We start from the raw sequence: 71,032 nt of genomic DNA, 5'->3' as shown, positions 1-71,032 counted from the left end.
CGTTGTTTATTTTAGGATGAATTGTAAGGGTCCGGCGAAACATCGGAGGAAGAGACCACCAAGAGACTGACTCATGCAATTGCAGAAGGGATTTATTGGGGATCCATTCCAACGTGCTGGGGCTCCGTGCTCACTCAAGAAGGGAGAGCAGCCCAGAGCCCAGAGCAGAGGTTAAGCAGTGCTTAAGGACACTTTTTGGGGAGAGCGGGGGCTTTGCATACATCAGAACAAATCAGCATGAGGCGCGGGAAAATTGAACAACAACTCTCATACATGATTAGCACATTCATTGGCGGGTACAGGTCTGGCAGGGGTGATGTGTACTCCTAAGTGGGGTACACATTCAAACTGATTGGTTTGGGCCTTGAATGCCTACATGACAAGCTGCACAGGGTCCTAGGCTATTAATCAACTAAATGGCCAGTAAGGCATTGTCTTAACTGCCTCAGGAATTTCAGGTTCTGTGTGCAGTTCAGAAACTCTACAATACCTAGTTCTTTACTTTTTAACCCAGGCTTTGCAGTTTAGAAGCAGCTTTACAATGCCTGGTCCTTTACATTTTAACTCAGGTTTTGCATCTTAGAAACTTCACCCTTTCAGAATAAATGGGTGTTATTGTGGTGAGTCTGGGTTTGTGCTGGCTGCAGGCTCTCTGGTTTCCTTCTGGGTTTTTGTCTTGCAAATCTGAAGAGTAAAATCCACAGTCCACGGTGGAAGGCCAGAGTAAGTGGAGTAGGATTCGTTTAGGTGAGACGGGATGGAACTCCAGGACGTGGGAGAGGACCTGACCGCATGAAGTCTTTGGTATTGACCGAAATCGCTGTGGATCAGGCAACTGAAAAATCATGGAGGCTCTTGGCTGTGTCCCTCAGACACTGAGTTTGAATCCCTGTGACTAACATCTGGGTTCACCCCACCTTCCCCAGAGGAGTGGCCGGAAGTGGTCTTTATATTTGAATATAAGACCTTAACTGGTTCCCTGTGAGAAAAGAACCCAAGGAAGGAAAGAGAGAGGGCTCAGTGGTGAGTCTCCACAGTAACACAGGTTTATTGGGGACAAACCTGCTGGGGGTCCAGGGGAGATGGAGACCTGTCTGGGGGTAGTCAGGAAGTGGGGACTTTTTTGTGGTTGGGCATTGTTTTCCTGGAGGTGGGTTGAACCAGGTGCTTTTCGGGATTCTAGTCCCGGATAACGCTTTCCTTTCTTTGTATGACCCTGGGTCTTTACCTGGGGTTTAGGTCAGGCTGAGTCAGAGTGACTGTGAGATGACTCTTGTTCTAAGATGCAGGACATATGTTTCCAAATGGCATTACCTGGGTCAAGTTCTCCCTCACAGGCCCTTTGCCCTGACTGACCTGGCTATTTTACTATCTATTCTATCTTAGTCACCATCATGGGCAATGATAACTCCTTGGAGGGAGTTGTCATGGTAATGGGACTTGGTGACAGGGACATGCTGACTCATCTCCCAGTCTTCCTCCAGCAGCATTTTTCTTGTACCCTAACCCCACCCTCTTGCTGTCCCTGAACTCCTACCTCACACGAACAGCCGGAGTCCTTGTGCCCGGTGCTGGCCCGCAGCTTGCCAACTGGAGATAGGAATTTGGGAATAAAGGAAGAGATGCAGACTCGCAAAGGAGTGTAAAGGTACAGCGAAACGTCGGAGGGAGAGACCACCCAAGAGACTGACTCCATGCAATTGGCAAAAGGGGATTTATTAGGGATCCATTCCAGCACGCTGGGACTCCGTGCTTACTCAAGAAGGGAGAGCAGCCCAGAGCCCAGAGCAAAGGTCAAGCAGAGCTTAAGTACACTTTTTGGGGAGGGTGGGAGGCTTTGCATACATCAGAACAAATCATCATGAGGCGCGGGGAAATTGAACAACAACTCTGAGACGTGATTGGCACATTCATTGGTGGGAACAGGTCGGGCGGGGGTGACTGGTCATTCCTAAGCAGGTTACACATTCAAACTGATTGGTCCGGGCCCTGTGACAAACTGCACAGGGCCCTAGGCTAAATGGCCAGTAGGGTGTTGTCTTAACTATCTCAGGAATTCCAAGTTCTGGGTGTAACAGAGGAACTTAATAATACCTAATCTTTTACATTCAAGCTTTCCAGCTTAGAAACTTTACCCTTTCAGGAGGAAGCACCGAGAACAGCGAACAGCGGACAGCGGTAACTCCTGAGCGATCCAGCCCTTGCCCTTGGCCTTCCTCCCCGGGCCCAAAACTCTGCCAAAAAGTAACTTAAATCTTTCCTTTTTGTGTGTTGCTGGAGACTGAACCCAGGGCCTTGTGCATGTGAGGCAAGCACTCCACCAGCTGAGCTATACCCCCAGCCCACAAAAGGTAACTGGAGGGCACTGCTCAGGAGCTGGGAAAACTGCCATGAATTGTGCAGCTCCGCCCTGGCTCCACCCCTAAACCAGCCCCTAGCAACCAGCCCTCTGTAAACATCAACGCCCCAGCCTCGGGGTGCTGTCTCACCCTGACTGCTGCATTCTTCTTGCTTACCCCCAAAGCTCTCACCTCCAGGTTGCTCACATTCTCCCTTGACTGTGCCTCTGCGTTCCTAAATAAGTCTCTATTTATGTCTCTGACTGGTATGGGCTGAAATTCTTTTGTGTCACGTATGCCAAGAACCCTGCAGGTCTTGAGTGGAGGTATCCTCTCTGAGAACTCCTTGGACCTCTGGTGACCGAAGCCACCTGAGAAGAGTATCAGAGCCCCAGTCTTCCAGGGAGAGAGTACAAAAGGCCGGGAGAAGAGCAGATGACCTCCTAGAGTTCATTAACAAGAAAGAAAGAGCTGACTGAAATATTCTTTTGATCTTAAATAAACAAAATAGAACAAAATGGAAATAATGAACCAGTTTCTGACTATAAAGAAAGATTGGAAGTAGTATTTCTGGAACCTTCTGGTCGATCCTGCTGAGACTAGGTGCAGAACACTTGCCACATTGATCAAGAGGGTCTGCTCCAGGGTCAGTAATCTAATTTAAAACACAAAAAACAGCATTGGGAAGCCACCAACTAGCTGAATAAGTCCCCAAGTTATGGCTCCTGGAATAAAGATTATTTTGGCTAGTTTTTTTTTGGGGGGTGGGGTGGGGTGGAGAGGTTACCAGGGTTGAACTCAGGGTCACTTGGCCACTGAGCCACATCCCCAGCCCTATTTTGTATTTTATTTAGAGTCAGAGCCTCACTGAGTTGCTTCGTGCCTTGAAGTTGCTGAGGCTGGCTTTGAACTCCCTCCTGCCTCAGCCTCCAGAGCTACTTGGATTACAGGCACCTGCCACCGTGCCCATTTGAGTCCCCTTGGTAAGAAATTTACATCTGTAAAGGAAATCTCCATGTTTAACGGCTTCTCTTCTTGCTCTCTGCACCAGGAGAGAAGAGTAATTAAATCTGAGGAAGACATCTGGAGTTTCAGAAGCCACATGGAAATTAGGCAAATGAAAAAAATCTTATATAAGGATTTCCCATGAGTATTAGTAAAATGCTTTAGCAACAGAGTTGCTTTTTTTTTTTTTCCCCCAGTGCTGGGGACTGAACCCAGGGGCACTCTCCAACTGACCTACATCCTCAGTCCTTTTTAATTTTTACTTTAGGGTAGGGTCTTGCTGATCAACCTATACTGGCCTTGAAACTGCAATCCTCCTACTCATGCAAATCTTTGGGATTATAGGCATGTCAGAGTGAGTGATCTTAACTTGTTCCATCTGCCCAGATCACAGTTCAGATCAAGATGTTCTTTAACTAAATAGTGAGGTTTAGGGCTGGGCACGTAGTCCCAGGTATTTGGGAGGCAGAAATAGAAGCATCCTTTAGGGCCAAAATTTGAGGACACCTCCCTGGGCAGCATAGCTGGAAATACACACAAAACACAAACACAGAACAAAAATGGACCAAACACATACAAAACAAACAGAGATCAAACAAAACAAAACAAACCACATTAACAAACACAAAACACTAAAAAAAAAAAAATACCAAAACAAACACAAATAAAAACAACAAAATAAAACACACACAAGACAAAAACAAAACACAAACAAAGCAATGAGACACAAAAACTGTTTTGCATCACTGTACCTAGTTAAAGTTTTAGAATAAAATCTATGAAATCTGTATGTTCATGTTATAAGGGGCGCTGACCCACTAAGCCCAAATCCCAGCACTTATAATTTTTTATTTTGAAACAGGGTCTTGCTAGGTTGCCTACAGCCTGGCTAAGTTGCTAGAGCTGGTCTTGAATTTGTGATTCTCCTGCCTCATCCTCCCGAGTTAAGGAAATTACAATAATTGTATGTTTGCCACCACATCTGGCTGTTTTCTTTTGTTTTAGATACAAAGAAACTTAACAAGGATCCATTCCAAATTGCCAAGTGAGTCTGACTCATTCTTTTTAGGTGACATGGAATGAACTTTGCTCATTATAATACTAACTTCTCCACCCAGATCTATTGGTGTCCACCATCCCACCATCCCTACCCCCCCACACACACCTTTTTGTGGCACTGGGGATTGAACTCAGGGTGCTTTACCACTGAGTTACAGCCCCAATCTTTTTGTAAAAATTTGAGACATGATCTCACCAAGTTGCTGAGGGGCCCTCTAAATTGCCAAGACTGTCCTCGAAATTGAGATCCTCCTACCTCAGCCTCCTGAATCCTGTGCAATTGTACCTGACTTATCCACCTTTTTTTAAAAAAGCATGTGTTATATGACCTAGAACTGAGCACTAACAGGATTGTGCCTGCTTCTTGGTGTGAGGATGTGTCTTTTTGATGTGAATATGTATACGTTTCCACAATAAAAAAAGCCAAAAACCTTGCTTTCTTTGTTTAGAGAGGATTCTGTTTTGAGAATTATCTGCAGTACTCTCCTTACTTGCTGTAAGTAATAAATTGCTCTTTTACCTCCTGATTGTGCTTCTTGGCTTTGCACTCATGAAAGGTGAACCCATTATGTCTGGTTATACAATTTTTATTCTATCTGGATTAACTCATCAAATAAACTCATGTTATTCACGGTGGCCAGCCTTGTCTAGTATTATAACTTCTACTTAACAGTCACCCAAATCTCTTTGGCAACCTGAATTCTTAGAGTTTTGCCAAGTAGAATGATGACTATTCACGGAATGTCTAGATCACGTCCAAACATGATAAAATACCAAAGCATCAATTGTTGAACATAGGGTTCTCTAATTTTGACTTCTCATTACAGAGAGACTAAAGACATTTTGGTCTGTTAGCAAACATAAAAATTGTACTATAAAGAAGCATATGCTTCCAGAAATGATGATAGGGTGTATTCATAGATTTGACCATTTACAGAATGTTGGTGTTGATTCACAATTGTTTCCTTTCTAATTTTCACTGGAAATTAAGGGCACAAAGAGCTAAGAATTCTAATATATATATAATTAAAACTATTAAATATAGAGAAACAACCGTGTATACAATGAAAGCAAGACATGTTTTTTTTTTTTTTTTTTTTTTTTGGTGGGGAAAGCATTAAGGTAGGCGAATATGGATTTTTTTGTTTTGTTAGGGGAAAAAGACAGTAATTTTTATCCTAAAGTAGAAAGACTGGGTGTTTCACACTAAGAGGCAAAGTCAAGGATAACAACTGAATGGGTATAAGAAAGGTGTAGAAGATTGGTGGAGGAATTTTGGTAAGGAATTTTATGTGTGGTTGTCTCAGTTTTCTGTTGCTATAGCTAATAACTGAGATAATCAGCCTATGAGTAGAATAGGTTTATTTTAGTGTGTGGATTTAGAGGCTCCATTGTGACTGATTGGCCCTGTTGCCTTGGGCCTATGGCAAGGCAGCACACCATAGCAGCACAGGAGAGCAAAACCCGCCTACCTCGTGGCCAGAAAGGAGAGAGCAGGGCTGAGATCCCATTACCCCCCACAGCCCCCAGGCCAGGCCCCAGTGACCTGGGCCCCACCTTTAGCATTCCAAGTAGCTAAAGGTCACAGACCTCCAGCAGTTCCACAGGCTAAGGACAATGCCTCTAACACAAAGGGCCTCTGGGGACATAAAGGCCCATAGCAGTGTTTAAGCTGGCCAAGACTTAAATGGAGTCACCTATAAGTTTAAGAAATCGGACATTAATTTCAAAAGCAAACTGATGCAAAACTAGAACTTTGTCTTCTCTGTGAAAATGTCAAAGTTTTTTTTTTTTTTTCCTGAGAAAACATGTCAGTCTGTTCTTAAGAAATTGCAAAATGTTTTTCTTTTTAAGTCAAGTCTGCCCAGAAACCAAAAACCTTGTGTTTTATCAAGAAAAATTAGTTCCCACGCTTCTTGTTGTTTTTGTGAGGTCTTTGATCAATTAAGAAAACAGCCTTCTCCATTAAAAGGGCTGAAGTTTGTTTTGCAATGATGTGACATTCTGTCCTTGCTTTGAAGTCTTTTAATTATCACTTTGGTTGTTTAACAGTGACCTGTGATCCTCTTTAATTCATTGTTTAAATCATTAAATTTTATTGAAAAACTTTTTTTGTGGTGCTGAGGGTTGAACCCAGGGCCTTATGCATGGGAGATAAGCACTCTACCAACTGAGCTATATCCGAAGCAACTTATTGACAAACTTTCCAAAATCAACCTCTGAGTTTAGTCTTTTTTTGATCCTAAATTAACTATGGGACTTTCCTGAGAGTTTCTGGAATACCTCAAAAGAATTTGTATTCTCTTTTTACAAAAAAGAGAGATGTTAAATTAATTAGGTTTATTCCATTCAATTGTGTTAAGTAAAAGTGATGCTCAATGTTCTTAGGTTATAAATGTATGGATTATTTTATTTTATTTTCTTGAGACTGGGTCTTGCTATGTTACCCAGTGTGGCCCTGAACTCCTGGGCTCAAGAAATACTTCTGTCTCAGCATTCTAAGTAGCTGGGACTCCGGGCATGTGCTACTGTGCCCAGCTGGATCTATGTTATTAATATAAGTCTTACAAAACACTTTTTATTAATATCTTATTATTAATATGTGTTAAAAGAAATATTTTAAATGCCTTGAATTCTATATGTCTTGATGTAATGTTATCAGTCAAAATTGTATTGATTCTATTAAAATGCTGCATTTACAGAAATAATGAAATTTTCTTCTCAATTACATTATGATGAATTCTCCCTCCCCACCCCTTTGCTACAGGGGATTGAATCCAGTGCCAGCCCTCTTTATTTTTCTATTTTGAGATATGTCTTGTTAAGTTGCTTAGGGCCTTGCTTACTGGCTGAGGCTGGCTTTGAACTTGTAATCTCCCTGACTGGGACTCCTGAGCCACTGAGATGACAGGTGTGTGTCACCAAGCCCAGCTCATCAGATCTTTTAACCATGGTCCTTTTAAGTCTTTTGTCATCCCGACAGTCAATCATTTTAACTGATGCTTTCTTGAAAGCTTTTGCAAGGAACGATAATCCTAAAGTGCTGTGTCTTGGAGGAGGTTCACGGAAAGGACACTGATAAGTAGAGATTCCTTTTTCTTTTTTTAAGTCCTTTTTTAAACAAAATCCTTTTAGACATTGATAGACTTTTATTTTATTCATTTATTTATATGCAGTGCTGAGAATCGAACACGGTGCCTCACACATACTGGGCAAGTGCTCTACCACTGAGCCTCAACCCCCGCCCAAGTGTACATTTCTGAAAACCTTAAGATCAGACCGTTGGGCTGTATGTTATAGTCAGCTTTACATCGCCGTGACGAAACACCTGATATAAACAACTTACAAAGAGAAGAGATTTATTTGGGGCCATAGTTTCAGAGGGTTTGGTCCATGGTCAGCTGGCTCCATTGCTTTGGGTTTGAGATGGCAGAACCTTGGGGAGAATATGGAGGAGGAAAGCCTCCATGCTCTATGGTGGCCAGGAAACAGGCAGGGAGAGATAAAGAGGAGTGGAAGGGTTGGGGGACAAGGTATCCCCTTCCAGGGCACACTGGTTGTGACCTATTCTTCCAACAAGCCCCCTCCCTTACATATCCACCACCTCCCAATAATGCCATCAAATTATTAATCCATCAATGGATTTACCAGTAATTAATTAATTTATCACCAATTAATCATCAATTCACTGATGATCTCAAAGCCCTTATGATCCAATCATTTCCCAGACGTCCACCTCTGATCTTGGATACACTGGGGATCTTCAGCACAGGAGCTTTAGGGGACTTTCCCATGATGCACTAGATGTAAGAGAATTTGTTCTGCAGTTTGGTAAAGGACACTTTTTGTTAATAGAATTGAAACATTGTCTTTTTTTTCCCTACCCGATACTTCCAGAATCCAAAGAATATCAGTGAGCATTTTTATTTTCATGAAAATACAGTTATTTGCCTAAATTGAATAAGTGTCTGCTGTCCTTATAATAGGACATAACTGGGAAACGTTGACTGTGTTACCAGGGCTGGGGCAGGAGGGTCATAGTTGAGCGTGGGCACAGAACCCGATAGGACCAGACAATTTTTAAGCAACCAAGACTGATTTTACAGAGCCAATTATGTCCCTTGGAAAAACTGGTCTGTACCCAGTTTTAATAATTCCCTGGCCTTACAGATTCAAAAGAAGTGGCTCAGGAAACTTCAAAGTATTTTGGGACAACTTGAGAAGAGAGGAAAAGAGGAATTCACCCAGATCTGCAGGTGTTATAGGCAAAGCCTAATGGCAAGTTGTTGGCATAGCTTCTTGGGCAGGAGAAAAAAAAAAAGAGAGAGAACAAAATCATGCATTTGCAGGTAAATGGATGGTGTTGGAGAAGATAATGCTAAGTGAAGTTAGCCAATCCCCAAAAAACAAATGCTGGATGTTTTCTCTGATAAAAGGAGGTTGACTCATAGTGGGGTAGGGAGGGGGAGCATGGGAGGAATAGAGGAACTCTAGATAGGGCAGAGGGGTGGGAGGGAAAAGGAGGGGGCAGGGGATTAGCAAGGATGGTGGAATGTGATGGACATCATTATACAAAGTACATGTATGAAGACTCGAATTGGGTGTCAACATACTTTTTGTACAGAGATATGAAAAATTGTGGTATATATGTATATTAAGAATCATAATGCAAAAAAAACAAAGGCATAAATTGGCGTGAACATACTTCATATACAGAGACATGAAAAATTGTGCTCTATATGTGTAATAAGAATTGTAATGCATTCCACTGCTGTTGGGTATTTATAAATAAATAAATATTTATAAATATATATATATATATATATATATATATATATATATATATATATATAATAAAAGATTTTTTAAAATGTTAATCTGAAATTCCTTATTGAAAGTTCCAGCAAAGTAGACTTAAAAGAGATCATTATTAATTTGGGGGGCGGATATTACTGGGGATTGAACCCAGGGATGCTTAACTGTTGAGCCACATCCCCAGCCCTTTTTTTATTTGGAGACAAGATCTTGCTGAATTGCTCAGGGCCTCACTAATTTGTTGAGACTGGCTTTGAATTCATGATCTTCCTCCTTCCGCCTCCTGAGCTGCTGGGATTACAGGCATGCACAACCACATTACGCCTGTTCATTGGATTTTTTTTTTTTCTGGCTACATTCCAATACAATTTGTTAATTTGTTCTAATTAGTTATACCTGACAGTAGAATGCATTTTGACACATCCTACATCAGTGGAGTCTAACTTCTCATTCTTCTGGGTGTACGTGATACAGAATCACACTGGTCCTGTAATCATATTTTCGTGTTCATTGGATTTTAACATTTTGTTATCTCTCTAAAAACTTTCCTGTTCCTAATTTCCCACAAGATGGATCTGGACAACCTGGTATCAATGTCATTCTCCACCCTTCATGTCTGCTGCTGCTGCATGGGCCACTTGAAAAGTTTTACCAAAATGCCCAATGCCACAATCAGAGACTTTCAGACTGCAAACCAGGAAAATCATCACATTGCAACTGCTGTCCTCATTCCACCATCTGAAGATGCTGCAGGCTCAAATCTAGAAATCTCAACCAATGGCTCTCTGGACCCAGGGACTGAGTTTTTAGTTTTTCTAGGCCTTCATTTTTTATTTTTATTTTTTATTTTATTTTTTGTTAGCTTGGTTCATGAGGCCTTGGCTAAGGTGCATCTCCAATTTCTCAGTATTGTCCTCCTGGTAGTCATCAGTGTCATCTCCCTGGTGCCCTGCATCCTCTCAAGGGTCTTAAATGCATCTGAAGTCATCAACAGCATGTCAGATGCTCTCATTGCATGTAGAATAACAAAAAGGAGATCGACAGCCGAAGGAAATCTTCAACAGACTTGGATTCGTGACTTTTGAGTTTCTCATGGACCCCAAAAACCAACCAGCCATGCCGGTGATGTGAACTGGCACTCATCCCCAAGTTCTGGTCCACCTCTGATAAATAAGATGCTGACTGTACAGATTCAGCTTGACACGAGTTCAGCCATCTTGACTTGTAATTGACATGGTTGTTCATTGCAGTAACCTTAGTCAGTTTTTCTGCCTGGTTTCCTAGCAAACTGTAAATAGACGAAACTATTAGAGTGGTGTGAGGAGCTTCACAACCAGACCCTGGCTCCAGGAATGTGCTGTCTTTGATATTAGCTTATATAATATAAACCTGGTGCATGCTGGCTTGGCGAAATCAGTTTTGTCCTAGCCCTCTTTCGGGCCCAAATTGCGGGGATCCAACTGACCTTGAAGCAACCCAGGACTACCCTTGCCAGTAAGTCACCAATAAGTCACACTCTGTGAAACCCTAGGTCTATTTGCCTCTCTTCAGTCCCATGGTCAACCTCCTACTGTTCCCAACCAGTTCTCATATGCTAGGATGGGTTGTTCCAGAACACTAATCAAAAGGGGAGGCGTTGTTAAAATAATCGAGTGGGAAATCATTAGACCAGGTTGGCTTTAGTTCCCAAATTTCTACATAAGCAAATCAAAACCCAATTCAGCGTGCAGCGTGGGCAGGGCAGTCATTTATCTTAGAAAAAATAAAGTTAAGCTTTACCAATCAAAGGCCACCCACCAACCTCTAAAATGAGGGACTCCAAAGTATTGTTCCACTTTAACCAATCAAATAGTTTCTTTGCCTTCCTTCCAGGAACATTATCTAAAAATCTTACCCTGGTGACCTTGTGATAGAGCCCTGAATTGCTTGTGACTTGGAGCTGTCTATTATATGAGTTGCAGTTGGCTCAAATAAACTCTTTCAAATTTTAACATGTTGAAGTTTATTTTTTTAACAATAGGAACAAAGGACCTAGGGGATTTGAGGAAGGATGAAGATGAAAGACAGGTTCAAGGACAAATAAGGAACAGAAAAGAAGACAACTTGGAGGAAACAATTTCAAGACAAGAAAGAAAGAAGAGACAGGAGATGATGATCCATCCAAGGAATAAAAGGATGCTATAAAATAGGGACAGAGAGCAAAACCAAGGTATCAAAATACATTATACTGCTGAGCACACAGGTGCACGCTTGTAATCCCAGAGACTGGGGTGGGGGCCAGGGGGTAGGAGTGGGGGCTGAGGCGGGAGGACAGCAAGTTTAAGGCCAGCCTCAGCAATGTAGGAGGTGGGGCTTAGTGGAAGATTGCTAGGTCACTGAGGATGCGCCCTTGAAGGGGAATTGGACCCTGATCCATCTCTTTTTCTCTCTGCTCCTCGGTTGCCAGGAAGTATGCAGCTCGGCTCCACTGTGTGCTTTCTGCAATGATATTCTGCCTTACCACAGGCGTGAAGCCATGGACCAGTGACCTTGGACAGAAACCTCTAAAATCAGGAGCTACATACAGAATTCCCTCTCTCAGGGGCTGGAGATATAGCTTAGCTGGTAGAGTGCTTACCTCCCATGCACAGGCCCTGGGTTCAATCCCCAGCACCAAACACACAAACAAATAAATAAATAAAAATTCTCTTGTCCACTTTTAGCTGATTTATCACAGATATTTTTGTCACAGTGATGGGAAAATGACTAACACAAATAGTAACATTAGGAGTGCAAAAGAGAGATTGGAATCTCCCAAGTAGAGAAAAAGACAGAAAGCTAGAAAATTTGTCTGACATAAGACTCGGGCACAAGCCAGGAAACCCAAACTCTGAATAGAGAGAACCAAGAAAATGGAAGGTAGGAATTGCTAAATGAATAATTCAAAAAAAAATCGCCAGAACCTAAGACCTGAGTTGTTGTAATTAAAGGGACATCAAATGTCAAGCTCAATGGATGACAGCAGACTCAGGCCCTAGGCATCGTTATGATCTGTCAGAGGGCGAAGGACAAAGAAAGGACCCCTTCTAAATTGCTACCGAGAAAAAAACACAGATTTCGTGCAAAGGATCAAAAATGAAACTGTAACCCTTAGAGAAGTGCTTTTAAAAGATCCGTGGGAAAATGACTTCTGACCCCCGATTCACTTCCTCCCCAGAACATCAGTCAACATTGAGAACTGAAAGAAAGGCACCAAGTGAGTGACAAGTAGAGTTTTCAAAAATGGTTGGTACTTGGTACCCACCTCCAGAAGGACAGGCCATGAGATCCGGGAGACCAAGGATCAATGAGAGAGCAAGAAGAAAGTTCTCAAGATGACAACAACCTTTCCATTTGGGAACCAGTCCCAGGGTTCTGGGAAAACACCTCAAGATGGAGGAATTGCAAGAAGGCCTACTGTCCTGCTGCGGCTTGGACCTGGTTGACGTGTGTCCTCTCTGAGTTCCTGCGTTTGAATTTAAACACTGTTGTATTGAGACAGTGGCAACTTAATCCAGCTATGGTGTGCAGATGTGGAGTCTCTGGGGCGTGATTAGGATCAGACAAATTCGTCTGGGTGGAGCCCCATGGTGGAATACAGGTGACTTTATAAGAAGAGAGAGAAATCAGAGGACACACCAGTACTCCCTGCTCTTGCCATGTGATGCAGGGCCCTGCTCTGGGACTCTGCCAGCAAGGAGGCCATCACCAGGTAGAGGAGAGGACTTGAACCTCCAGAACTGAGCTAAATAAGCCTCATTTTGTTAAAATTTACCCAATCTGAGGAGTTATGTCATTGGCAACAGAAAAATAACTAAAATAAATAAATAACTAAAATACACTTCTAGTAAATTTGCGAAGGTCCTGGAGATAGGTCCAGGGGAAACAAAGGGTAAGGACAAAATTAAATCCAGCCACATAAAAAGGGTAGGAATAAAAAGTATTCCCAATAACCAGGGAATACTAGGGACTGGGTGGTGGGGACTGGGGAGAGGACTGAACCCCCATTTCTGGAGTTAGAAATCAGCAGGCACTATCTGATGGTCACAGGCCAGGAAATGGCAATATGTGGGTACAGATGTTATTTTAGGATACAGAAGTAACAGTACATGAATGTGTAATATATGTAAGTATGTTACACACATATACTTTTTTTTTTAAAGAGAGAGAGAGAGAGAGAGAGAGAGAGAGAGAGAGAGAGAGAGAATTTTAATATTTATTTTTTAGTTCTCGGCGGACACAACATCTTTGTTGGTACGTGGTGCTGAGGATCGAACCCGGGCCGCACGCATGCCAGGCGAGCGCACTACCGCTTGAGCCACATCCCCAGCCCACATATACGTTTTTGATAAAAAAGAAAACAAAAACAGACAAAGTTGCATGCCTTGACTTGAGAGAAAAAGTACAATAGGATATAAAATTAAATAATAGCACATGATATGTATTTTCAGAATGATCTTATTTTACATATTGAAGTGTGAAGGGAAGAAAAGTTTAGAAGGAGATAAAGAGTGCCAGGACTAGGTTTAGTTTAATTTTCTTCTTTATGTTTGCTTAGATTTTCCAATTTTTCTTTGAAAATTAACATTTATTAATATGCTATTAGAATAGGCCTATTTAATAAAAATTCTGTTTGTGGCTGCCCGCTTTGCAGATCCCTCCATGAAAGCAAATTCTCCCACACAGGTGTTGTGAATCAGAAACCCCTTTTGGGGCTGGGGTTGTGGCTCAGTGGTAGAGCGCTGGCCTAACATGCATGAGGCACTGGGTTCGAGCCTCAGCACCACATAAATGTAAAATAAAGATATTGTGTCCACCCAAAACTAAAAAATAAATACTAAAAAAAAAAAAAACCTTTTGTTTGTTTCTTTCTGTATTTCTGCATCTCCACTTAGAGGTTCTTCCATCTGAAAATTTAACCATTACAGAAAGGCCTTGGCTCTAGGTCAAAACAGCCCCTTGAAGGAGCTTCCCCTGGAAGCCAGGGCCTCCCAGTCTCTAAGCTACTGAACCTGGGGTCTTTCCTGGGGTACTTACTGCTCCTCCCTAATCCCGCCCCCTCCTTAATCTCAGCTGCCAGCTGTGCTTCTGGGTTTAACACTTTCAAGCCTGCACTCTGCTGTAGATCGGTGGGGAGACAGCTAGGACCACACTTGCTGAGTCTCCCTATCTGCTTATGTGGCACCCAGAGGCATCGCTCCCCAAAGGCGCCTGCGCAAGTCACACAGCCACTTTCTGGGGTGGCGGGGAGGGCCTGCTACACATACCAGCAAGTTAACTCACGATACATTTTGTCGTCTACTTTCAAGGGCTGCACCCTGAAGCGAAGCACGGAACTCCTAAGGGTCCATGGGTTTTTGGAGTAGGTGGTTTGTGCTCAGTAGGAAGACAGACCTCTTCCTTTCCTAATTGTCATTTGGTTATCAGCCAGTATGGAGAACTGAGGGTGGAGCTCATTCCAGAGTGCTTGCCTAGCATGCACGAAGCCCTGAATTCGGTCCCCAGCATCACAATCAACAAGCAAACAAACACAAAAATGGAAATAAATTTAAAAAAAAAAATCCAGGGTGTAGCAAGCGAATCAGCCCATTCCGTTTTGCAGGGCGAATTTGGGCTTGTGGCCTGCAGTTGTGCTCTAGCGCCCTCGCGCGGTACTTAGGGTTTGTCACACATGGAAAGTTCAAGCCACCGGCTCCTAACGACGGCTGGCCTAGCACTGGCGCGGCCCTGGGTTTGATCCTCAGCACCATATTAATAAATAAAACAAAAACAAAAGCTCTTCCAGGGGTTTCTAACCCCGCAGCCAGAGTTGACCATCTCTGTTTTAAGGTCAGACCAAGAGGAGAATTATGTGTGGGTACACATTTTAAAAAATATTTTTAGTTGTAGATGGACACGATACCTTTATTCTGTTTATTTATTTTTTTTATGTGGTGCTGGGGATAGAATCCAGGGCATCACACATGCTAGGCAAGTGCTGGCTCTACCACTGAGGTACAACCCCAGCCCACATTTTTTTAATAAAGTTTTTTTTTGGTTCCTAGTTCTGGGGGCTGGGAAGTCTATGAGCAAGCACATTGTTGGCATCTGCTCAGCTGATGAGGGCCTTCCTGCTGCATCATAATGAGGTGTCTATTACTTGCACTGTCAGCTATACAGGCTGAAAACTGACTGCTCTCCAAGGATCATAATTATTTACGGTCCTCCTCATTTAGTGAGAAGGGCTTTACTGAGTTGTATAAAATTAAAGAAATAAGAAAGAGGCAGTGTTTTGTAAAGGAATTGATTATTGTCATGGTGAGGTATGCTGAGATTGTGTACCCTCTACTTTCTGAGTTAAAGTGTCTTTTTTTAAAATAATGGTAACCCATGGGCTGGGCACAGTGGGCATGCCTGTAATCCCAGCAGCTTGGGAGGCTGAGGCAGGAGGATTGAGAGTTCAAAGCCAGCCTCAGCAACAGCAAAGCTGTTGAACCACCATGGGGGTGGTGGTGCGGCAGAAATCACTGGTCCAGTAATCGAGACCAGGGGACCAGACTCTAGGCCTGAAGGAATTTCAGAGGTCTCTCATTATACAGTTAAGAAAATTGACATTGATTTTTTCCTGGCCCTGCCCTTAAAGTTTTTCCTGTGACCTTGAGCTAACTCTTCCCCTCTCTGGACTGTTAGCTCAATTGCAAAGGGTCCCTTCCATATCTGAATTCTGTTGTGAGCAAGTCAATGACTCCCACTTTAACATATGTGGGTAAAGAGGTGTTTCCTTGTGGTTTAGGGTCAAGTCTAGGGAAGTTCAAGCGGACACAGACAACAACAAAATACTCATTTATTTTTCTCATTGTTCCAAATGGCCTTGACTTATAAAGCTTTCCCATGGAGTAGGCTAGGAATAAGGGGGAAGCTCAAAAGAGAGTCCTTGTCCTTCCCACCCACATAACTGTATCATTCTCCTTGAAAGACTGTGGATCCACATGCAGGTTACTGCACCCGAGTGGACTCGCAGCATAGGGCTCATCTGTAAATCCAGCAATTCAAAGTTGACTTCCCAGGTGCTGACAGAATTTGTCTGAAGAGGTGCAGGGAACTTGGGAAGCCATCTGTCCCAACTCCTTCCTATTGAGTTGGGGACACTGGCTGCCTAAGCCACACAGCCATTGTTCAAAGCCATTGCATGGCCCTGCAGCATCCCTAGGCTGCACAGGCTCCAGCTAGTTCTGCAGACTCCCGAGTTACTGTCTTCCTGTAGCAGGATAAGGAAGTGCAGCGATTCTGGAAATATCATCCCCAAATATGCCACCTTTGCATGGTGATGACTATAAATTGAGGGCATTTAAGGAACAGCACCTGCAGGGAAGGATTTCCCCTGAAGTTCCCTTATCTGACTGAAAATGGATCCCCCAAATAATCATAGGAGAGGATGTGGAGGACTGTCACCTATTCTCATGAGATGACTTTTATTTCCTGAAAGACTTTTTGTGTGTGTGTATTTCCAGGGATTGAATCCAAGTGTTCTTAACCATGGAGTCACATCCCCAATCCCCAGCCCCTTTTTTTTTTTTTTTTTTTTGAGACAGGTTATCACTAAGTTGCTTAGGGCCTCACTAAGTTGCTGAGGCTGGCTTTGAACTTGTGAGCCTCCTGCCTCAGCCTCCTGAGCCACTGGGATTAAAGGCTTGTCTGGAAGGCTCTCTATCTATGAAACTAGATAACCTTTATTCACCACATCCTCCTCTTCCACCCCCACATCCCAGAAGCCACAAGCCCTGCTGCCTTTCTGTAGCTCAGGATGCTATAAAAGCATCAATCATCTGTTGCTTCTTCCAGCCTCAGATTTTGTGGGACTCTCATATGTTGGTATGTAATTAAACTAGTTTTTCTCTGGTTAATCTGTCCACCATCAATTTATTTTGTAGAGTCAGTTATCAAACCTTCAGAGGTAGTGTGCCTCCCACTAGAATTTTGGTGGCAGAGGAGTCCATGTACCCTAAGAAGGCCGACATACAGGGAGAATGTCATAGGAACATGGAGATAGAAATTAGGGAAAGCCAAAATTTGCCAGCAAAACAGATGCTAGGAGAGCAGCCTGGATTGGATTCTCCCTCAGAGCCTTCATGAGGGACCGACCTTGCTAACATCTTGATCTTGGACTTCTGGGCTCCAGAATTGTAAGACAATTTAATCTGCCTAGTCTGGGGTACTTTGTTCTGGCAGCCCAGGCAAATAGGTACAGCTTTTTATAGAGCTTTCCCTGCTCAACACATTCCAGTTTGCCGCAGTCTGGCTGGGCACAAAATAACCCAGCCGCCACGAGGCACTTGTAGGTTCAAACAGGAACTCCTTTATTGCCAGAACCCCACGGGCACTCCACCGCACTCCCCAGGGAACTCTCCCAGCTCTCCACGGGGCTCTGTGAGAACTCAACGGGAACTCCGGGAGTTCCCGTGAGAACTCAAAAGTAGCGGGCGCCCTATTGCCGGACTGCAGGGGTCTATATAGAACTGAATACACAGCCTGTTTCAATCCAGTCACAGCAATTATACACAGCTTAACTTAATTATCGTCATCTTAATGGCTCGCTGGCCTCACCTCTCAACCACTTCTCTGGCAAAATGCCAGGCGCCACCCCCACTTGGCTGTGGTTCTCAATACCAGTTGTCCTGCATACTTCACCTTTGCAGAACCAAGTTGAGCTTGAAAAACCAGCCTCTACCTCAGAGCAAAGCCTGTCCAAGGCCTTTGTCCTTGGAAAGACCCACAAAGCACTCCTAGGCATATTCCCACCCTGCTAAGTTGTTTATCTACAAATAACAAGAGAGATCTGCTGTGCCAGGTGTCCTTGACTCAGGCTAGGTGAGGACACATAGCAACCCCCTAGCAACCACCAATCAGCATGAGACAGGGAAATACCTGGGATGTCAGATGACCTTCCCAGTAGTTTATGGTGGTTGATAACATGTTGGGAAACCATGTAGTTCAGCACAAACACCCCTCTTGGCTTAAACCAATCAGTTCAAATGAATCCCCCTCTTGTAGTAACCAATCACCCCTACCCAACTTGTTCCCGCCAGTGAATGTGCTAATCATGTTTTAGAGTTGTTATTTGATTTTCCCGCGGTGTGTGATGATTTGCTAAGAGATGCTATGATGTATGTGGGGATCCCTGCCTTCTCCAAAGAATGTATAAAACTGCTGCAAACCCTGGGCTCGGGGCCTCTCAGCATCACCAGTTGGTGTGTGTGCGCGGAGGACCGAGCTTGCTTGCAATAAACACCTCTTTGCTGTTTACATCGATCTTGGTCTCTGGTGGTCTTTTGGGGGTCCCGAATTCGAGCATAACAAGCTGACTTTTCTCCATAGCAGCCCATGGCTCAGAAATTTCAAGTTGTGGGGATGCATGAATCAGAGTATCAGAATCACTAGATGGAAGGATCCCAGTCCGAGGAATTCCTTGTACAAGGTCTCCTTCCGTCAAGGCAGAAAACAGTGCTCTGCTTTGGCTTGATGACTGGGTAGTGAATACCTTAGTGAATCAACTGAAGAAGAGAACGTGTTTATCTTGGTTCAGTTTTAGAGGTTCCAGCCCTTTAGTGGTTAATGTGTTCACCTCCCTTCAACACTTGGAGCTACAGAGACATGCTCCTTATGAATCTGGAAATGGGGGGAACGGGATTGCTACCAGCTTACTGATAAGAGCAGAGCAATGCAAGGTCACCAGAGCAAAAGCAAAAGGCATGTCAGAGAGGCAGATGTGGCATTTCCTGTCGAAAGGGTGTATGGGGGAGAGCGAGTGTTAGTCACCAAACTTAAAGTGCTTCTTGTTCCAAGGGGAAGGTTGTCTCTTTAGGTGGAGATGGAGGGTGCAGAGAGACACAGATTTCATATATATCTAATCCCTCTGGCAAGACTTATCCTGTTATAAATTGGATGCGTCAGGCTGTCATAGCTTGATGTCATTAACCATTCCTCTAACAGCCCACACTGATTCTACGAGCACCGACAACCTTCAGATGAGGTGTGGCTTCCGTCTTGCCTTAGAGAAGGCACTGGATTACATCCAAGCTGACTCCAGCTACTCATGACAGGGACGCCTCACTATAAATCAAGAGCTGGATTATGATTTCACTTGTGTGCCCTGCTTAGGAAAGAGACAGGAAGGATAACACTCAGAGAATTTTTAGTCTGATTTTTATTCATCGCTGCAAGTTGATATACACACGCTCTTTGATTAACCTTGCTTCTGCACATTTTTCAGTTAGCCCAAGTGAGCCTCTCAGCCATCAATATCATATGGCAACAACAAACGACAGTGAGTCCTTGACATTTCAACATATAGTACAGCTTAGGGGATGTCTGCTGTCAGCTCTGATGGAGTCACTGATACAGAATTAACACCTCCACCATAATGAAAAATGGACAAAAATTAGGGTATTCATTTAAGGCTTTGGACCACAGGAAGAGAAACTATAACCTCTGAAAGAAAGGATCACTTTATTTTTCTGCCCCAAGGTGCAGTAAGCTAAAATCCACCTGAGTTAAGGAGGAAGATTATCAGCTGGGAGAGTTGGGGGCAGCTGAAGTGCCTGGAATCCTTGGGCATCTGTATTAGGGTCTCTTGTAAAGTAGGGAAGATGTGAAGCCAGTGGACTGCTCATGAATTGCTAGTGGGAGTGACATGGTACAGCCACTTTGAAAACTGTCCCGCAGTATCTTATGAAGTTACATGGACGCTGGCCACGTGCCCCTGCAAGCTGTGTCCCTCATCTGTATAGTGGACATACATCTACACTTGTCTAAGGAAAGTTGTTCATCAACAACCAGGGTGGTTAATGGATTATCAAATGTGGATCATTTATACCACATAATACTGCTCAGCAATAAAAAAGGAACCAACTACTGATACCCACACATAGATGACTCTCCTAAACAATGTGAGCTAACAATGTGAGACACAAAGCAGTGTATTCTACAGAATTCCATTTGTATGTGTGTGTGTGTGTGTGTGTGTGTAGTCTGATTACAGAATTGCAGGAGGGAAATATCTGAGGTGATGGAGACATTTTGCATTTTGTTTGGAGTGCTGGTGAGCAAGGATGAATACATTTGCCAAAACTCACAGAGCTGTACATTTAAAATATAGTCATATATGTTTATATTACAAAAAAGGCTGATTTAAACAACAACAAAAAGCAAAAAAACAAAAAACAAAAAACAAAAAACCCACAAAGGGCCAGTCCCTGGCATATGGTGGCCTTGCTAATTCAGCACTCGGTTCTCGATTGTTTTCTATATGTTTAGGAAGGCATGCTTGCACGGCAACACGATGTGAGCAGTATATGATTGTCCTACAGTTTTTAAAAGGCACATCCACAAAACTACTTGTCTGAGAAGTGTTTTATATCTTGCATAAACATTTTTTTAAAATATGGAACGTTTCACAAATTTACGTGTCACCCTGGTGCAGGGGCCATTTTAATCTTCTTGATCTCGTTCCAATGTTAGTATATGTGCCGCCAAACTGAGATATGTGTGTATATATATATATATATTTATTTTTTTTTTAATCACAGCATAACCCCCGACCTGGGGCTGAACCTCCACCTCTGAGTCACTAGATTCCAAAAGGCACTGACTTTAACATTCAGGATGGTGGGTACAAAGCCCTCTGGCAAAATTGCTCCGGGTCGGCACAATCCTGCTCAGCGTTCTTTCTTCCACCTAATGGCCTTGGAGCTTCTGCAAGCTTCAGGAGCCTTGACTGCGCATGCTCCTTCTTGCTTTGGGGGAGATGCCCGCTTCCCTTTGGGGGAGGGTCTTGGCAGTGGACCTGCAGTAGTGTATCTCTTGGATATATATATATATATTTTTTTTTTTTTTTTGCAGATTCTTAAAGGGGCACTCATGTGCCTATCGCTGAGGTCAGCAGCCTTCTGTAAAGGGTTGGGCAGTTGATAATTTGGACTCTGTGCACCAAGAGGCAAACACCTAGAACATTAACTAGGAGCTTAACAAGAGAGAAAACACAATTCCTCAACGTTTTAATTGACAAAATGAAAAATATAACTACAGAATATATATCTCAGAGTTCATGTTTCCTTTCATTTTAGAATTGGTTAGGGCTGAGTGTAGCTCAGTGGTAGAGTGCTTGCCTAGCGTACAGGAGATCCTGGGCTCAATCCCCAGCACCCCATTTTCCTGCAATTGAATGCAGTGCTCAGCTGTTAATGCAGATTTACAACAACAACAAAAAAAATTATCTGCTTCATTTCTGAAATGTCTTTTTTTTTTTTTTTTTGTACCAGGGATGGAACTCTAGGGCACTCAACCACTGAGCCACATCGCCCCAGCCCTTTTTTGTATTTTATTTACAGACAGGATCTTGCTGAGTTATTTAGGGCCTCACTAAATTGCTGAGGCTGGCTTTGAACTCATGATCCTCCTGCCTCAGCCTCCAGAGCCACTGGGATTACAGGTGTGCGCCACCATGCCGGGCCCAAAACATCTTTTCATACAGATAAGTGTATTAAATACCAATTCCAGGCCATGAGCAGGTGACTCCTCCCCCTCTTCCTTTCTGGTGCCCATCGCTGAGGTCAGCAGCAATTGAACCCAGGGCTTTGCACATCCTGGGCAAGTGCCCTACCACTGGGCTTCACTGCCAGCCCCACCCCCATTTTTTTTTTTTTTTTTGAGGATCAAGCCCAGGGCCCTGAGCATGCTAGGCCAGCGCTGTAACACGAAGCTAAGCCTGAGTCCCCACCTTTTCTAATTTTAAAAAACACTTTTTTAGTTGTAGATGGACACAGTATCTTTATTTTTACTCATTTACTTTTTTAATGTGGTGCAGGGGATTGAGCCCAGAGTCTTGCGTGTGAGGAAAGCGCTCTACCACGAGCTACAACCCCAGCCTTCTAATTTTTACTTTTGAGACAGGGTCTCAATAGGTTGCCCAGGCTGGCCTGAAATTTTTGATCCTCTTGCCTCAGCCTCCTGAGTTGCTGGGATTACAGGAATTTGCCATCGTGCATAGCATATGATTTTAACTGATCATTATATAATTGTCATTATATAATCTATTAGATTCTTTTCCGGAAACTTCCCTTTCAGCGGGTAAGTTATTTACTTCCAGTGAAGTGACTCCATTGCACAGTGAGATGGATCTTGTAATATGGAAATTTTCTTTACACTTTTATGGAGGTGGAACTGTAGTTTGAGCTTGGAAAATATATCTGCCCAAATTTGTATGAACATGGAGATCTCAATTTTTGTTTCAGCTTTTGACAACACAGAAAGTATATAATGCAGTTTGATGTCACTTGTCACTGACTCTGTTAGTTTGACTAGAATGCACCCATAGAAATATGGAGAAAAGACAATGTTAGTTGTCATCACAATGACCTTGCCGCTGTTGAAGTTTTGCATATCAGTGCTCTTAATATTAGGTTGAGTTCATTAAAGCATTATCAAGTATGTTGCAAAAGCTAAGTTCTAAAACCACTCAGTGTTCTGTAACCAAAGTTGAGGGCAGTTCTCATTCAGAAAAATTTCAATTTTAGCCTGAGCTAAAAAAAAAAAAAAAAAAAAAAAGAATCACAGTAATTCTTTACCACTGGTAATCCATTAAACTGCTGGTAATAGGCCAAGTCAAAATTCATGGAACTGAAGATGGGGAAGGTATGAGATTGAATCAAGTTTACTGTGACACTCCTGGTGTACACATGATTCAGTACTGCATGATAGATAGGTTCAGGAACCCATGATAGAGAGATTCTAATATTTGCTGGCAAATATCTGCTGATAAGCTATGTAATGGCCGGGCTCATTGACGCATGCCGGTAATCCCAGAAGCTGAGGCAGGAGGATCACAAGTTCAAAGCCAGTCTCAGCAATGTAGTGAGTCTTAAGCAACTTAGTGAGACTTTGTCTTAAAATTAAAAACAAAAAACAGGCTGGGGATGTGGCTCAGCAGTTAAGTGCCCCTGGGTTCAATCCTTGGAACCAAAAGAAGAAGAAGAAGAAAAAAACCCCCGTAAAACAGATAAAGAAACAAACAACAACAACAACAAATATATATATGTATATATATATGGCAACCACAGTTTTTTGACACTTTACATTTTCACAAGCTTTGTAAATGTGTCCAATTAATTTTTTTCCCTGCTGTATACTTTGTTTGCCACCATCAGTTGTAACACATTTTAGCAGAGTTGTACTTGTTCAACGTTTCCTCAATTTCTTCTGAAATATTCTCTGCTGTGGTTGCTCCTGCAGTCTATTGATAGGGGCTAACTCTGCGGGCGACCTCAGCATGAGCTCCTTCAGTAAATAGTCACTGAGCAGCATCAGTAAGGGCTCTGAATACATATCTTTGAGTTTTCCCCAGCAGTTATCAGAGACCCAGAGGGAAGAGCTCAGCAGGGGCTCCGCTGTCTGGGGTTGACCACAGGCTCAGCTTCAAGGACAAAACCTCAATGTGAGACTTCAAAAGGGTTTTTTTTTTTTTTTTTTTTTTAAATACTTACAAATCCGGGGGGAGTGCACAGCCAGGGTGGAAGACAATACACTGAGGTCAGGCGGTGTAGGAAGATAGGGAGATGGAAATGGGGGCGGGGACTCCTGGGAAAATGCCTTCATGGGGTCCTGGGTGTCATCCAGAGAGTTTTCAGTAGGAAGCTTTAATTGGTAAGCGCCCCTCCTTGGAGTTTACCATGGGATGGAGAGGTGGTCACTTTAAATTCATGGGAAAACCTCTGAAGGGTCCTTTTAAAGAGACCAGCGGGGAACCCTGGGAGCTCAGTCTGCCCGGCTAGAGGATGTCTCTAAGTTTTGCCTCTGGCCACAGGCCACAGCCCTTTGGGCAGGGTAGAGCAATGGAAACTGTCCAGGGTGGCTGAAGACCTCTTCTGGTATGAGAAAGTTAAACATTTAAAAACAGATGCTGAGGCAACATCAAATTATAAACACTCACTACAGTATCATTCTCCATTTTATCAAGGGGCAATAAAAACCGCTCAAAATCATCTGACTTCTTTTTCTTTTTTTAACATATTCTGATTTGTTATACATAATGGCAGAATGCAATTCCTGTTACACATATAGAACAAAATTTTTCGAGACACTGGTTGTAACAAAAGTCTTTTCACACCATTCATGTCTTATACACGCACTTAGGATCATGATGTCTAACTCAGTCCACCATCATTCCTACCCCCATGTCTCCTTCCTTCCCCTCCCGCCCTTTTGCCCTATCTAAAGTTCCTCCATTCCTCCCATGCTCCCCCCACAATCACCATTATGCTCCTGCATCCTTATATCAGAGAAAACATTCGGCCTTTGTTTTTTTGGGAATTGGCTTCACTTAGCATTATATTCTCCAGCTCCATCCATTTACCTGCAAATGCCGTGATTTTATTCTCTTTTGTTGCTGATAATATTCCATTGTATATATATGTCACATTTTCTTTATCCATTCATCTACTGAAGGGCATCTAGTTTGGTTCCAAGGTTTAGCTATTGTGAATTGTGCTGCTACAAACATTGATGTGGCTGTGTACCTATAGTATGCTGTTTTTAAGTCCTTTGGGTATAAACCTAGGAGAGGGATAGCTGGGTCAAATGGTGATTTTATTCCAAGATTTCCAAAGAATCTCCACACTGCTTTCCATATTGGCTGCACCAATTTGCAGTCCCACCCGAAGTGTATGAGGGTACCTTTTCCCCCACATCCTCGCCAACACTTATTATTGTTTGTATTCTTAATTGCTGCCATTCTGACTGGAGAGAGATGAAATCTTGGAGTAGTTCTTCTAATTACTAGAGATGCATTTCTCTAATTACTAGAGATGTTGAACATTTTTTTCATGTTTATTGATTATCTGTGTATCCTCTTCCGAGGAGTGTCTCTTTCAGGTCCTTGGCCCATTTATTGATTAGGTCATTTTTTTTTTCTTTTGGTGCTTAGCTTTTGGAGTTCTTTATATACCCTAGAGATTAGTGCTCTATCTGATGTGCTTGTATTATTTCTCAATTGACTGTGTTTCCTAGGACAGCTGAAACAAGTGACCATAAACTTGGTGGCTTGGAACAACATAAGTGTATTTTCTTTTTTCTGCTCCTGGCGATTGAACCTGGGGGCTCCTTACCACTGAGCTATACCCCTAGTCCTTTTAATTTTTTTTTTTTTTTTTATCTTTTAAAGAGACAGGCTGGCTTCGACTTGCAGGTCTGCTGTTTTAGCTTCCTGAGTCACTGGAATCCCAGGCTTGGGCCACTGCACTGGGCAACATAAATGTTTTCCTAAACTGTTCTGGAGGCCTGAAGCCTGAAATCAAGGTGTTAGCAAGCCACATACCCTCTCCCTCGGGAGGTTCTGAGGGAATTTGTTCTTTGTCTTTTTCAACTTCTGGTAGTTCCTGATTTCCTTGGTTTGTGGCCACGTCACTCCAATTTCACTCTCCATTTTCACACCATCTCTTTTCCCGTGTGTCTCTTCTCTGTCTCTTATAAGGACACTTGACATTGGATTTAGGGTCCACCTACATAATTCAGGATAATCTCATCTCAAGATCTTTAATTTAAATCCATCGGCAGAGACTTTTTTTTCCGGGGTTACATTCATAGATTCCAGGGGTTTGAACTGCATGAATTTGACATGGATATATCTTTTTTCAGGACTTTCCCCATCGACTACTGATACTGTTCTCAGTACTTACAACTCCTTAAGCAAATGTTCTCATCAAGGCTAACGGTTTTAAAGAAATTTATTTCCTCTGAACTTTTTTTTTTCTTTCTTTTTGCTGCTGCAATTAAACACAATTTAGTTAACTCACCAGGAATAAATGGTTTTCCTTGCTTGGTTAACAAACGAAGCACAGGAAACTCACTTTGATTACAGCCAAGTTTTCATTTTTGTGAAGAAATTCTGCTACGATGAGATATAATGTTTTAAATTTTCTTATTTTTCTGATGGTTGCTTCCTGTAAATTGGAAATATTATGATGAGTGCTCAGTTTGAAAAAAATTGAGGTGTATTGTATTCTTTTAGCTCAGCTTCCTGCCATGGCTTAATAAACACAATGTTTTGCCACCTAAGAAGATAAATAATCTATGCTCCACTGTTCCCTAGAAGCACAGTATTCTAAATCCACTTTTCTTATTTTGGCATGATGGATAGGTAGTTAGAAAAGTAAAATATTGTGGAATGTAATGTGCATGGCACTTGAAATGCTGGTGAATTTTTACATCTTTGCCATTTTTACCACGCCAGACAGTGACGTGATGAGCATAGCAATCATTCGATTCCAACTACTCCAAAGCAGCCACAGACAGTGTTGTCGGATAGTGGCTGGGCTCCAGTAAAACTTTATTTTGGGCTGATTAAATTAGAATTTTGTGTTGTTTTCATCATCACAAAATATTATTCTTTTGATTTTTTTTTTTTTTTTAGCTTTTGAAAAATGTGAAAGTCATTCTCCGCTCGCTAATGGGCTATACAAAAACATCAGGTGGGCTGGGCGAGGTGGGAACACATCTATAATCCTACTTATGTGGGAGGCTGAGGGAGGAGGATTGCAAGTTTGGGGCCAGCCCTAGCAACTTAACTAGACCTATCTCAAAATTTAAAAAGTAATAATTTTTAAAAAAGAGGACTGGGGACATAGCTCAGAGGTAAAGCACCCCTGGGTTCACCCTTCAGTACCAAAACCAAAACCAAACCAAACCAAAACAAAACAAAACCCCCCAAATGTGGTTGTGCTAGATTTGGCTGGAGACCCGTGATTTATTGGTCCCAGGTCTGAATTTATATTAGGAAAAGAAGCACTAAGGAATGTAGCTAGGCCCCCAAAGACTTAGAGAAGGGAAGGATTCTGTTCTAGAAACATATTCATCTAGAAGGGCTGTCTCTGTTCCTTTCTGTGGTTAGGGTGAGAGGGTGAGAGGTTTATAGAAAATGTTATGGCAATCATGCTCAGCAAGAGACCAAGCACCACTGGGAGGGTTGGAGAACTCAGGTTTATTTATGCCAGTGGACCCAGGTGAGCTAGTGCTCTGAAGTTCTGAGCCCCCCGAGTTGAGGTTACATGGGGCTTTTATATGAAATTTGATGTAATTTCTTTAAAAAAAAAAAAATATATATATATATATATATATATATATATATATATATATATATATATTTATTTAGTTGTAGTTGCACACAATATCTTTACTTATATGTGGTGCTGAGGATTGAACCCAGGGCCTCACATGTGCTAGGCGAGCACTGTACCACTGAGCCACAACCCCAGCCCCAGACACCATTTCTTAACCATTATAACAGCAGTGGGTTTGATTTCTTTGCACAGGGATTTTGTTTGTTTGTTCTCTAATGCTATAGATACTGTATGATGAAATGTGTTTTATTAGGGAAAAATACAAAATAACAACAACACACTCTCAAAGCAGGCACCTGGGTTGTACTTTAATTTATAAAAATTTAATGTGCCTGCAAATTTTTGTGCAAATGCATGTCATCTCTCACTAAAAATATGCTAGAGCGCACTTTGAAAAAAAATTTCCTTACAAAAATATGTCTATATATATAAATATACAACATAACCCAATTCCTAAATATTGCACCTTTGGTTTAACTCCTTCCAATCTCCAAGGAAATTTGAAAGACATGAAATTGATGTTTGTCTTTCTTGGCCACTATATTATCCAGAAAAAGTATTCTAAAAAGAATTTTTCTTGGTTCCAATTTACCCATATTTTCCTTCTTAAAGTAAATCCATTCAAATCCCTACCTGCTTTTTTTTTTGGATATTGTATAAAAATATAAATTGGAAAATGAGCTTTCAGTAGTCATTAATACAAAAGAATTTGGTTAGTGTTTGAGCCCACAGTGTCTCAAAGACCTGAAAACAGGAAAAAAGGAGTCCAGCTTATGATCTAAAATTCCTTGTTTTACTAATACTATGAGCACACCATTAGAGAGATGCATAGTTTAACCAGACATTAGCGCAGTAACATTTGAGCATCTCTCTACTGTTTGAGTAAGAGATGGAGGTCACTACCCCAACCCTTCAGAAGAACTTTCTCTGAGCAATCATCCTCTTCCCATCCCTTGAGACAGGTTCTCCCTGCTTTTGTTCACCAGAAGTAAAGGTGTCAGCAAGTTCAGTTTTCTGATGTGTTTTAATATTACTGAATTTATTTCCTATTCACTTTTTTTGGAGGGGGGTATGTAATGGTCAATTTGAATCATCCACTTGATTGGATTAAGGGATGTCAATGATTAAGAGGCTGATGGGTGTGTCAATGAGGGTGTGTCTAGGAATGATTGGCATGTGGGATAGCCAACTGAAGTCAAGACCCTCCTTAAGCTTGGGCAGCATTGTCGAATAGGATGATGGCTTGGATGGAATAAAAGTTGGAAGAGCAAGGGAGCAGCAGCAGATGCAAGCTCCATTCTTCTTGAATGGGTTGTTGATTGCTGCTGCTGTCACCTGAGGACATCAGACTCTTGATTCTTCACTCTTCCTAAGCAGATAGTGTCAGTAATTGTCCAGAGAGTTTCCAGAAGCCTGCAGTCTCTGACTAGGGTAGCACCATTGATCCCTCTTGTACTGAGGCTTCAGCCTCTTGGACGGCACAGCTACTGGTTCTTCCAGCTCTCTAGGCTGCAGATGGCCATTGTGGACTATCCAGCTTCTGGTTGCATAAGCCATCTTAATAATTCCCATTTTTATAATTATGCTTCCTGTTGATTCTGTTCCTCTAGAAAACCCTGACTAATTTGGGGGGATACCAGGGATTGAATTCAGGGGCACTCTACCACTGTGCCATATCCTCAGCCCTATTTTGTATTTTATTTAAAGATAGGGTCTCACTGAGTTGCTTAGCACCTCACTATTGCTGAGGCTGGCTTTGAACTCTCAATCTTCCTGCCTCAGTCTTCCCAGCTGCTGGGATTATGGGCATGTGCTACTGCACCTGGCTCTATTCACTTTTTATTTTCAAGACAAGAGAACTCAACTGAAGGAGTCTGTTAAACCTTGCCGCAGTCCGGCTGCAGCAAAATAGCTGGGGGGTGACGAATAACTTGTGTACGTTGATACAGCAGGAGAGGGAGCAGTTTATTGTAGGACAACAGAGGTATTTATACATTTTGCACAGCTTATCTTAATTAGCATAAACTAGATACATCAGTCAACCAATAAGGAATCTCCACACTTAATGGCTCGCTTTTGTTACTTCTCAAACCACTCCCTCTGGCATTTTGCCAGGCACCATCCAGACTTGTTTAGGAACTCTAACATTCCCCTGGCAAAATGCCAGGTGTTATTTTGACTTGTTTACAGACTCTAACAAAACCTTTCTTCCTTTTCTGTGTCCAAACACTCATAGCTATTCATTTATACTTTCAATTTACTAGGCTTCTTCCACAAGGACCTCACCCCTGTCTGTTTCCATGCCTCCTCTGCCCTCTCACTCACAACCCTCTGCAGCATGCCTTTTCTCTCAAGTCAGACCAGATTGCTTGGTCAGTGTGAATCTATCCTTCATGTGCTAATCTGTATAAGTGGTCAGTTAATGATGAGCTCCACTCCTCCTTCAGGATACTCATTTTGGGTGAGGATGTGCAAATAGGGGCAACAAAGCTTGGCCACCATGACTGGAAGACTGATTCATCCTCAGCCCAACCAATAAGCTGCTACCTGAATTGAAATAAACAGTAGAGTCTGATTTTTGAAGACCAATTTCTGCCTCTTGGCGTCTTCCATTCTCCTGGGTGTCGGGGTCTTGAGCACTCTGGCTCTGCCTGTTCATCTTCAACTGGCCCACGTCAGGGAATTTGGTGTGGAAGGGAGAGTAGGGCTTTAGGAAAGGCTGGAGAAAGGGGTTTTCTGAAACGGGGCTGGGGTACACTTTAGCAGAGACGCCACGCTCCTGTAGAAGTTTGGCCAAGCTCACGGTGCTACTGAAGGTTGTAGTAGAATCTCGTCAGTTTGTGGGGATTCACCAATGCTGAGTCTATAGGACAGGGCAGAATTCATAGCTCCCACTACAGGGTAGTGAAGGGAACCAGAGCTGGGGTAATAGCCTACAGGTGGCACAGGGAATTTATGTTAAGTGTAGAACACCTTGTTATGCTTGAATTCGGGACCCCCTAAAGACCACCAGAGACCAAGATCGATGTAAGCAACAAAGAGGTGTTTATTGCGAGCTAGCTCGGTCCTCCATGCGCACACAGCTACAGGTGACACTAAGAGGCCCCAAGCTCAGGGTTTGCAGCAGTTTTATATATTCTTTGGAGAAGGCACGGACCCCCACATACATCATAGCATCTCTTAGCAAATCATCACACACCGCGGGAAAATCAAATAACAACTGTAAAACATGATTAGTGAATCAAGTGGCGGGAAAGAATCTGGAAAGAATTATTGGTTAGTTCAAGGGGTTGATGCACTTAAAATTGATTGGTTTAAATCGTGAGGATGTCGCAAGAGGGGTACGAGCCAAACTGCAGGGCTTCTAGTTTAGATACTGGTCATCACACCTAGGTGGGGGCCATCTGGAATTTCAGATCTGTGGTTATCTTGGCCTATCTTAGGTGATCACCATCTGCGGCTTTTCCGAGAACTGTTTCCACAGAGCTTTTCTGTAGTATTTTCCTGACTTTAGGACTACAGTAGGTCAGAGGTTAAGTTTCAGAGCAAAATGAGGTCCCAAACAGAATGAGATTGCTTGGATCTTTCAACCTGTTTTGCAAAGTGGCCTGTTGAGAGCCACAGCCGAGTTGGGATGGCGCCTGGCATTGCCAGAAGGAGTGGTTGAGAGGTGAGGCCAGCGAGCCATTAAGATGATGATAATTAAGTTAAGCTGTGTATAATTGCTGTGACTGGATGATGCTGGATTGGGGCAGGCTGTGTATTCAGGCTGTGTATTGTATATATGGACCCCTGCTGTCCGGCAATAGGGCGGCTCCTACTGCCTGCTACTTTGGAGTTCCCATGGAATTCTCGAGGGGTTCCCGGAGGGCGGAGAGAGTTTGGGCAATAAAGTAGTTCCTGTTTGAACCTACAAGTGCCTCGTGGCGGCTTGGTTATTTTGTGCCCAACCAGACTGCGGCAGTGGCCTTCATCACAGTCAGCAGTAACTCAAGATGATTTCATTTGTCTCCATAAGAGCTATATTTCTTTTTTTTCCCCACAGATAAAGAAATATAATTGATCCACGAATATATGAAAAAAATGTTCAACATCTCTAGCCATTAGAGAAATCCAAATAAAACTACCTGAGATTCCATCTCACGCCAGTCAGAATGGCAATTATCAAGAATACAAGCAACAATAAAAAATGTTGGTGAGGTTGTGGGGGGAAAGGTACACTTACACATTGCTGGTGGGACTGCAAATTGGCACAACCACTATGGAAAGCAGTAGAGAGATTTAAGAGCTAAATTCCTAAGAACTAAGCCAATGAGGTTATAGTTTAGGCAAGAGTTCATTGGCGTAGTAACCTACAATTTATACTAGCAAGTAAGTGATGTAGCTCCATTCCTACGGAGTTCAGAAAGCTACAAAGTCTAGGAAGATGAACCCTTCCCCCAGGCTTTGGTTCTTTATCGTAACAGTCTTAGAATTTCATTTTATCATCAGGTCTGGTATCTCCATCACAGTTAGGGTGAGAGGGTGAGAGATTTTATAGCAAGGGCTTTCCCCTCCAGCCTCTGCAACCCAACTTCATTGCTTTGCAAAAGGAAAGTTTTCTTTTGGTTTGTGGTTTCAGAGGTTTTGGTCCACAGCTGCTTGGCCTTATCACTGTGGGCTGGTGGAGAGGCAGATAAGCATGGCTGAGCAACACTGCTCTCCTCACAGCATCCAGAAAGGAGGGAGGGAGGGGGAGGAGGAGGGAGAAGAGAGAGGGAGGGAGGGAAGGAAGGGGAGGGAGAGAGAGAGAGAAAAAAAAGGGGGGGCGGGGACAATATATACCCTTTGAGGCCATGCCCCTAGTGACCTACTTCCTTCAGTGAGGCCCTACCTCCCAATATCAGCGCCAGCTGGGGACCAAGCCTTCAACACCTAGCTCTGGGGGACATGGAAGGGCCAAACTGTAACAATGGGTATCAAATTGCTATGGTATTTTGATTCTATTGGACATACTTATTATTTCATTTGCTTCAAGTTTTTTCTGGGGATACATTCCACCTTTCATTTCCATTTGAAGTTTCATCTCCACATCACATATCCATACACCAATTTCCTTTTTTATTGACTTCCACTTAAGCTTAAAAGCATAATTTGTTAGATAAGAACTGTAAACAAATATGACACATAACACACAGGAAAAGCTTTTAAACAAATTTATTGCCCCCAACGTGTTTTTTATTTTTTAATTATAAAAACACATACCATTCTAGTAATTACACCCACACTGCTTCAAAAATTACCCACGATTTCTGACACCATTCCTTTTAGGGGCTACATCAGACAATTTCAACCATAGCTTTTACTAAGCAAGATGAGTAAAGCTGGTTTTCTGCTTTTCCTTCTTGAGATTTTTTTTTTTTTCGGAAAAACACATCTCCACTGCAGGCTTTCATCTTGTAAACTTGAACTCTATTTTAAGTCTGCCAGGTTCCTGTTTTAATGACAGTGCCTTAACAAGAAAATAAAAAATTGTGCTGTGTTCCCCTCAATTACCTGAAAACACAGCGACTGTACATATAATAAATACATTTTTACAAATGTCCAGGTCATGTTTACCCATGGAATTCTTTTGCTTGGTGCATAGGTATGTTGCATGGTGATATTTAGTTAAGACATTAGTATGAGTCGAAGGTTGTTGATTCAAGACAAGTTTGAGATTCACTAAAATTAAATATCGTATGTTTGTTCTTCTGGTGGCCTTGGAAGTTTCGTATTTTCTTTGGAACATCATTGGATGTCTTAGCTTTTTTTCTTTTCTTTTCTTTCTTTTTTTTTTTTTTACTTTTTTATTTCGTTTTTGGTCCTGGGGCTGGATGCCAGGCCCCTCATGCATGCTATTCATGCATTTGACCACGGAGCTACATCTGCAGCCCCACATCTTAGCTCTTGAAGCTAGACGTTTATGCTCTGTGATTTTTGCCATTTTGCTACTGCAGGTAAGCTCTGTACATCCACCACCCCTCTAGAATTATCCACCCCATTCATATGAATTTCTGCCACAAATCTAACTGATGGAGGAGTTTCTGGGTGGGTAGTTGTACCTTCTACTCTCAGATCACACATGCTACTTTCATAATTCGTCTTCCTTTCCTTTCTATCTGGAATGTTCTTCGTCCCCATCATCACTTTCTGAAATCCTACCAGTTAGTCCCTTAAGGTTCATTCCAAGGCAGCTTCCCCCACTGTTCAGCCCTCCTCAATTACTTCAGCTTTGATGGCCCCCAAATCAGACCTGTCCACCTTGCAAGCACCACATCTTCATTATCTTCTTGGAGGCCCCATCTCATGGCTCCATCACTTACACCTTTTGTTCAATTTCTTCCCACAAGTGAGAATGACAAGGAACATACACTTCCAAAGGGACTGTTGTCTTCTCCTGTAGCCTGCCTCCTGTTTAAAAGAGTGAGAGTCCCATTGTAGAGCGTCAAAATCTACAACACACTGAAAATCACATCCTTTGCAACCATTGAAACGATGAGAAAAGAATTTAGAGGTCAATTACAAATGTAGACCTGAGTTTTTAAAAGTTTCTTATTTGATGCAAGAACAAAATGACTTGATAACTACTATTGTCTATCTCTGGATGTTCTCCCACTTTGTTTCACAGACCGGCCGCTGCCAATTTCTCCCTTGGCCAGATTGATATAAAAAGGGTCCCTTAATCTCATAAGGAACCCACATTTCAGGTCCCACCATGGTCTCCAAAAGATCGAGCAGTAGAGGACCACAGTGCCCATCAGAGGGGCTTCCTCCTTGCTTTCAAGTCCACTGTTCTATCACAGTCGTCTCCATGCTATCTCCACCTGTGACTCCTCTTAACTGCTGTCAGAAAGCCTTCTCTAGCGTCCTGTAGGGGTGAAGAGAGCTTCCCCTCCCTGCCCTTTGCAGGTTTGATAATTTGGCATCTGAACAACTGACAGATAATTGAGAGAAGACAATGACATAGGATTTATTATTTATTACTGTACATGGGGGCATCACCCAAGGGAAAAGGGAATATCCCCAATCCTAGTGTAACCTAAAGGTTTATGTAACCTCTCTATAAGAGACAGGAGAGGAAGATGCAGGCAACGCAGGGAGAGGGAGTTATCATGAAAAGAGGAATGGGCTCTCAGGTGGAATGGGCTCTGCATAGGATGAGAGATTCTACTCTCTTCCACCTATGGTGTATTGCTCATCCCTGACGGGATAGATAAGAATTTTGGGGAGCATTTTTATAACACTTGGATTGTAGGTGGAGGATCTGCTTTTGATCAGGCAGAGGGCATTCAGGAAGAGCCCCTCTTCTGCATCTGCAGTTCTCTTCAGCCTGAAGTAACCAGCATACCACTTTGCATATTTTGGGATTGTACTTCCTGAATCCCTTCAATCCCTTACTTTTTTTGGTACTGGTGATTGAACTCAGGGGTACTCAACCACTGAGCCACACCCCCAGCCCTATTTTGTATTTTATTTAGAGACAGGGTCTCACTGAGTTGCTTATTAGCACCTTGATTTTGCCGAGGCTGGCTTTGAACTTGTGATCCTCCTGCCTCAGCCTCCCAAGCCGCTGGGATTACAGGCGTGTGCCACCGCACCAGGCCAAAATTACTTTTTCCCCCCTCCTTCCTCCCTCCCTCCCTTCCTTCTTTCTTCAGTACTGGACATTAAACCCAGGCTGAGCTGATTTAGCTGGTTTCTTTTACAGACCATGGCAACTTCCCTCCACAACACAAGTGCCTGAAGCAGTTTCTCAAACAGCAGGAACACTGATATATAGGGTCAGATAATTGTTTGCTGTGGGTGGGTGGCTGTGCTACCTCCCAGAACAAATGTGTTCACACAGTGCCAAATGTGTGTGCTGGGTGGGGGCAAAACCGCTTCCCGTGGAGAACTACTAGAAACACTTGGACATGCAGATGTGACCCAGGTGACCCTCCCCAGAGATGACGGACCGTTTTCTTTTTACTTCTCCAAATCGGCAAGCCGTCAATCCTTATGAGGGAAAACGGTAGAGACAGAACAGCAGAATTTGTAGGCTTGGGGAATACATCCGCGACAAGGCGGAACCCTTTCCCCAACCCTCCCGCGCCGCGCGACGCCTTCGTTCGCAGTGCACTCTGGGGCTTGTAGTTCCGGAAGGCGCGCGACGCCCGGACAGCGGGCGACTTACTCTAGACGCTGCGCACCGCGGTTCCGGGAAGCTGAGGAGGGTTAAAGCGTCCTTTCCCCGCCTCTTAATCCTTCCGATTGACAATCAGGAAAGCCAATGAGTGACCTGTTTGATTCTTCCTATTATCTGATTGGCTTCGAGTTTTTCAACCGTCCGGAAAAACTCGCCGCGGATTGGCTGACGCTTCAGTTTTGAAAATCGTAGATTTCGCCCGCGCAGCGCCGCCCGGTTGCTCCTCCGGTGCCGAGAACCTACGAGGCCGGGAGGATCTGGGAGGCGGGGGCTTACTTAGGGAGACCGCGGACTTGGATCGGAGCAACCCTTTAGAGACTCGGTGCAGTCAAGTGAGTGAGCGCGGGCAGCGGGCGGGGTTGGGGGGGAGGTTAGCGACTTGTTCCCCCGCTTCGTGACCCCTCACCCCTGCCCCTTGCAACATAGAAACGTAGGGGTCCCTTCTTCTAAGTGGCGAGATCACACACACACACCCACCCCCCTTAAACGCCTAGGGTCCGAGAGAATAACCCCGTCCCCTCCCCACCCGGGGGCCTAGCACCGCGCTGTGTGCCAAGGACTTGGCTTTTGATTGACTTGGGCCCCCAGGAAGCCCTAAACCGGCCGGGCCGTCGGGAGGGACGGTGCCAGAGGACGTTTCGGTTCTGTTAAATCCCTAGCTCGGCATGCTGCGCCCCAGCTGAGTAGCATTTTAAACTGGCCCTTCGCACAGGCCAACGCTGCGGCTTATTCTGTCACCCCCCAAGCGCGTTCGCTGTCAAGCGCGGTTCCCTTCAGCTGCGGGCTGCTCGTGAGGGTGACTGGAGCCGAGACTAGGCGCCCAGCTTTCCCAGGCCGCTGTCCCGGAGGCCTCCAGCTAGTGGTTAAGAGCACAATTTAAATCTAGGCTCCGCCCCTTACTGACTGGGCTTCTTTGACTTCTTTTTCCCGTTTCCTTAGCTGCACATGGGTGTCCTGGAGATTGGGGCGAGAATCAAAAGTGATTCTGCCTGGTCCTGGCATGGAGTACCACTCCGTAATCGGGGCAGCCCTTGTGACACCTGCACGGAGGTGTGGTGGAGAGGTGTCCACCTCCTGTATTCCCAAAAGAGGAGGGCCGTGGGGTGGGGGGCTTTCGTCTGGTGTACAGTGTGGAAAAAGTGTTTGTGGAGAGGAAGAAAATCTCCCTCCTCAATGGGCGCTCAGGGTCTGTTCATAGGTTCCTAACCTGAAGATGGGGGTTTTGCTGCTCTTCCAGGAGGCTGATGGCACTCCTTCCTTTTTTCTCAGGGTCCCCTCTGTTCTAACTTATGGTGATGTTTTTTGTTTTGTTTTTTTTTAATATTTATTTTTTAGTTTTTGGCGGACACAACATCTTTGTTTGTATGTGGTGCTGAGGATCGAACCCGGTCCGCATGCATGCCAGGCGAGCGCGCGCTACCGCTAGAGCCACATCCCCAGCCCCAAATGGTGATGTTTTTTAAATAGTTAATTTAAAGTCTGCTAAAACCACATCTACCCTAAGAAGTTCAAATGGTATTTTGAACTTAGCAAAAGAATCACTCATCCTCTTTGTCAGTTTAAACAAATACTTTAAAAAGTTGTCCAGTTGTTGCTCCCTTTAGTTCCTCTACAAACCACTTTGCTGGCCTTGGACCGGAATCTGGGCTGTGCCCTGGGTGCAGAAGTGCTGGGGGTAGGAGAGGGTTGGCAGTGGAAAGGAGATGCCCATGTCTAGCTGACTGCAGATGAGGGCTTTGCCCAGAACCTGTGTGTTTCTGCCTGTTTGGCCCTACCCAGTTAATGCTGCCCTTGGCATTTGGGAGCAGGAGCTTTGGATGTGTACTGGCTTGCCCTAACCTGTACCTTGAGTTGTTCAGTTAGTGTCACTGTCTGTTGTGATGGTGGAGAGGGGTTCCTATGAGATTGATGGATGGATGGATGGATTAATTCATTCAACAAATGCCAGGTGCTGTGCAGGGCTCTGGGCTTTCAGTGATAAGTGAGACAGACAAGGGCCTGTCTTCTGGGAGCAGAGACAGGCAGTTAAACACACCCAGTGGTGTGCATGGGATTGAATCAATGGATGGGTTTATGGCTGGGATTGTTTTAGATTGATGGTCAGGTCCTCACTGAGGATCTGAGATCCAAGTGGTAGAAAATGGGTGAGAATGTTCCAGATGGAGGGCAGAGCTCCTTTGAAGAACAAAGGCTAGTGTGTGCCCCCAAATTAGACCTAAGAAAGTCCTCTGAGGCTGTGACCTGACCTAGTGTTAAGCTCCAGAAGGATCAAGGGGTCAGCAATCTGGCCTTACTCCTAGATCTTCCATCCTAGGTGGTAGGTTGAGCTGTGCATGGCTCTTCTTGGTTTTGAAGGTAGAATCAGGGTGTCACTCGTGACATGAGGTGTGCAGTCTGTTATTATGGCTTATCGCGATCACCACACTTTTGTTCTTTCATTCACTTAACAGTTGGGGTATTTATTGAACCCCTCGGTTGACTGTAATAGAATACTTCATCTTACCTTGGGACTTCTGTGATGATTCTCTTACCAAGTTATAAGGAAGGTATCTAAGCTTCTAGTTTTTTAAGAAAGTAAGGAAAAAAGCCCACCTCATTTGTGTTTTCCCTTTCCTAATATTTGGAGACAAGTTTTCTCAAAAGCAAGGGATTCCTTATCTTTTCCTCTCATGTTCCTTTATCCATTTATTGGGCATTTCAGCTCTAGGGAGAAGGTTGTGGGATCCTTCGGAGAACATACCCTTGGACCCCTACTTTCTTACCAACTTCTTAAGAGGCAGTTGCATTTGATGTCTGATGGCCTAGAGCCCGAGGTCAGCTCATGTGCAGCCCAGAGTGGCTGTGTCCTAAGCCCTTACATAACTCACCCGCAAGTGCTAGGATGAAAGGTGGCAGGAGAGTAAGAGCAGGCCTGTGGTTGGGCAGGGAGAGGGGTGCTGGGGTGCCTGCTTTCTTCCTGATCCAAGAAGGCAGGTGGCAGTGCCTGTCATCTTAAGCCTGAAAAAGGTGATTTGTAACATTCGTAATAGAATTGGCTGAGAAGTATGGACTTACTGGGACAGCCTTTCCCTGAGAGTGTATATTTTAGGAGAGGGAGGTGCTTGGACTGCTTGAGGGCAAGGGTCCTTCTTTATGTACAAATGAAACCACTGGACTTGTGTTTGGAATTCTGCATCTGGAGAGGGGCCCTGCTTTGGGCACTGGATGTCTTATGGTGATTTAGGGGTGGGGTTTGTGGCCTGGCAACTCTTTTCTGCTGAAGAAAGTACTGGTCTCTAACCCTGAACCTTTCTGTCTCTTGTCCGTGCCTTCACCAGAAAGAGCCACCATGGGGACCACTGCCCCAGGACCCATTCACCTGCTGGAGCTATGTGACCAGAAGCTCATAGACTTTGTCTGCAACATGGACAATAAGGACTTGGTGTGGCTCAAGGAGATCGAGGAGGAGGCGGAGCGCATGTTCATAAGGTGAAGGCAGGGGTGCTGTGCGGTGTGGGCACCAGGGGCTGCTTGGGATGCTCTGGCTTTGGACACATAGCAGGTTCACTTCCTACCTGACAGCTAAGCAGACAGCTCTTTCCTGAGAGCCCAGTGTGCTGGGGCCTGACCCAGTGTAATGGGCAGGAGAGGGAGAGGTTGTCTTTGCCTGGCTCACTGTTCTTGATGGGGCCTCTCAAGGTGAGGGGCTGTGAGGACTCACCTGGGAACTTGCTTCCCTGTCATGTGTCCCGGAGGAAGCTCTGAGTGCCTGGCAGGTGATTCACACAGGGCCTTGGAGAGCTTTCTTGGTGCTGGCAACCCCAGCTTTACCTGTCACTGCTGGGAAATGGGAGGAGGGCAGATCAATGAAAGGAGGACCTGGCTTCTGCTAGGAAGTCTCAAGTGTCATTGTCCTTGTACCAAACAGAGAATTCAGCAAAGAGCCAGAGCTGATGCCCAAAACTCCTTCTCAGAAGAACCGACGGAAGAAGAGACAGGTTTCTTGTGTTCAGGATGAAAACAGAGACCCCATCAGGAAGAGGTAGGAGTGCCAGGGCCAAGTGTGCTGGGTAGGTGGTCTCTGCTGAGGCTCGGTGCCCTCTGGGAAGGTGTTGGAGGGGCAGCTACCTGCAGCAGTGCTGGTGGGTGAAGCATTAACCAAGCATTAACTAGGCAGTGAAGCAATAACCAAGACCATGAAATTCAGAGAGTGTGTGAGTGCAGATGCCTGTGTATATGTTAGGGGTGGGGGAGGGGAAGGATTCCTAGTTTGGGAGAACCAGTCTGTATTGGGTTAGAGTGACCAGAGCTATGGACCAGATAACTGGTCCAGCCCTCTTGTTGCTGGGCATGTTATAATTCCTCACAGAAATGGTGACTGCAAAGTATTGGAGTGAAGTCACTAGGTCTTAGAGTCAGGCAGTCTGGATGTAAACACCAGTGCTGTGCCTTATTAGCTGTACGTACATCTCTGGGCTTCTCTGATCCTGTTTCCTCATCCCCCAAAGTGGGTATAATGGTGCTGCCTTCCCCGGGGCCATCTTGCAGCTTGAGATCATGTGTGAAGTTTATAGCAGGGTGCTAGACAATGTGACCTCAGTCAGAGAGAAGTTTATAGTAATTTAATCTTCCCAGCAGTTCTGTGAGGACTGGACATTGCATCTAGCTTATAGTTAGAGAGACTGAGCAGCCAGGATCTCATGGCTAGAGGTGGCAGAGCATGCCCTGGAACCCCAATCTTTTGCCTCCAATCCTCTGATTTGCACTCCAGCCGAGCTGGTGGCTTCTGGAGAGATTGGTCTGTACTGGCTTGAGTTTTTTGAGGGGTGCCCATTGCCCTGTTGAGCTATCTCAGCCCCTGCTTTTCTGTCCCCAGCAGATTATCCCGCAGAAAGACTCGGAGCAGCCAGCTGAGTTCCCGGCACATCTGTAGCAAGGATAAGGTGGAGAAGCTGGCTACAGTGATGGGGGAGAATGGCTCTCCTGTGCTGCAGCGGGTGACCCGAGCTGCAGCTGCTGCAGCCGCAGCCGCCGCAGCTGCAGCCGCAGCCGCTGCTGCAGCCTCCTCCACAGCATCGGCTGAATCTTCACCTATCCCCGAGCTTCCCAGCATGCTGACCGAGAAGCCCATGGTGGTGATAGGCCTTACCGAGCGCCGGAGTGCTGAACAGTGCCTCACTCAGTGCATGGCTGCCTCAGCTCTGTCACAGGTTCCATCCCCAGCTCCCACTCCAGCTGCACCTTCGGCTTCCCAGGGCATCCTGACATCGGATGTTGAATCAACACCTAAGAAGTCAGAGGCCGGAAGACTGGAGTCTGTCACAGTGAGCTCTTTGATGGCTACGCCCCAGGACACCAAGAGTCGAGGGGTTGGGACTGGACGGTCTGTGTCCAAGCTCAAGATTGCGCAGGCTTCCCCAGGTCTGTGGGACTCACACAGCTCTCCAGACTCTCCATGGAAGGAGCGGGTGCTGGCCCCCATCCTGCCAGAGAACTTCTCCACCCCCACGGGCTCCCGTGCAGTCCCTCAGTCAGTGCGTCGCAGCCTGATTGCCCTGTCCTCCCCGGATGCCCAAGTCTTACTCACCCAAAAGTATTCCCTGGTGTCCAGACAGGAAGGCACCAGCCGCAGATCAAGCAAAAAGATCAAGAAGGCTGCCAAGGAGCCAGCTGCCTCTGCCCGCATCATCTGTGAGTGTGGGGGGTGGTCTGAACTGGTCCCTGGTCCCTGATTCAGCTGAGTGTTTCTGAGGGACCACCTAGCAGAGAACTTTCTGAACAACTTTCTGTGATGCTGTGACTGTTCTGTATCTGTGCTGTTCTGCATGGTAGCTGCCAGTTAGCCACATCTGGCTGTTGATCACTCAACATATGGCTAGACTGATTGAGGAGCTAAGTTTAAATTTTATTACATTTTTATTTGATTTAGATTGAAATGGCTACACATAGCTAGTGGCTGCCATGTTGGATGATAAAGGTCTAATCCAACCATTATTTTATTGATGAGGAAACTGAAGCATAGAGAGGTTGGTCCCAGAGTCCCTGTGTTTCATGGCCACGTTGAAGTTGGAACCTTTGAGGAGGGTCTTCTCAGAGCCAGTGTGTTCCTCCCCTTCCCTGTCCTGCAGAGACTGACTTAGATGCAGCATGCTGGAATGCCACCTCCTATTGGTGAAATCGTGTTTAGTTTGGAATGTGGATTCTCACTGCCCCAGGCTCATTCTGGAGCAGATGACTAAGTATCTGCTGAGAGGAGTAGGAGGACCAAGTTGACTCTGGAGCTAGAGTTCTGGGTTTGGGTGACAGCTGGGCCATTTACCTACCCTACAGCCTTGGGTAGGTATGTAAATGTCTTTGGGGGCCTGGTTTCTTCATCTGTGACCTGGGATAATAGCATCACCTTCCAGGGGCATCATGAGCTTTTCTTCATTATTGCACCTAGGGTGTTTAGAATCATGCCTGGCACAGGAAGGACTCCATGGCATTAGCTGCTTTTATTATCATCAGATCTCAGTGAAGGGGACCAGTGCCCTAAGTGTTATGAGCCACAGAAGGGAGGTAGGCATCTCTGTGAGTCAGGGCTGCATGATGGGGGCGGGTCTGAGTTGGGAGGGTTTTGAAGGATGGCTGGGCTTTGGCTAGATGGGAAAAATGTGGGGATAGGCATCCCTAACGGGAACAGTTTGAACAAAGACCTTGAGGGTCAGAGCAATAAGTGATAGGGTGTCTGGGCTCATGTGCCATCTGAGGAGCTTGGGCATAACCCCACTGGAGCAGAGGAAGTAGCCCATGATAGTTGTTAGAAGATTCCTAGCACCTTGTGAAAAATGGCCAAGAGGGCTGGGCACAATGGCACATGCCTGAAATCGCAGATTCTTATGAGGCTGAGACAGAAGCCTTCCTGGGTAACTTACCAAGTCCTTTTTTCAAAATAAAAAATGAAAAGGACTGATGAGGTAGCTCACTGGTACAATGCTTAGGTAGCATGTGTGAGTCCCTGGGTTCAATCCCCAGCATTATGGGGGAAAAAAAGGCCAAGAGGAAGGAGGGAGGGAGTCAGGCGGCTGGAGGCTGCTGCAGGGCAGACTAGAGGTTGGTCTGGACAGTGAGGTTGATAGAGAGGATGGGCCACGTTTTATATTAGTGGGTGGTACAAAGTAACTGGCATTTGCCTGGAACTTATAAAATTTGCAAAAGAAAAGGTGTATCTCCTTTGGTCTGTGAACAGCACTGTTTGCTTATTAGGATTTCCTTTCTTCAACAGGAGGAGACAGGCTTTGGAGGTCATGGTGTCTATTAATTGGAAAGCTGGGGCTTGAGCCCTACTAGTTTTATTCTGTCCAGGAAGGCAAGTGCTTGCTGAGGCCTGTTGAAAGCCCCAGGGCAGGGCCCCTCAGGCAGGTGCAGATACCTCACCTTGGCAGGTTTCTCCGGGCACTGCCCTTGGTCGTGTGGTGGTGTAATTTGGGTCTTGTGAAGCATGGCATGAGACAGGAGTCTGGTGCACTGTCCCTTTTAGATTCTCAGACGTACCTAGGTGGCTCATATCTGCCTTGGAGGTTTCCCCAGGCCTGAATCTGATCCTGAGAGGTCCAGCAGGGGCAGGTGAGGCGGGGGCTATAGGAAGAGAGAGGATCTCTGGAGCTCCTCTCATGCTTTGAGATCAGATCTGTAGTTCCAAGCCCTTCTGGTTGCTCTTCCTTCTCTGCCCCTTCTCTGCTCCCAGGTGGTCTTCTGAGTGGACTGGCATGTGACCAAGTCTGTCTGACTCCAAGCCTACTGCTCATATTCCTTCTTAAGATGGAAGGAAGAGGGAGAGGAGGAGATAGGGTCCAGGATCTGGAGTCATAGAGACTCTGGGTGACCTTGGGTATACCCCTTCTCTCAACCTCAGTTTCTGCATCTGTGAAATGGTGATAGTACCTGCCTTGAATGTGGGTGGAGAACCTGTCTAGTGCTTGGGTACGGCACATGCTTAGTAGATCTCACTTAAACAAGCCAAACACAGCAAGGGCAGTATCCCTGAAGCTCCGTGTAGGTGTGACCAGGGTACACAGCTATGGGGTGGTGAAGAGGGGATGTGGAGACTTTGTGGGTGTCTTTCTGACTCCAGACTTGGGTGTGGCTGGATGGGCAACTCAGGTGGCATCTTGGTTGGGGTTGTCCCCTAAAACAGCCTTTGCCGCAGGGATTTACATGCAACTCATTCTTTTTAGAAATGAAGGAAGTACCTGCAGCAGGAGAGTAGAGAGGAAATGAGACAGGAAAGGGTAGACACAGGGGACATCTGGAAGCCTGCGTGAAGCACTGGTGAGGAGCTGCTGACCAGGGACATGAAGCCCTGGCACTCCTGGCCTGGTGCACAAATACTGAGGAGGGGCTGTCTAGCAGCAGTGGACAGGCAGGTTGCCTCTCAAGTGGATAGGCAGGGGTTAGGGGCTGCCACCGTAGGGTTTCTAGAAGGTTCTGCTATGTAGGTCAGATTCTGTTGTGGCTTCCTGGCCACCTCTGCACTGGGGAATAGTCCTTTAGTCCTTATGCCTGGCCTTAGGCCACCTCCCTGCCACCAGACCTGCTCTGACGCTGGAATGGAAGCCAGGAACAGAGCCCTCTCGTGTGAATAGTCATCACCCATAACTGCCATTCTGACTCTGAAGCTGCTCCTCCCACTGGCTGCCAGACCCCAGAAAGAGAGGTCCCCCCTTCCTGCTTCTTGCTTCCTCCTCGGTGCCTTGCCACTCTGTTGTTCCATCCCCTTGCCTGTCTGCCTGTAGACCCTAGCTGCCTCTCCTAGCTGCCTCTCCGCCTTAGCTCTGGTCACGCTCTAGAAGGTTGAGCCAGCTGAGCAGGTCTGCCTTCCACGCCCCCAGAAGGCTGTTCTGTCTCTGGCTCCGGGACGTGCTTCTCCTTCTCCCTAGACTGGTGGCTCTCAAGGTTTGGTTTCAGCACCTGCTTCCAGTTTTAAAAATCAGTGAGGACCGCAAAAAGCTTTTGATTATAAGCTAGTTACTATATTAGAAATTAAAAGTAAGGAATTTAAAAGTATTTAAAATAGTTAATATTTTATAGAAAACAGAAATTACTTAATAGTTGTTATCTATTAATAATATTTTAATATTAAAGGATTTAAAATATTTAATATCTTAATATTAAAAAACTAAAGTGTCAAGCCTTTTACCTTTTTTTTTTTTTTTTTAAAGAGAGAGTGAGAGAGGGAGAGAGAGAGGAGAGAGAGAGAATTTCAATATTTATTTTTCAGTTATTGGTGGACACAACATCTTTGTTGGTATGTGGTGCTGAGGATCGAACCCGGGCCGCATGCACACCAGGCGAGCGCGCTACCGCTTGAGCCACATCCCCAGCCCCAACCTTTTACCTTTTAACATAAGATTTTTGCTGAAACGACTTTTCCAAAACTGACTGACCTTATTCCACACTTCTCAGATCTCTTAAATGTGTGGCTTAGCTGAAGACAGCCAGATTCTGCATCTTATCTGCTGCATTTTGCTGTTTGGGTTGATGTATCTGAGAAATTTGGCCTTACACACGTGTAATCATGGGAAGAGGGAGGGCTTTTATCTGGCTTTTCTAGATAATTGTGCATGTCCTTTGTTATTATACCCAGTGTAATAAGTGACAGTTTCATGAAGACTCCTTGTAATGAAATCATGTCGTTGATTCCTCATTGACCTGTCTTGCGCTTTGACTGAATCAAAGTGGTTTTATAACCTCATGCATTGGTCATTTGGAAGATGTGTTTCTTTGAATTATACATCTTCAAAAACATCCACAGACTTCTTTTTGTAATATCAAATAAGCATGTTTGTTTTCTGATCTCATCAGAAAAGTCTTTAGGTCTCAGGAAACTGCAGTGCTTCTGGTGGTAGACACATGTTTTTCAAAATTCTATTTTTTGGGGGGAGAGCTCTTTTTTTTAAATTGTCAACAAATGCATTAGTTGTTATATTTTAAGGGATGGATTCACTTCATTTATTTTTAGGATATTGTCCAGATATCCAACATTGGATAGCTGAAGATTGCTAATTATTCTTTCAACTAAAAAAGTTGAAGAAAAATTGCTAGTTCAGCTGGCAATTCAAACACAGGCACTTTTCATGGAGACCTGGGTTTGCAGTAGATGCACATTTTACATACTTAACCACTGTGTTGAGCACAATATTAAAAAGACATGCACTTGAATTTAGATTTAATAAAATTAATGCTTCTTCACTGAGGACATTTTAAAAAATTTGCTCTTTTTAAATATACATGACAATAGAGTATATTTTGTCATACATATATGGGGTAACTATGCTAATTAGGATCCGAATCTTGTGGTTGGGCATGATGTGGAGTTACATTGGTCATCTATTCAGATATGAACATAGGAAAGTTATGCCCAATTTATTCTACTGTCTTTTCTATTCTCATCCTCCCTCCCTTCCCTTGTTCCCCTTTGTCTAATCCAATGAACTTCTATCTTCGCTCCCACCCCTTATTGTGTGTTAGCACCCACATAGCAGACAGGACAGTGTTAGACTGTTTATATGAGATAAGATGATGCTTTCTGCTGTGGTCTTGATTGGTGCTAAGCTTCCGTAGTCCCCTTCTCCCACCCCACCCCTTTTGTGTTTTCAGGGCAAATGTCAACCTAGTGAAAATGGAAAGTAATTATTTAATATTAGGGTGAAATGGTTATGACCTCGTGGAACTCCGGAAAAGGTCTGGGGATATCCAGGTTTTGGAGATTACTGTTTGAGAGCCACTGGCCTGGGCTTCCTTCTCTCTCTCATTTCTTCCTTTTCTTTGTTCTACACATTGAATCCTCCAGACCAGTTCAGATTCCCCTCTTAGGCTTTTAAAAACCTTTGCTCTTTTTTGTCATTGCACCATAATGTCCTTTATGGGATTATTTTTTGGTTGTGAAGACCAGACAGTGACTCTGTTGGTTTTGCTCACTGTTGGCTCCCTGGGCCTGACTCAGGGCCCAGTACATACCAGGCACTTGATGAATGTTTGTTGAATGAATAAGCTCCTTGTGTAGCACCTGTGCTGGGAGTTGAGGACCCAGAGCTATGCCTAGTGAAGAAGCTGAGTTGAGGCCTCCGGTGGCCATGTTAGGCAGTAGCAGAAGGCATGAAGTCTGTAGGTCCATTGAGGAAGTCAGGCTAAGGGCCCAGGACATGGTGGGCCTGTGTCTCCTGAAGGGAGCGATGGCTAAGCCCTTGCTAGAGCTGATTCTGTGAGCCTCTTGGTGTGGTACATGGCCAGTTTCTGAAGACACCTTTTGTTCCTTTGTTTTCCCATCAGGTCACAGTTACCTGGAGAGACTCCTGAATGTTGAGGTGCCCCAAAAAGTCAGGTGAGTTCAGTTCCAGGGCTAAGGGACGCTCCCAGGTATGGGCAGGGCACTCTGGGGACCAGGGTGTTGAGGTGAGCACCAAGGATGGAAGCATTTCCTGCTGCTGAGCCCTCCCTCCCCGGGCTGGACCATCCATGGCATTGCTGGCAGCCCTGCCCTTCTCCCCAGCCCGTTTAACCAGCCAGTGAGCAGCAGGGTGCCAGTCTCTATGTAGTACTTGTCAGCTCTGCTTGGCCTGCCCTGGCGGGAGGGTGGGCTCCATAGGTTGTGGATGAGGCAGACCAGCCTCGAAGAACACCTTCAGATTGGGGCGGGTGAGGTAGGGGGGTAGCCTGGAGGATTTGGAGTGCTCCCCATTCCAGGGTCACACTGCTTGGGGCCATGACACTGACTCCTCTTCCTGGAGGCCACGTTCTGCCATCACTAAAGCTAGCCCCCTCCCTTCTGGCTTTGGAGCAGAGGGCCACCGCTTGGGTTGGGCATACCTGCTGGCCTGACCAGCCCCTGGACCCAGAGACAGGGCTCATCTGGGTCTAGGAGATTGCAGTGAGCTGGGAGTGGGATCTGTGGTAACTTTCCAATACAGACACCTGAGGTAACCAACTAATAAGAGAAAAAGCTCCCAGTTTTAGTGGTCTCAGTCCATGACCAACTGACCTGTTGCTTTGGGCTTCTGGCAGCAGCATGCATCACAAGGAGAGCCTAGGGGTGCAAAGCCATTTACCTCTGGGCCAGGAAGAGAAGGGAAGGAGCCGGTGGGGCCTCACTATCCCCATCCAGACCACATCCCATTGACCCTAAGACCTCCACCAGTCCCCACTTCTTAAAATGCCCATCACCTCCCAGTAGTGTTACTCTGGGGACCAGCCCTTTAACATAGGGACCTTTGGGGACCAGACCTTTAAGAACCAAATGATAGGGTTGGGGCTGAGGCTGTGCTTAGGGGTGAGCGCTTGCCTAGCATGTGTGATTCTCAGCACTGCTTATCAATCAATAAAATAAAGGTCCATTGACAACTAAAAAAAAAAAAAAGAACCAAAGGATAGCAAGCTGCCCTCCCAATCAAAGCCATGATGGGGGCGAGATGAAACCAGGTTCAAAGCTGACATCCTCTGCCCAGGAAGCTGCTGGTCATGGCTGTCATCCTCCCATCATGCCTTGGGGCTGTCGGTGTGTGCCCAGGTCAGGTCCTCTGACACTGACTACCCCAGAGACAGGGGGAAGGCCTAGACTTGCCGGGGTGTCCCTGTAGTATCCCCTTCTGCTTTCAGCCCTGAGCACAAGGAATCCAGTGACAAGGATGAGCCTGTGGAGGCAGACAAGCCAGAGGTGAGGCGGGCAGCCGGGGGGAGGGCCTGAGGGCCCCCGGGGCTCTGCTCCACATCACAGTCATCCCAGGCCTTCAGTTCCAGGCAGGGCCCCTTAAGCTTGCTTCTTCTCACAGGCCTCCAAGAACGATGGGAGTAACTCGAGGCTCCATGGTGCCACCAAGGTTGCCCCTAGTACGTCCACATTGAAGCCTGCAGCTGGTGACCAGGAAGCACCCTCTTCCTCTGAAGGGCAACAAGGTGAGTCTTCCTGACCTGTTGCATGCAGGTACCAGAGCCACAGGAGGTCGTGCTGGTCTCAGCCTGGCCTGTCTTGGGATGAGGAACCCCATTTTCTGGAGTAAATGAAACCTGAAGATAGCATAGATCTTCCGGCTGGCACTATTGCTGGGTGCTGCACGAGTGGCCTTGGCTGGCTGGGGCAGGAAGCAGGGGGAAGGGCCTGAATCGGGGTATGAATGTGAGGTGCCTGGTTCAGGCTTTGAACTCTACTCCAAGGGGAAGAGGGGAGAGCCTGGCCGCCTGCTTTGTCTCTGTATCTGGCTCACTGTTGAGCTTCGTAGGTCCTTCCCTGTGGACAGAGGGCTGGAGAACTGTGGCTCTGGGAGCTGGCCTGCAGCCCTCCCTGGCTTTCTGGGCTCCTCGGGGGATCCTGGGGTTGGGGTTACATCTTCTGGGAAGAGTGCTTCTCCTCTGGTGGGGAGAATACTGTAGCTGTAAGATTTTGTGGCTTCCTTCTCTTTATGACAGGGTCCATGACAATGGTTGTGCCAGCCCTATAGCCCCCAGGGTGGCTGCAAGTTCCCTTTGGAGTAAGGGGCACTTTCTCCTAGTGTGAAGCAAATCCTGAGCCTGCATTCCACATGGTGACTCTGTACAGGAGCCTGTCCTTCTGCCATGGTGTCACCGGCTCAAGGCCCATTGACAGTTTAGCAACTGTGCATGGAGCTTCAGGGGCTGTAGCTCCAGTGGGACTGTCCTGCCATTCTTGCCATTCCTTAGAGCCAGTGACTACATTGCTAAGGCTTACACTTCTGTCACGGGCCACCCTGGGGGCTGCCAGGAAGAGCCTTGCCCCTCCTATAGCTCCAGCTGGGAGCCACCTCTCCCAGTCCCTCCATGCCCAGCCCACCAACATTGTCCTGCAGCCCTGTTGAAATTGCTCTCTTCACAGAGGCCAAGACTGATGAAGCAGATAGACACAGAGAGCCACCCCGGAGTGTCAGGTTTGCACCTGGGAAGGGGCATGTGGGTGATTTTCTTTCAAGGGGTCCACAGGGGCATGAACTGGAAGGCTTTGCATGAGGAGGGGGACGTTGTTGAGGGGCTCCTTTCTTGTTGGGGTTCATGGCCTGTGTTCTGACTTATTGAAGGAGGCTGTTCAATGCTATGGTGCCAGCACTGGCCTGGGAATGGGGTGATCTAGTCATAAACCCTGTCCCTCTGAGTATTTTTGGCTATGTGACCCTGGACTGGTCACCTTCCTTTCTCTGCATGAGTCAGAGGGCTGGCCAGGGAGACCCCAACTCTATAGTCCCTTCCAGTCCAGAATCCTGACTTGTTTTTTTGGTACTAGGAATTGAACTCAGGGCACTTGACCACTGAGCCACATCCCCAGCCCTATTTTGTATTTTATTAAGAGACAGGGTCTCATTGAGTTGCTTAGCACCTCACCAGCCTTTGCTGAGGCTGGCTTTGAACTCATGATCCTCCTGTCTCAGCCTCCCAGCTGCTGGGATTATAGGCGTGAGCTACCGTGCCCGGCTAGGGCTGACTTTTTATGTTTTTTTATGGGGTATGGTGGAGTGTGGGGAGGGTGCATGGGTCTGCCCTGTGACGTTGCCAATGTGCCTGGGTAGGAGGAAACGCAGCTATAAGCAGGCGATGAGTGAACTGGACGAGCATCATCTGGGGGATGAGGAGCTGCAGCCCCCCAGGTGTAAGACTCCTTCCCCACCCTGCCCAGCCAGCAAGGTGAGTAGGCTCCCAACTCTGTGCTGTTCCCTGTCCTGTTTGCCCTGTCCTAATCTCTTTCCTCACTGGCAGGTGGTACGGCCCCTCCGGACCTTTCTGCACACAGTGCAGAGGAACCAGATGCTCATGACCCCAATCTCGGGGTCCCGCAGCAGTGTCATGAAGTCTTTCATCAAGCGCAATACTCCCCTGCGTGTGGACCCCAAGGTGAGGGAGCCCCGTTCTCTGGTCCGGCTTTGCTCAAGCTGGGGCTGCTGGGAGTAGTGTGGGTACGGACAGAGACAGGCAGAGGCAGGTATGGCCTGGCTCTGATAAAGGGCCAGTTCAAGGCTCTGTGGCCATGAGCAGCTTGACACTGGGGTCACTGCCTTGACCTTCTAGTCCTCTGGACTGTGGCCTAGAGCCTTGGTGGCTCAGTGTGAACCCTGGGCTGGGAAGTGGCAGGATGGGCCTAGCAGACCTACAGTGCTCACCGTCCTCCCAAGTATGAGGGCTCAGGTGAGGAGTGGCACAGACGCTGCAGGTGGGCATGGGGTGGTACTGCTAGTGAGAGTATAGGCTCTGAGCAGACGCCTGCTGTCACTGCCAGGTTTGGGACCTTGGCAATAACTCTTGTTTTTTTCCTGTCTTCTTCACAGTACAGCTTTGTCGTAAGTAAAGCCTGTTCCTGTCCTGTAACAGCTCACCTAGCACTTCCCTGGGTAGCCCTGTCTGTGTAACTGACAGCTGTGGAAGCACTAACATTGCAAGGGGAGCATTAGGAAGAGACGGGGATGGCGGTGAGGGGCATTTGAGGCACCGGGTGGCTGATTGGAGGCACTCAGAAGTTCTGGGGTCTGGTGTCCTCCCTCTGCTGAGTCTGCCCTCTGCTTGTGACCTTGCTCTGGCAAGGACATAACAGGGTGTGTCCTGTAACTGTTCACTGGGACTACAGCTCCAGTTGTTTCCTACCACCCCCTCTCTTCCCTGTCCCCAGCACTGGGGGCCTGTGGGTCTGCTAAGAGAACAGACAGATTGTCTCTGGTCCCCAGAGCCATTGAGATTTATTGGGTCACAGATCTAAGCAGTAGCCTTGAGTTGATGGAGCTACGGGGGAGGGAGGTCTGGCTTTGAACTGGGCTATTAATAGAGAATTGTCTCTGGGTCTGTAGCTCTGTGGTAGAGCATTTGCCCAGCATGCACAAGGCCCTGGGTTCAATCCCCAGTATTGAAAGGAAACAAAACACCAAACCTTACAGTAGAATTGTTGCAGTGACATCTAGAAACAAGGCCATAGAAGCTGTTCTCTTCTCAGACACCTCAGCTGAGCTGAGCCAGGTTACTGACCTTGAGTAAGAACCTAGAGGAGCTCGGGCCTGCTTAGCTTTCAGGCTGGGCTCCTGTGCCAGTTGCCAAGGCTAACCTTTGTTCCTTTGTTTCCTGTGGGAGCCCTGGAGGGCTGCCCACTGACTACCAGAAGGGCTTCTGCCTCCAGCGGATCACCTCTGCAGGTGGGAGGGGCTTCCCAGTACTTGGCCTGGTGGGTCTGGAGCCTGCCCTTCCTGCAGGGAGCCCCGTTCCCTGGTTGGACGGGGTGATAGTGTGCCTTGCAGTTTGTCAGCCAGGAGGCCGAGGCCCTACACTCCTGTTACTGTGCTAGGCTCCCACTAGGCTCCTGTGCCCACAGTAGTGAAGAGGACTAGCTAGCCCTTGTGTGCCCCACACCCTGATTTATTAGAGATTTGCAGTTCTCATGGGTGTGACTGAGACATCTGGGACGTTGCCCTTTTCTGCTCTGGGGAGTCCAGGCCCCTGAACAGGGCATCTGGTGGGTATGGACAGTCCTTAGCTGAAAAACCAGGGGCCACACTTTCTTGGGCCTATGTTTCCTTGGTCACAAAATGAAGAGACTAGTGAGAACTTCAAAGAGATTTGATGACCCAGAGAGTAATTGTGTCAGGTACCTACTGCAGGACTTGGTATAAAGCCAGCACTGGGTACAGGACAGACTGCCTAGGTGAGGGCTCTGGAGGCAGAAGGGGCTTCCCTGGCTCATGGTGTCCTCCCAGCCTCTGCTTGGGCCTCTGGGGAGCGGGAACAACCCAGCCTGTTTTTGAGAAGCAGACAGAGAAGAAACAGATTCTGTGACACAAGCTACTCTGAAGCACCAAGTTTTCTTACTAAATTTGTAATGCAACAAGATGAAGGGCTCTGGTCTGTGCTGGGAAAGCTGTCACTTGAGCTTTGGGACACAATTCTGTTTCACTGAGCCTTGCTGAAAGTTGGAGTCTGCTCTGCTCTTGGAGCAGGAGGAGAGGGTGGCAGTCGGGTGCCATATGGCCTTTGCTTCTGAGGTGCTTTCCTGGAAGGAGAGCAGATGGCCGCAGCTGGGTGGAGAAGCCTGTGGGCCCCACCCTCCTCTTGTTCTCCCCAGGTCTGGTAGTTGCAGAGCTGGGGTGTGCTGAAGGCCTGCCCTTCCTCCCTCCGCGTGGAGCCCCAGTGTCGCAGGCCTTTTCTGCACCCAGCTTGACTTTTGTGGCTCCTTGTGTCTCTCTTTCCTCCCATTTTTCTCTTCACTTTTTAAGAAATGTTTTGTTTGAAACAGTGATCTTACAGTAAAATGGACTTTTTTTTTTTTGCGGGGGGGTGGGGAGTATAGTTCAATGAATTTTAACATGATTTCTGTAACCGCCATCACAGTTGGGATGCAGAACCTCTCCATCACCACAGAGCGCCAGTAGCAGCCCCTGTGTGGTCATACCATCTCTCTGCCTTGATCATAGCAGCCATTGACCTGTTTGCCCTCAGCTCAGTGTGGTGGTGACTTTTGGAGAATGTCATGTTAATTGTTGAGTCATAGCTACCTTTGGAGATTAGCCTCCTGCTGTCTGCCCAAGGTCTTTCAACGCATCTGAACCATCATATTCAAAGTGTGTTTCTTACAGACAGCAGATATTTGGTTTTTAAAAAATAATTCTGACAATGCCTTAATTTGATGTATTTATATTTAATGATAGGTTGGAATTTAGGGCCACCATTACTTTATTATTATTATCATTTTTTTTTTGTTTGATCTTTCCCCTTTTCTTTTTTCAGAGGCTTACTAGAAAACTTTTGTGTGTTCCATTTTATCTGCTGTGATTTTGACTAGCCTTCTGCAGCATTCTCTCCAGGTGTTTCCAGGAATTCCGTGTTCCACTTAGTCTGTTGAGCCACCATTTCCCCAGTGTGGGCATGTGCAAAAACCTCCCCCTGGGCCCCTTGGCCTCCCCCACTGTTGCTCTAGTTGTCTTGCAAATTACACCCTTTGGTTTTGACTCCATTAAGATACATTCTAATTTTGGCTTTCAACTGCTGAATTTCTTGTTGAACTCAAGAGGAAAAGAATTTTCTCTTGACCTGGGTATCTGCCAGTTCTGTTGCTCTTTCTTTGTTCTGGGTATTTCATGTTTCTTTGTGGAGAGGAAAACTTCTTTTAATGGTTCTTTTAGAATCGGTGTGCTGGCAACTCATTCTCTTCATCTGAGGAGCCTAGCTCTCTTCCTATTTCTGTAAGATGCTTACACTGGGTATAATTTTTTTTTTCTTAAAAACTTTAAAAATTTCCTTCTCATAAGAAATCTTTAGTCATTCCAAATATTGTTCCTCTGTAGGGAGTGTATCCTTTTATTTTGTCTGATTTTAATACTTTACTTTTGTTTCTAGTTTTTAGGTTTGCTTATGATGCATGTGTTCATGGATTTCTTTATAGTTTTGGATGCATCTCCTGTTAAGGTCATGTGGTTCACTGACCTTAAATCCCAAGATCATATATTTCACTGGATTTGGCAGAATTATCAGTCATTGTTTTTTTAAATGTTCTTAAGCATCACCTTCCTCTCCTTGTGAGATTATAAGATACTAATGAATCACGTGAAGACCTGTTTTTTTTTTTTTTTTTTTTTTGATACCAGGGATAGAACCCAGGGGCACTTAACCACTGAGCCCCATCCCCTATTTATTTATTTATTTATTTATTTATTTATTTATTTATTTTTTTAAAGAGAGAGTGAGAGAGGAGAGAGGGGAGAGAGAGAGAGAATTTTTAATATTTATTTTATTTAGTTCTCGGCGGACACAACATCTTTGTTGGTATGTGGTGCTGAGGATCGAACCCGGGGCGCACGCATGCCAGGCGAGCGCGCTACCGCTTGAGCCACATCCCCAGCCCAATTTATTTATTTAATTTTATTTTGAGATAGAGTCTTGCTAAGTTACTCAGGGCCTTACTAAGTTGCTGAGTCTGTCTTTGAACCTGCAGTCCTCCTGCCTCAGCCTCCTGAGCTGCTGGGATTACAGGCATGTGCCACTGCGCCTGCAGACCTTGTGATTTTGTCTTAAAACAGTGAGTTTGGTTAATTTTTCTTCAATAACTTTTTCTGTTCAATTTGATTAATGTTTATTGATTTATATTCAGTTTTGCTATATTTGTCCTGTCTTTTCTGCTGTTGAACTTATCCATTGAATTTTAAAGTTTCAGTTATTGCATTTTTAGTTCTAAAATTTCCATTTGTGTCTTTTATATCTCATGTTTCTTTGCTGGGATTTTTCTGTTTGTCTAGTTTTCGGGAAAATATTTGTGATGACTTATCAGAGCATTTTTGAAATACCCATTCTAAAGTCTTTTTCAGATAAATTCCAACAACCATGCCACCTTGGAGTCTGTTAATTGTTTTTTCCCATGTCAGTTGAGATTTTCCTGTTTCTCTGCATGTTGAGGTGATTTTTGGATTGTCTCCTCAATGTTCTTCTTATTAGGCTTGAGGCTCTGGGTCTTGTTTAAATCTTATGGAGAGTGTTGATATTTTTACCAACTCTGCAATTTAGCAGCAAGCGACTTGATTCGTTTTCAGGCTGCAGGTTCCCGTCTGTCTTCTGTGGCATGTGCATCCAAAGTCGGTTCATGTTTTCAAGCCTTTGCTGTATGGGTCTAGCGGAGTGTGTGCCAGTCCGAAGGGGCTTGAAGGTGATCTGTTTTATCTTAGTTTTGGGTGTGATAATTAGAGTCAGATGCTTGTATCTGCAGCCTGGAATAGAGCCTAGGAACTCATAAATAATCCATGGAATCCCTTTCCTGATTCCTTCAGTACTTTCCCGTTCTCTGGAACTCTCCTTTTCCATCCAGGGAGCTAGGACTTTGGTTACCTGGCTCTGCCTTGTGCTTCTATGACTGCACCCAGGGTCACCTGGCAGAAAGACCAAGTAACAAAGAGTAATAAACAAGGTTGAGCCTAGACTTTCAGGAACATAGTTCCATAGTCTGGAGTCTGCTGCAGCCCCTGGTTACCATGACAGAAAGGATTTGTGTACTGTCTCTGTTAGACTTTCTCTTTCTGCTCCCTGAGTCAGATCTAGGGGGCTTTTCTTGGAGTTCTCCTTCTGCACCCAGCTGATCCTGACCCTTTGGGGTTTCAGGTTGCACTGAGTTCAGGCTGGGCTGGGCAGGAGAGGTAAAGGAGAACTTATTGCTGGTGCTTCAGAGTCTGGTCTTGTTTCCAGGTCTGCCTGCTGCTTTATTCTTCAGAGGCTTCAAGTAGCTGTTCTCTGCGTTCTGCCAGGTTTTGTGACTGTCATAGGTGGGAAGAATAGGTGGTGGGTGCCTACTGTGCTCTAGCCCTTAACCAGAGCTTCAGGAGGATCGTGCCACGTCCCTGCTAGATTTCTGGGTGGGAGTGCTCTTCTTGTCAGGGTCAGTTGGCCAGGAGCCAGGGAGAAACTGATAGTAACCAGTTGGAGGGGGAGCGGGGTGGCTGGCTATTGGAAGCTGAGTCCAAAGAGGGAGTGGAAGCCAGTTGAGGGTGGTGTATGCAGGGCTATGGTCTTGGCCTCAGCCTCTATTTTCAGCCCCAGACCATTTAGGGGGAAAACAGCAGACTTGCCCTTGGCCAGGGAGGGTGTGGGGCTCCTGTTGACTGTCCACGCCCTAACTGTGCCCTCCTGTGGCTTTTTGGGTCTGCCCAGATGGGGTGCTAGCATCAATCTGCTATACAACTACTACTACTACTTTTAAAAACTTGTTTTAAAAAATTCTATCATGGGAATTCGGAAAATTAAGAAATATCATATTTAATCTGTCTCACCATAGTAACCTTTGTTAGCACTTGACAATACTTTATTGTTTTCAATGCTTCTGAAATAGTTGATGTACACAAAAGAATAAAGTATTCACAAATAGTGTACGTTATAAAGCATGATGGTGACAGTGCTTGTGTGTGTGCTGGCCCCTTATGCAGAACAGCAGCCAGAGCTGTCAAAGCTGTCTTCTTGTCCCTTCCCAATCCCAGCCTCCATTCTCTTTTTCAAATGCATTATTTATTGAATCAGCACACACATTTCAATTTTGAGCCTGATTTTTGTGCTGCCCATAACTTGGCAGGGCTCAGCTGAGGGTGCTTTGTGACTCCGGCCCTTGGAGGCATTTGGATCCTCCTGGGAGCAGAGACTGAAGCCCCTGCCCAGCCTGGGTGAGCATGGAGGACATGCTAGGGGCACCTCTGCCTCTAAGGAACATTCTCTGCTGCTGTCCACCTGGCTGAGGCTGGGCAGCCTTTGGAGTGGGGTTAGTCCTTGCTCATGTCCCAGCCCCTCTCACCCCCAGGAGAAGGAGCGCCAACGCCTGGAGAACCTGCGGCGGAAGGAGGAGGCTGAGCAGCTGCGCAGGCAGAAGGTGGAGGAGGACAAGCGGCGGCGGCTGGAGGAGGTGAAGCTGTAAGTGGCCTGGCCCCTGACCCTGCCCTTCCCAGCCCCAGCCCTCCCGGGTCTCGTAAGACTCTCTGTGCCTGTAGGAAGCGTGAGGAGCGCCTCCGCAAGGTGATGCAGGCCCGAGAGCGCGTGGAGCAGATGAAGGAGGAGAAGAAGAAGCAGATAGAGCAGAAGTTTGCTCAGATCGATGAGAAGACCGAGAAGGTGAGAGCCTGGGCTGGGGCTGCCATGCGGGGTGGGCTCTCCCTGGTGGGGCCTGAGCTCTCAGACCTAGCAGGCTGGGGGTGGGGCTGGGCCTCTTGGGAAGCTGTGGGTTTAACACGCTATCCTGTCTGTATCGTGGGCCCTGAAGGCCATTCTGAACCAAGCCAAGGGCTGAAATTCTGGGCTCTGGGTTTTCCCAGCAGCCTTTTGCGAGTAGGCAGAACTGACCCGCTGGATAGAGGCCGTTGCCCTTTCTCTGGGCTGTGGGGAGCAGTCACGGTTTTTAGTGGCACCGGTACCCATCACGCACAGTTCTGGGCCCTACTCTGTGGAGCTGTGTGAGGGCCTCCACCAATGGGCACGTGCGGGCGGGCTCTGCAGGCCAAGGAGGAGCGGCTGGCAGAGGAGAAGGCCAAGAAAAAGGCGGCGGCCAGGAAGATGGAGGAAGTGGAGGCGCGTAGGAAGCAGGAGGAGGAAGCGCGCAGGCTCAAGTGGCTCCATCAGGTGCGATTCAGGAGGGCTGCAGGGAAGGGGGTGGGCAGGAAGGTCACTGCCTTGGTGCCCAAGAACCTGCTGGGCACACCTTCTATTGGGGTTGATTCTGGTGGATCTTGTTGCTTTGAGCCCAGGAGGAGGAACAGCAAGTACCTCGGGGGTGGGGATGGTGACTGTAACCTGCCCCCTGTCTCTGAGGAAGAGGGCATTTTGAGGGTGAGGTGCATGCATTTGGAGTCAGACTTCTGAGAGCTCTGCCATTTGTTAGCTGTGTTACCTTGGGCAGGTTACCTGACCTCTCTGCTTCTGTTACTTGCAGTGGGAGCAGTATCTTCTGGATAGTGTTATTGTGAAGGTTAAAAGTGTCACCTGATGTGAGGTCGTCAGGCGGTGTCTGGCATGTGCTAAAAGTCTTCCACATGATTGCCCTTAGAGCCACCCTTCCTCTGAACAGGAGGGGCCTGCCTCTCCCTGGGAACTGTGTCTCACTCCTGTAGGGAGTGGAATCTGTCATTAGGGAGTTCTGTGCGGGCACTGTCCTAAGTGTCATGTGGGTGAACTCATAACTCCCTGGGGCATCAGATACTATTCTTGTTCCCATTTTATGGATGAGGAAGCCATGGCCAGCGTTGTTAAGTGACTTACTGAGTGTTACACAGCTGGTGTGACTTACTGAGTGTTACTCCAGCCTCTGCCCTTGCTTGTTGAATCTGCCTCTGTTGGTGTCACCAGATGCCTTTTCAGCCTGGCCATGGTGGCGCTCACAGAACTTCACCTGGCAGCCCACCTGGCGGCTTAGCCCCTGCCGCTGCCTGTGCCAGAGGACCCTGGGTTGGTACAGCCCCTCACCCCTTCGGCCAGCCTCTCCCTTCCTGGGAGCCCTGGCTGGCGAGAGTGCCCTTACCCGCCTCTGCACGGCTGTCTCAGGAAGAGGAGGAGCGGCGCCATCAAGAGCAATTGCAGAAGAAGAAGGAGGAGGAGCAGGAGCGGTTGCACAAGGCCGAGGCCAGGCGGCTGGCAGAGCAACGCGAGCAAGAGCGGCGGCTGGCAGAGCAACGCGAGCAGGAGCGGCGGCTGGCAGAGCAACGCGAGCAGGAGCGGCAGCTGGCAGAGGAGCGCAAGAGGGAGCAGGAGCGGCTCCAGGCCGAGAGGTGAGGCCCTGCTCATAGCCTGCCTTCCCGTGCGTGGGAATGAGACGGTGTGTGGTCTCCAGCTTCTCTTGGGTTGGCAGGCTCTTTCCTTACCTTCAGAGCCGGGTGCCCATGGCTGCTGGCCTCCGAGTAGGGTGCACTTTGTCTACAGCAGACGCAGGAGCCATGGGAGGGGTGGCCTGGCTCGGGGCCTGTTCTGCCTGCAGGCAGTGGTGCTGCCTTTTTGATGTCTTTTCCTCAGCGACAGGCAGGCTAGCACTTCCCAGCAGGGCTGCTGTGGGCTGGGACTACCGGAAGCCCACAGGTTTGTTTTTTCTGTTAACAAAACTGGCATTTTGGGCCAGAGGGATCTTTGTGATGCAGCATGGGGCCTTCAGCACTCTGGGCCCTGCCCCCACCAGATGTATACCCCATGGTGATGAGGATGACCCAGGGTGCCTCCCACCCCAGCTCCCCACCTTGGGGACTCTGGATTCCATGAACCCTGGGACCTGCTGGCTGTGCCGAGGAGTGGTCTCTGTGAGGCAGGAGAGGATTCTGCAGTTAGTTTTCCAAGTAGTTACCTGAGGCCAACCTGTGCCTGGTCGCTGGGGTTCTGGGGATATCAGGGACAAAAGCCACACTCACTGTTGGCCAGGAGATGTGAGAGAACTGTGCCCACGAGTGTGTGTGGCCCAGCAGCTGTCCTCTTTCGTGCCCCATCTCCTGGGAAATGCCATCTTTGTGATGGATACAGGCTTAACGGAGAAGTGAGGAGTCACAGCCAAAGGGCTGGACTGTGATAGTGCTGTCTTCTGGTGCTTATTGATTGACATAAAGTTGTCCCTAGTCCTATGGACAGAGTTGGAGGTTGAAGTCCAAGACAGGAGAAAGGGGTGGCAGCTAATGTGGTTTTAGAATTGGATAGTGCAGGGTGGTATTGTCACCCTACGAGGGGTGACAGGATAATTATAATGGTAGCCGTGGTGGGTACCAAGCTGTGTTTTACCCACGCTTCTTGCCTCCTCACTTGAAGCTCACTGTGGCTTAGGAACCATCAGCTCCACTTCACAGAGGAAATAACTGGTTCAGAAAGGTTATGTGACTTGTTCAAGGTCATGAGCTAGTTTGTTGTAGAGGGGATGCCAGATCCATCACAGCCCCTCCTCTGCTTCATGGGTTGAGCTGGTGTCTGCCCTGTGGGTTAGAATGATTGCAGGTAGCACAGAAGGTTTCATTTGACTCTTGTGACAATGCTAGAAGAAAGGTGTTACAGTCCCATCGCATAAGAGAAGAGTGAGGCTGAGACCTGAGTTGTGTGATGGAGTGGGAACTGCATGCTAGTGATTGTCAAGGCAGGGCCCTTCAGGGTGCAGACACCCTGCCTTTGGGGCAAAAGTGCAGTTGTGGCTCTGAGTTGGTATCCCATTTTGCCATCCCATCCTCTAAGGCATACCCACTGGCATGGTTTCCCTAGCAGGGTGGGAACAGGGCCAGGGCTCTGCTTCCTGCCCTGACAGGCTCTTGCTTGGTACTCAGGGAGCTGCAGGAGAGGGAGAAGGCCCTGCGGCTACAGAAGGAGCGACTGCAGAGGGAACTGCAGGAGAAGAAGAAGGTAGGGGGAAGTCAAGGGTGGGCTTCTCTGGGCCTGCTGGGCTGTGGCTGGGGAGATGGTAGCCTGATTTCAGTCTCTGGCGCAGGGCCTGCCTGGCCTGCTGTGCTGCCTGGGGTGGCAGTGGGGCACATATACAACACCCTATTGTTGGCTGGGTTGCAGGAGGAGCAGCAGCGCCTGGCTGAGCAGCAGCTGCAGGAGGAGCAGGAGCGCAAAGCCAAGAAGGCGACTGGAGCCAGCAAGGGCCTGAATGTGACCATAGATGTGCAGGTGAGGCCAGTGCCCAGGGTGGCCAGGGGCCTGCTCTTGTACTCTGTCCAGACAGGGGCTTTATAAGTTAGGACCTTAAGGAGGATGGTCCACCTCCTTGTTGTATCTACTGTTTTTGATAGGTATATTATTTTTATATTCTAAAAGTAGAATTTGTTACTAAAAAAAAAGTTTTAATAAAAGTATAAAGTTTAAAAAAAGGGCCCTTGGGAAACTACTAAACTTAATATATATCTTAGAGTTTTACATATGTAACCAGGTCATACACACAAACACATGGACGTACTTTTCCATACATATACACTTGTACATTTTTAAATGAGTATGACCATATACTATTTGGAAGTTTGATTTTTCTTTTTTCATTTAGTGTATATTATAGACATTTCAACACGTGCATTTCTTTTTTTCCCCATTTTTTTAAACTGGTGCATTATAATTATACGAATAGTGGAATTCATTGTGATGTATTTGTACATGCACCCAGCATAATTTGATCAGTCTCATTCCCCATTACCTCCCCTTTCCCTCCCCGTCCTTCCTTCTCTGATACCCTTCCTCTGTTCTTCTGGTTTCCCTTCTATTTTTATGAGATCCTCCCCCTCCCACCACCCTTTTTTTCTTTTTTCCTCTCTAATTTCTGCACATGAGAGACAATCACATGTCCCTTGAGTTTCTGAATCTGGCTTATTTCATTTAACATCATCTCAAGTTCCATCCATTTTCCTGCAAATGACATAATTTTGTTCTTATTTACGACTGAATAAAACTCCATTATGTACATATACCTTTTTTCTATCGGTAAACATCAAGGCTGGTTCCAGGGGCTGGGGATGTGGCTCAAGCCCTAGCACGCTCGCCTGGCATGCACAGGGCACTGGGTTCGATCCTCAGCACCACATAAAAATAAAATAAAGATGCTGTGTCCACCAAAAACTAAAAAATAAATATTAAAAAAAAGATTCTCTCTCTTTAAAAAAAAAAAAGGCTGGTTCCGTGATTTGGCTATTGTAAATTTTGCTGCTATGAATATGGGCGTGTCTGTGTTGCTATAGTGCACTGGCTTGGTTCTTTTGGGTAGATACTGAGCAGTGGCATAGCTGGGTCATATGGTGGTTTCATTCCTGTCTTTTGAGGAACTGCCATACTGATTTCCATAGTGGTTGTACTGATACATAATCCCATCAACTGTGTAAAAATGTTCGTTTTTCCTCACACCCTTTTGAACATTTATTTTTGTTTTATTCTTGATGTTTGCCCTTCTAACTGAAGTGAGATATCAACATATGTGCATTTCCACATTTTTTCCCCTTGGTATATTACTGTTGTAGGTGATGATGGGATTCGTTGGTGCCTGTTGGTGCAGGCACACAATATAACAATGTAGTCTGGCCAATCTCTCTCCCCAGCTCTGCCCCCTGTGCATTTCTTATTTTCGATGTCTGTGTCCCCATCCTTTATACTAGAATTTAGCCAGCTCCTGCTGAGCATTTCAGCTATTTTCAGTTCTGTGATGATACCAAACAAAACAGTGTGAAGGAAGGGTTTTCACAGCAGCAAAGTTAAGATGTTGAAAACTGGAAGTTGGGTCTGTCCATCTGTGTCGGAGGGTTAAGTTGAAGATCATGGATCTGAGAGGTGAATCTGGACACACTGACCTGGAAAAATATTTGTGTGGAAAATGAATATGCAGAGTAGTATGTATTCTGTGGCTTTTTAAGATTAAAATGTGACCCTAAACCTTTTGTTTTTTCCTGTGAGGTGAGGGAAGGTGGCTGGAGCCCAGCGTCCCCCAGTGGTGGGATGTAGGAGGGTAGGGGAAGGGAGGTGATGGCCATATTGATTTTTTTTTTTTCCCCCCAGTCTCCAGTTTGTACCTCATATCAAATGACTCCACAAGGGCCCAGGACCTGCCCCATAATCGTTACAGATGATTATGGGATGGACCTGAATAGTGATGACTCTACTGATGATGAGGCCAACCCCCGGAAGCCTATTCCCCACTGGGCCCAAGGTAAGCAGGGCCTAGAGTGCCCAGGAGACTCAGGCCTTTGCCTCTCCTCACTTTCTCAGGCCCTGGAAATGGCAGGTAGACTGTTGCAGGGGGCCAGGCTATTGTGCTGGGGTTGGCAGCTTGAGAAATTGGCCTAAGAAGCCTGCATTGGGCCTGTGGGCTCATCTGAGGACCAGTCTAGGGTGGTGGGTGCCTGTTTTCTTAGTGAGTACATTGTGGCCAGCCCAGGCAAGGCATGCTACCAGGCGCTCTGATGGACTCAAGCTCCTCTTAGAGCCCCACTCAAGAGGGCCAATGAGGCTTAGACCCACATTAGCAACCTGTCGGGCTGAGGATGGTAGTAGGGTTTAGGCAGAGTGCCAAGAGCTGGAGCCAGGGGCTTCAAGCCATTGGGAATGGCAGGAAAGACCTGGAGGAGGGCCACGGGACACTTGATCAGGATTTGACCTGGAATTTATAGGCCCCAGCATCTAAACAGCGTGCGGGTGAGCGAGGCTGCCGGCGTGGAGCAGGGCCTGGTGCCATCAGTAGTGGTTTGCAGGGTGTGTGCTGGGGGTCGGGGCAGGATGCAGACCTCCAGAGGGCCAGACCGGTCCCAGCCCGGAATCCCACAGGGGGTCAGCGCTCTACAGAAGACAGCTTGCTTTTGTCAATTTCACTTCCTTTGAACCCCACGATAGCTGGAATCTTGGTCGAACTAGAAGTGTCAAGTCACCCAAGAGGCTGCAGTGAGCAGGGGCCAGTGCCAGCAGAGAAGCCACCTAAGCTTAGTTGACCTTAGACAGTTTACTTATCTGTTAGCTGGGTTAACAGTAAAACCTGGCTCAGGAGATTTTTGGGGAATACAATGAGTGCAGAGTGGCGCCCGATGCCCGGCAAGTGCTGGGTGCACGTTCCTACCTCTGATCCCTCAGGGTCTTCCTCAGCTTTGCTGGCAGGGCTGTGCCCTCTCACGGCCTTGGCTCTGTCCCCGGTCAGCCTGTGCTCTGAGGCAAGGAGGCTCGCTTGGTGCTTCAGCTCTGGGCGAGACCTGTCTTCACGCCTGGCTCCACTAGCCACGGGCTCTGTTCCCTGGGGCAAGTCTTCCATCTACACAACAGGGAAAATAAAGCACCTGCTTCTGTCCGCTCTTGGGGAACTTTGGTTCAGCTGCCAGAGGACTGCAGACGAACAAGAGCTGGTGTGGGTGGCGGGTGAGTCTGAAGAAGACTCTGCAAGAGGAGCAGGGGCAGGGCATGCTTGGGTGGCAAGAGTGGCAGGGCTGTGTGTAGAGCAAGGGACAGGGACCTCATGGAGCGCCTAAGACATTGACCAGGCCTCTGCATTCCATATAGGCGCCCAGTTCTCACAGGCTGTCATCTCTCAATACTGTAACCCACTGAACACTGATGAGATTTTTGGACCCATTCTCCTGCCTGACTTGGAGGACATCTTCAAGAAGAGCAAGCCCCGCTACCACAAGCGCACCAGCTCGGCTGTCTGGAACTCGCCGCCCCTGCGGGGCACCAGGACTCCTGGCATCCTGGTCCACAGTCTGAAGAAGTACTGAAGCAGGCCCATGGCCTCTCTGCTGTCTCTGCGCCCATCTGTCTGTCTGTCTCTGTGTTGGCTGACATCCTCCTGCTTGGTCTGTCAGTGCTGAGGGCTTGGTCAGGTGGCTGTGAGCCTCCTTGGTGTGCGGGTGTTTGTGCTGCAGATGGAAGGTGGCCCCAGGCCTGTGGGGGCCATGGGCTTGGTGGATGGCTGGGGAGGAAGCAGGCCCAGCCCTAACCAGCCTGCAGGCAGCACTGTGTAAATAGATTATTACAATTCAGCAGAATTTTAGTCTGTAGAGTTTTAGAGGTAGATTAATAAAGTGCATTCTTTCCAGCCTTCTGTGGATGTCGTGAAGACCAGGCTCTGTGGCATCATGCCCTGGATCCTGGTCCTGCAGGCATGTGTCTCTGGCCAACAGACCGTCTGGAGAAGCAAGGCACTGCTCCTTCACCTGGGTGTGTTCCGTGGTCACTGGTGGTGGGATCCCGCCCCAGAGGTACTGACTTGAGGGCTGAATCCAATACCTGGGGAGACACTTTAATGATTTCGTGATGGGGCAGTGAAGATGCTTGGTTAGTAAAGGAATTTCATTCTTTTGGAAAGACTTAGGCCTTGACACAGCCCTGCCACTTAGTCCCTCAGCCTAGCTACTCCTCAGGCTCCACCCTTGCTGCATGGGTGGTGAAAGGACTTGAAAGAGTTCAAATGCATGAGCTCTGATTAGAAAAAAAGGAGGTCCTTTGAGACCACCTTGGGACCAGGGCAGTGTGAGAGTGCCCCAACATTGAAACCAGACAGCTGCTAATTAAATGGTTGGTGCCAATCAAGAGTGGCCCTGGTCCTGGCTACTAGGTGTCCTGCTGCTCTAAGTCCCTAGAGTCGAGGTTGGTAAACTATGGCCCATGGGCCAGATCAAGCCACAGTCAACTTTTAGTTTTATTGGAACATGCAGATTGGAAATGCTGGTTGGTCTGTCCGTCCCCACCTGCTCTCACTTGAGGGTAGAATTAAGTTTTGCAGCAGAAGCCTTGTGGCTTATAAAGCTGACAATTTTTGTTGTCTGAACCTGTACAGAAAAACTTCCTGACCCCTACTTTAGGACAAAATAAAGGCTAAATAGAAGAATGCTTTAAAAAGAAAAGAAATTGTGAACACACATGATAAACCAAAGTTAGAAGATTCTGCCCATGCGAAGAAAAACATTTTACAGTTCATTCAAATATGGTGGACATGCAGATTTGTTCCATCTGTTCTCCTGACTGGAAACTTACGTTAAGTAAACTGGAGAGCATGTCTTTGTCTGAAATCATAACATCAAATTTTCACTCTGATAAGCATATTGATACAGCGTGTCCAAGAAGCACTTATTCAACAGAAAGGCAATTTCAGTTGTGTCTTGATCAGCACTTGATGTTGTCCGTATTTCTTTATCCACTATAATAGGAGTGTAGTGGTGTCTCATGGTTTTAATATTTCCTCAAGGCTGAAAAGGGTGAATATTTTTTCAAGTGCCTATTTGCCTTCTGTATATCATTTTTGGTGAAGAATCTGTTCAAGTCTCAGTCCTAAATTGTGTTGTTTAACCATTAAATTTAAGAATCCTTGCGTGGTGTAAATACAAATCTGCTGCCAGATACGTGCTCTGTACTATTTTCTGCCGTTCTGCAGCTTGCCTTTTCATTTACTTCCAATCACAGAGCAAACATTTTAAATTCAGCAAGTCTACTTATCATTTTATGGGTTATACTTTTTTGGTGTCATGTCCAAAAGAAATCTTTGTTTAGCGTCAAGTCCCAAAGCTTTTGTATGTTTCCTTCTGAATGTTTTCTTATTCTAAATGTTATATTTAGACATGAGATAACTTTTAGTTTGAGATAACTTTTTAAAGTGTGAGGTTCATGCTTTTTGTTTTTATTTGGGGCACGTGGACGGATGTCTAGTTGTTTCAGCACCATTTGTTGAAAAGACTGTCCTTCCTCCACTGAATGTCCTTTGTATCTCTGTCAAGAATCAGTTAGCCACATTCATATGGGCCTATATAGGACTTTTTTTCTTCATTCATCTGTGTCTCTTCTTTTGCCAAAACCACATGGCCAAGATTGCCATACTTTGTAATAATCTCAAAATCCGATAATTTAAACCCTCCAGATTTCTTTTTCCTTTCCAATTTGTTTTTACTATTAATTTTACCTTTCTACATATATTTTAGAATTGGTCTATCTATACAAAAGTCCTGCTTGGGTTTCCATTGGAATTTCATTATAGATGAGTTTGGAGGTAAATTCACATACTTACAATAGTGAGTTTTGTGATTCGTGCATGTGATATGTCTCCGTGTATTCACGTTTTATAGTTTCTGTCATCAGCACATTGTAGTTTTGGCATACATTATCTTGTACATATTTTGTTAAATATTTATTTTCTGGCCATTATTATAAATAGTTTTGTTTTTCTAATTTTTGAATTATGCTTGTTCATTGCTGATATATAGAAATACAAATGATTTTTGTGTGTTGGCCTTATATCTTATGGTGCAACTAAAGTAATATTCAGATGAAAATTTATAGGACTAACTGCCTATGATAGGAGTAAAAAGGTCTCAGTAATAATTTCTATTTCCACTTTTCCAAAGTAGAAAAACAGTATCAAATTGAAGTGTAAGAAGAAAAGTAGCAAAGTAGAGCAGAATTCAGTGACACTAGAGAGAGAAAACAGAAAAACAGCAGAAAATTAAAGCTGTTTCTTTGAGAAGCTTAAAAAATTCATAAACCTCTGTCTAGACTGGTTAGGAGAAAAAGATATGACAGATTACCCCTGTCAGGAGAGAGATCACACCACTACAGATTATGCAGATGTTTATGATCATTAGAGACTATCTGAAACACTTAGGGCAGCACACTTGATGATTTAAATGAAATAAACACAAATTCCTTGGAAGGTAGAAATTATCTCAGTTTACTCAAGAAATAGAAAACCTAAGTAGTCCTATTTTTCTTTTTATTGGTTGTTCAAAACATTACAAAGCTCTTGACATATCATATTTCATACATTAGATTCAAGTGAGTTATGAACTCCCATTTTTACCCCAAATACAGATTGCAGAATCACATCGGTTACATATCCACATTTTTACATGATGCCATATTAGTGACTGTTGTATTCTGTTACCTTTCCTATCCTCTACTATCCCTCCTCCCCTCCCCTCCCATCTTCTCTCTCTACCCCATCTACTGTAATTCATTTCTCTCCTTGTTTTTTTTTCCATTCCCCTCACAACCTCATATATGTAATTTTGTATAATAATGAGGGTCTCCTTCCATTTCCATGCAATTTCCCTTTTCTCTCCCTTTCCCTCCCACCTCATGTCTCTGTTTAATGTTAATCTTTTCCTCCTGCTCTTCCTCCCTGCTCTGTTTTTAGTTGCTCTCATTATATCAAAGAAGACATTTGGCATTTGTTTTTTAGGGATTGGCTAGCTTCACTTAGCATAATCTGTTCTAATGCCATCCATTTCCCTGCAAATGCCATGATTTTGTCATTTTTTTAGTGCTGCGTAATATTCCATTGTGTATAAATGCCACATTTTTTTTTTTATCCATTCATCTATTGAAGGGCATCTGGGTTGGTTCTACAGTCTAGCTATTGTGAGTTGTGTAAGTAGTCCTATTGTAAGAGAATTTGATTTTTAGTTCCTCTCACAAAGAACACTCTAGGTATAGATGTGGTACTTGTTACCACATTTTAAAAGAAGAAATAATACTAATTTTACACAACTTCTCTCTGAAAACTAAAGAGGAAAGAACACTTGAGTCTTCTGAGGCCAGTATTGCCCTGATCCCCAAACCACACACAGGTGTTTCAAGGAAATTGGATCATCATCCCTCATGAACATAAACACATTTTCAACAAAATTTTAGCAAATCAGATTCTACAAAATACCTTCATAAATACACTGGGTAACAGACTAAGTGAGATTTATTTCAGGAATGCAAGGTAGAGTTAACATTGGAAAGTTAATGAAATTTACCACATTAACAATGCTAAAGGAAAATCATGACTAAGTAGATGGAGAAGTTCAACAATTCTATGCAAATAACTCATGGTAAATGCTCTAAGTACATTTAGGATTTAAAGAAAATTTCTTCACCTTGATAAAGCTTCTATTTAAAAAACCCACAAAACAAACCTAACATGCATACTAAATAGTGAATGTCTGAATGCAGACCTTAAACTGAGCTCAATGCAAGGATGCCAACTCTACTTCTGAGCATTTCTCTAGAGGTTGTAGAGTGCAGTAGGAAAAAATATATATATATATATATTGGAAAGGATCTTCAGGGGCTGGGGGTGTAGCTCAGAGGCAGAGTGTGTGTTTGGCATGAGAGGCCCAGGGTTCAATTTCTAGCACAAAAACAAATGATGATAACCTCTAGAGAATCCAGTATTATTAACCAAAGGCCGGTAGGTAGTAAGTCAGTTTAGTATGGTTGCAGGATACAAGAATGATATGCAAAATTTTATTGTATTTCTGTGTATTGGCTATGTGCAATCAAATTCAAATAAAAATAGAAGTTTCAGTAATGTTAAATATCAAAATCTTAGGAATAAATTTGAGGAAAAAAAAGATCTGAAGCCCTATGCAGTGAAAAATAACAAGACATTTCTGAGGGAAATGAATGAAGACATGGGGTATATACTGTGTTTGTGGGTCGGATCCTCCATATTTTTAAAATGTCAGTCTTCCCCAATGATTTTATTCAGCCTTAACCAAGCCCAGTGGAGGATGGAAGGATAAAAGTTTATTACAAATTAGTTTAAAAATTCATATTTAACTACAAAGAGTTTTTAATAACCCAAATGACAAAAAAAAAAAATTTGGAGAGGTCACACAACAGGACTTTTTAAGACAATACAAAGCTACAGAAATCAGGACAGTATGGTGTTGGCATCATGGTAGATGGAGATCTGGAATTTCAAGAGTCTAGAAATAGTTCTATACCATATCTAATTGCTTTGTTTTCAATAAAGGTAAAAAGGAAGTTCAGTGTGGGGGGGGCATGCTTTTTCAACATCTTATCTGGTCCAGTTGGATATATTTGAAAAATTATTACATGTCCTTACATATATCGGAATTAATTTATGATGGATCATAGGCCTAAATGTAAAAGCTAAAAATGTTAAAGACTTCTAGAGGAAAACAGGAAACGGATCTTAAGTGTCTTTGTGTTTGACAGAGATTTCTTACATGACACAAAAAGTATAAAGTATAAAAAAGTAATAAATTATAGTTCATCAAAATTAAACCCCTTTGCTTTTTAAAAAATTGCTGGTTCTTTTTAGTTCTACATGGATTGTACTATCATGTATAATCCCTCTGCTTTTCAAAAGTCACTGTTAGCCACCAACTTATTTTTGCCCCCTTGCTGGAGGGATGCTGTACACAACCTATCCTACTATAGGGACAGAAGTGGGCCCCTCTTCACCACCTAGCCAGAGCCATGCCACACAGGCTTACCCAGGCTCCTTTGTTTCAGCAAGACCAGTCCCTGACTGCCAACCCCACCCCTCACTGTGGCCCACCCCTTCCTTACCCGACACACATCCTTGTCAAACCTGAGTTACTTAGCTGCCCTGTAAGGCTCAGGTAGAGGTGGACAAGCCTTTCTGACTCCATCTGCTTGTGATAGCACAAGTCCAAGTCCACGTGCTATAGTGGAGTTGAGGGCTATGAGCTGAGGTAGTCTGAATGCTGGGCAAGTTCTGCTTGGCCAGAGCCATCGTTATAGCCTTTGTTTGCTCCCTTTAGGCTTCTGTGATGCAAAGATTCCTAGACAAGGTTTAGGAAAGAAGGCAGAGGAGGCTTAGAAGGGAAGCAGTCTTCTGTCAGCAGCTCGATGCTGTGACAAAATACTGTGGAAAAAACCTGAAGGAGGAAATTATTTTCTCTCATGGTTTCAGAGATTTCAGTTCATGGTCATTTGGCTCCATTGCTTTGGGCCTGAGGCAAGGCAGAACATTTTGGCTGGGAACATGTGGTTGAGCAAGAGGCTCACTTCGTGATGGGGGATGGAAGGGGGGGGGAGAGAAAGAGGAAGAACATTTTAGATATAAACCATATAAAGCCATCACCTGTATTCCAAGGGGTTACAGATTACCTGGAGCCCCAGCTACAGTCATCATCTGAGTCTTTTGGAGCTCAACTGAGGCTCCTTTGGACATCTATAGAAACCTGGATGGTAGCACATAAAACCAGAGTCTGAGCTACTGAAGCTCGGACTTGTATCCCTTACTGAGCTTGATCCCTTAATCAGTCAATAAAAAATAACTTGCGTGGTCAACTCCACCACATCCCCACCGCTGTCTAATGAAGTTTGAAATTTTTCCACAAAAGCAGTTTACCTTGCATGCTGAGAAGGGAAGCACACTCATTGTCTTGTAGTGGTGAGCTAAGCTGCATTATACATGATCATACCTTGACAGACACTTGATTTTATTGTGAGTGTGGACATGAAGGCCAACACTGGTTCAGATTAGTTGACTAAATTCATAAAACTTATAATAATAATAACAATAACATTATCATTAATAATATTATTATTAATAACATTATTGTTATTATTATGGTACTGGGGATTGAACCCAAAGGTGCCTTTACCTCTGACCCACATCCCTAGTACTTTTTATTTTTTATTTTGATACAGGGTCTTATTAAGTTGCTGATGTTGGCCTCAAACTAGTGATCTTCCTGCCTTAGTTACCTGAGTTGCTGGGACTACAGGTGTGGGCCACCACATCAGGCTATGAAGCTTTAATCTTG

At 45.6% G+C, this 71,032-nt stretch overlaps 1 protein-coding gene and 1 non-coding gene across 3 annotated transcripts; one reads left to right on the top strand and one right to left on the bottom strand.

Annotated features, from left to right (window-relative positions):
* Positions 1 to 20,649: 20,649 nt before the first annotated feature.
* Positions 20,650 to 20,757, bottom strand: LOC113195938 (U6 spliceosomal RNA). The gene has a single exon (XR_003302492.1). It is a non-coding gene; the product is annotated as a U6 spliceosomal RNA (small nuclear RNA).
* A 15,069-nt stretch (positions 20,758 to 35,826) lies between these two features.
* Incenp (inner centromere protein) lies at positions 35,827 to 67,405 on the top strand. 2 transcript variants are annotated; one of them, XM_026407612.2, is made up of 19 exons: positions 35,827 to 35,920; positions 38,906 to 39,056; positions 39,496 to 39,609; positions 40,447 to 41,258; positions 46,878 to 46,929; positions 48,201 to 48,258; positions 48,374 to 48,497; positions 49,432 to 49,483; positions 50,117 to 50,231; positions 50,304 to 50,438; positions 50,870 to 50,881; positions 56,848 to 56,957; positions 57,035 to 57,155; positions 57,537 to 57,659; positions 58,578 to 58,801; positions 60,320 to 60,395; positions 60,558 to 60,665; positions 62,529 to 62,679; positions 64,014 to 67,405. In XM_026407612.2, exons 2-19 carry the CDS (start codon positions 38,917 to 38,919, stop codon positions 64,226 to 64,228), a joined length of 2,742 nt encoding a protein of 913 aa, XP_026263397.2. In that variant the 5' UTR covers positions 35,827 to 35,920; positions 38,906 to 38,916; the 3' UTR covers positions 64,229 to 67,405. The 2 variants fall into 2 exon arrangements, with proteins under 2 accessions (XP_026263397.2, XP_026263398.2); XM_026407613.2 differs by lacking the exon at positions 50,870 to 50,881.
* The last annotated feature ends 3,627 nt before the right edge of the window (positions 67,406 to 71,032 follow it).

The sequence above is a fragment of the Urocitellus parryii genome, chromosome 4 (assembly GCF_045843805.1).
Source record: "Urocitellus parryii isolate mUroPar1 chromosome 4, mUroPar1.hap1, whole genome shotgun sequence".
Taxonomy (NCBI): Eukaryota; Metazoa; Chordata; class Mammalia; order Rodentia; family Sciuridae; genus Urocitellus; species Urocitellus parryii.
Note: the sequence above shows the minus strand (reverse complement) of the source record. Positions and strands in the feature narration are given on the sequence as shown.

Bases quoted from the DNA above. Each gene is read 5' to 3' on its own strand.
- Incenp (XM_026407612.2), top strand. From the start codon at position 38,917: ATGGGGACCACTGCCCCAGGACCCATTCACCTGCTGGAGCTATGTGAC. The intron at 48,259-48,373 runs GTGAGGCGGGCA...TTCTTCTCACAG, and splicing joins TGGAGGCAGACAAGCCAGAG to GCCTCCAAGAACGATGGGAG. The intron at 60,666-62,528 runs GTGAGGCCAGTG...TTTTCCCCCCAG, and splicing joins ATGTGACCATAGATGTGCAG to TCTCCAGTTTGTACCTCATA.